Source organism: Nicotiana tomentosiformis, chromosome 2 (assembly GCF_000390325.3).
Source record: "Nicotiana tomentosiformis chromosome 2, ASM39032v3, whole genome shotgun sequence".
In the NCBI taxonomy this organism is placed as follows: Eukaryota; Viridiplantae; Streptophyta; class Magnoliopsida; order Solanales; family Solanaceae; genus Nicotiana; species Nicotiana tomentosiformis.
The window spans coordinates 97,411,305-97,483,393 of NC_090813.1; the positions used below are offsets into that span (position 1 = coordinate 97,411,305).

At 35.4% G+C, this 72,089-nt stretch overlaps 5 protein-coding genes across 8 annotated transcripts in view; 4 read left to right on the forward strand and 1 right to left on the reverse strand.

The window, feature by feature from the left end:
* The first annotated feature begins 10,967 nt into the window (after positions 1 to 10,967).
* Positions 10,968 to 17,748, forward strand: LOC104109904 (SAGA-associated factor 29 homolog A). Of its 3 annotated transcripts, none has more exons than XM_009619288.4 (9): positions 10,970 to 11,353; positions 13,422 to 13,515; positions 13,775 to 13,851; positions 14,685 to 14,794; positions 14,924 to 15,009; positions 15,344 to 15,397; positions 16,827 to 16,977; positions 17,117 to 17,130; positions 17,383 to 17,748. In XM_009619288.4, the coding sequence occupies exons 1-9, from the start codon at positions 11,236 to 11,238 to the stop codon at positions 17,483 to 17,485; spliced, it is 807 nt and encodes a 268-aa protein (XP_009617583.1). In that variant the 5' UTR covers positions 10,970 to 11,235; the 3' UTR covers positions 17,486 to 17,748. The 3 variants fall into 3 exon arrangements, with proteins under 3 accessions (XP_070051973.1, XP_009617583.1, XP_009617584.1); XM_009619289.4 differs by having other exon boundaries at positions 14,688 to 14,794; XM_070195872.1 differs by lacking the exon at positions 17,117 to 17,130 and having other exon boundaries at positions 10,968 to 11,353; positions 16,827 to 16,995; positions 17,387 to 17,748.
* Positions 17,749 to 18,001: 253 nt separating this feature from the next.
* On the reverse strand, positions 18,002 to 36,393 carry LOC104109905 (GDSL esterase/lipase At5g14450). Its single transcript, XM_070195871.1, has 5 exons — positions 35,903 to 36,393; positions 19,257 to 19,466; positions 18,992 to 19,164; positions 18,550 to 18,823; positions 18,002 to 18,276 (listed from the first exon to the last, which is right to left on the reverse strand). Exons 1-5 carry the CDS (start codon positions 36,186 to 36,188, stop codon positions 18,020 to 18,022), a joined length of 1,200 nt encoding a protein of 399 aa, XP_070051972.1. The 5' UTR covers positions 36,189 to 36,393; the 3' UTR covers positions 18,002 to 18,019.
* A 9,940-nt stretch (positions 36,394 to 46,333) lies between these two features.
* LOC104095147 (uncharacterized) lies at positions 46,334 to 49,303 on the forward strand. Its single transcript, XM_009601198.4, has 5 exons — positions 46,334 to 46,691; positions 47,643 to 47,740; positions 47,851 to 48,171; positions 48,795 to 48,843; positions 49,053 to 49,303. Exons 1-5 carry the CDS (start codon positions 46,423 to 46,425, stop codon positions 49,129 to 49,131), a joined length of 816 nt encoding a protein of 271 aa, XP_009599493.1. The 5' UTR covers positions 46,334 to 46,422; the 3' UTR covers positions 49,132 to 49,303.
* Positions 49,304 to 61,537: 12,234 nt separating this feature from the next.
* Positions 61,538 to 64,890, forward strand: LOC138905292 (uncharacterized). The gene is made up of 6 exons (XM_070193801.1): positions 61,538 to 61,658; positions 62,502 to 62,575; positions 62,666 to 62,836; positions 63,242 to 63,507; positions 63,748 to 63,895; positions 64,843 to 64,890. Exons 1-6 carry the CDS (start codon positions 61,538 to 61,540, stop codon positions 64,888 to 64,890), a joined length of 828 nt encoding a protein of 275 aa, XP_070049902.1.
* Positions 64,891 to 68,783: 3,893 nt separating this feature from the next.
* LOC104095145 (E3 ubiquitin-protein ligase RGLG2) overlaps positions 68,784 to 72,089 on the forward strand; it is a 5,529-nt gene continuing 2,223 nt past the window's right edge. Inside the window, exons 1-4 of one of the 2 annotated variants that reach the window (XM_009601197.4) lie at positions 68,784 to 68,923; positions 69,453 to 69,783; positions 71,885 to 71,969; positions 72,072 to 72,089. The exon at positions 72,072 to 72,089 is cut by the window's right edge and continues 123 nt beyond it. In XM_009601197.4, the coding sequence (XP_009599492.1) occupies positions 69,493 to 69,783; positions 71,885 to 71,969; positions 72,072 to 72,089 (394 nt within the window). In that variant the 5' untranslated portion in view covers positions 68,784 to 68,923; positions 69,453 to 69,492. Of the gene's footprint in view, positions 68,924 to 69,180; positions 69,784 to 71,884; positions 71,970 to 72,071 lie in introns of those variants that run through there. The other variant, XM_070195873.1, reaches the window with a different exon arrangement.

Consider the following 72,089-nt stretch of genomic DNA (forward strand, 5'->3'; position numbering starts at 1 on the left):
TTGGCATCAGCATCTAGTACCTTGTGTAATCCTTGTTGGATGAGCAGATCTCTCATCCTTCTTTGCCATGTTGAGAAACCGCTATCTCCGTTAAATTTTACTACCTCATACTTTACTCCGGACATTTTTATTTTTCACTGAGTATAGTACTACCGACAGTGAATAGTATTTCTGTGAACGAGCAGAACATGTACTCTGATACCAGTTGTTGGGAATAAACTCCCTACAAAAATAATATTCACAGTAATAGAAGCGGAATAATCACGTAGCATCGAGATACGGTAATTAACAAGAAAAAGAGTGACAACGACACCAAGATTTTTACGTGGAAAACCCTTTGAATAAGGAAAAAAATCACGGCCCCGAGACGAGCAATTGATATCACTATAGCAAGAAATTTTACACTTTGTAGGTCCGAGTAAAATACTCCAAAGACCACTACAACACTCAAAAGAAATAACCCTCTTTTGATATTCTCACCTCACTACAATATCGCTCATTCTCTATTTTTCTCATAGACTATTTTCTTATATATTGTCTGTGAAACCTCACTCTTTCTTTCTCTCTTTGTTGGTATGTGGAAATGAGAGTTGAAGCTCTGCTTTTATAGCCGAAGTCTCACTCTCGAAAGCCTACTATATTTGACAATTTGCACACACTTTTCCTTCTTTTTCTCCAATGTTGACAATTCAACAAAATTGGCTACCAAACCAAAGAAAATTAACAAAGTTGGCTACAAACCAAAAAAAATTTCGTTAGGCAATGGAACCCATCACCTTTTGCGTTCATTTTCTTCAAGGTTTGCCAAAGAAAGTGGCGCTTGGAACTGAAGTTCCAGCAACTGACTTGTTACAAACTCTATGGCACCAAAGATGTCTTTGTATAAGTAAGAGCCACTGAAACATAGAAAAATCTTGGAGGAGGCAAACAATCATATCAGAAACAGTCCCAAATTATCCCGTTAAATTTTTATTGTCAGTTGTCCACACAATTCAACATCCCCATCGAAGATATCACCCATAAAACAAACATCTCCATTGACGATATCACAAAAGGCTCCAAGTTAGTTATTACCGAAGAAAATTAACTATATACCAATCATATCAGCTATAATTCTCACCCTTTTATCTTCCTTTATGACATATAATATGACAGTATACTGCCACATGCAGGTTAACTTATAAAGAACATGTTTATAAAACTTAACAAGGAATTGAATAAATGGATAAAGGCGAGTACCCCAAAACAAATACTAATCAAATCTTTATGAATAGAGAAGGATCGTCGTATATTCAACTATATTGAAGAAAAAACATATAAGAATCCGTTATAAACCTATACACAAATTGACATGTGTAGGAGAATGATGAGAAAAACACAGTAAGGTAATTTTTAACACTCTAGTAAAGACTTCCATTAAAACGCATCAAAAGAATATGCAAGCAAAAGTTAGATGAAAGAGAGAGATGGTGTGTGTCCCCAATTACAAAAGCTAGTCTACTGCTAAGAAGAAAACACACTCCAAATATGCAACTAGCTAGTCTACTAAGAAGTGCATTAATCATACGTAAGCAAATACAAGAACATGATCTAGTGTCACCAAGTATCGTCAAAGACGAAAAACTCTAAAAAGCGTTCCATGTGTATCGGGACTTTAAGCGCAAAAAGCAATTTAAGTATGAGTTTTAGTTATAAAAAAAAAAGGCGGAATGAAGGAAAATATATATATACATATATATGTAATTTAAGGAAAAAAATAACAAATTCATTCATAATGTTTTCCTTAATAACTAATATACTTATATGCCAATTACCTTGCATACACTAAAGCGCAGCTTAAGTGAGGGGAAGCACCCTCCGTGAGCTTTTCTGAGCTTAAGGGCTTGAGCGCGCCTTAAATGGGCCTTTGACAACACTGGTGATTCACTACTGGAGAGATCAAACTTTCTGTGTAAGCTAATCCATCCATCAGCAAAAAGATATCTTCATTACTGTCATCACCAACTAAAGGCCATACTAGATTGATTATTCCATATGGTCCTTTGGATATCCTAAATACGGTTCCTTCTTTGCAGCTGAGTAGTACTTCACCATCTGCAAACATATATATCGGAAAGATTGGTATGATTGAAGGAACCTTGGTATCTCCAATACAAAATAATTTAGTCCAGGATTCTTCAACACCATACTCTTTCATTACCCACAAATTAAAAGATGTAGCCTCGTCGCGATTATAAACACAATGTATACTAAGCATTCCTCCCAACTCTGTTACACCTTGGTCGGACATGCCAAACCTCGAGACCATTTCCTTTGGTATCGGTAGGGGTGACAAACGGGCGGGTCGGATCGGATATAGGACGGGTCGAAAACGGATAATGAAAAAATGGATAAATTATCCGATCCGACTCATATTTGATACGGATAAAAAACGGATTAACCGGCGGATAATATAGTACCATATTATCCATGACTTCATGAATATGATCACTTTTGGAAGAAATACTAGTCTCTCAAACTTGAGGACCCTCCAATTTAAGACTTTACAAATGTAAAAGTTAAACTCATTAGGTATCCATTAGTTATCCATTTTCTAAATGGATAATATGGTTCTTATCCATATTTGACCCGTTTTTAAATAGTTCATTATCCAACCCATTTTTTAGTGAACTAGTTTTAGGATACGCGCATTGCGCGTGTACCCTATCTCAACGAATACAAAATTTTAGAAAATTACATAAATATTATATTAAAATTTGTATTTGAGTTATAAAATAAAAATTAACAAAATATTGAAGGAAACTCTCAAGACCAAAATACAATTGTTCTATTTCTATGATCAATAAGAAATATCATATCAATTATTTCAACATATTAGAAAATACTAAATTATTATTGCAAAAGGTATTATTTAACTGGTACATTTTGATTAATCTACTAATTCTTCATTTTGGAGTGAGTTTTCTTTCGTTGTCCAAGCACATAACTATGCATCCAATATTTTCTTTTATGGAAGTAAGAGTCTAAGATTGTAATAGATTAATTACCGTTTATGAATTCTAGAAGGACCATGTTAATCTATGAGCCAAAAATATGGAGGTTATGTTAAAAAAATCCTCTAAACTTTGCACGAAATCAGTTACACCCCTAAATAAATTGCAGTCTTAAGTACCCCCGAAGTCAGCTATTTGATTGTTGTTACTCCTGGACGTTAACGTGGTAAAGAGCGTAGATGCATACACTCTCCTTTAGGCGCGTGAAAGTGAAAAAAAGTAAAAAATTAACTTTGATAAGATGTAATATTTTTCAATCATTAATATAATTCTTTATTTATTACAATATAATTATGTATTTTTCTTGCTTCATGTTAATATACAAACGTATACTTTATCCAATTTTGTATTTTTAATTTCTTCTTTAGATATAATGTCAATTTGATCCAATTGTATATTTTATCTTTTCGGATCAAATTTATAAAAATATTAGCTAGATAAAAATAGTTTTAGCTAAAATAATAGTGTACCAATTGTGTATTATTTGTTATTTTTTAGATGAAAATAACTATCTATTTTAATTATGTATTTTTATTTTGGGGTCAAATTAATAAAAAATTTGGCTAGAACTTTATTATTTTCTTGCTTAATTTAAAAGGTACAGCCAACATAGGAGTTGTAATTATTTTCATAAATCCACAATATTTTTGAAATGCTACCTACTATGTTGTTTAAGTAATTAAAATAACTATTATAGTATATATTTTTTATATTTCTTTGACAAGCCTACACGTTTTGTTTCCCATTCAAAAAACATTTCTCAAAACTTGGATAACGACTTCTAAAGTCACCTAATTACTATTGTTTTAGAAGATATAAAAAAATTCAACTAATAATTCTTTTTAAAAAAAATAATTTAAATAAGGAAAGAATCTTATATATAATTTCTACTAAGTATTAGGAGTTTTTACCTAATTTAAATAAGGAAAAATTTCATAGTCAAACTTTAAATTAATGTGAAAAGTCCAAATATTAGGAAAATAGTTAATGACTATTTTATTCAATGTGAATTCTATGTTAAAAGGGTAAAAAAATCGAACGACATCGCTTAGTGCCTTCGTGCTTTTGATATAATATATATAAATAATATGAATGATTAATTATTTTATTTTAACCATTTTGTCACTCCATAGATATCGGTAATTCTGCGTACACCTCTTTTGAAATATCAAAAGATTTCACCAGCACCAACAAATACATATTCTCAGCCACCAAAGTCCACGTTCCATAAGAACCAATCCAATGAAATGCTCCGTGTACAATGCCAAACAGTGCATACCATCAGAGAAGGAACAACAGCTAGATTCAAGTTCTCTCCGATAACCACTTTTTAGTGCGAGAATTTTATTGGGTGCTTCATCATCTCCCAAGGGAATCTTTAAAACCTTATAGTCATCAGTAGTTGAGTCATATCCCAATCCTTATACATATTATCTTGAATAAAGTTCTCCTATGGAAGTACGATTGACTCTCTTGTCGACGGATTCCATAGCCACAATGTATAATCCTTAGGGTAATGAATCCCAAGTAAAACCAACCCATCACAACTAGATTGGATATCGTAAAACCCAAACATACACGGTGATATCTTTAAATCCTTAACGATACGATGCCGCAACAAAGAAGAACAGTAAAAGAAATATTTACCATCCTTTTTGCAGCTTTGTTGAATAAGCATTTTCTGGAATTTTTTTGTAGTTCTTGGCATGATTGAGATGCTTCTTCTTCAAGCAAGGTTCAGTGACTAGTGTCTTCCAATTTTTAGAAACACACTTGAATCGAATAAGTCTAATAAGAGACTTGACCGATAGCCTGCTGAGGATATCCGTAATTAATTCCTCTTGGATGTAAGTTCCCATTGCTTACGAACAAAAACAGCGACTGATTTGGGTTAGACCAACGAGCTGTTCCAAATAAAGAAATTCCAGCCAGGGTTTATGATCTAAAACCCCAAATACTAATACATACATATATATATACATACATATATATATGTGTGTTATAAAATAAAAGCAATTTAGTAAAACATGAACAAGACATGTTGTTATGAAATAAAAACAATTTAGTAAAACATGAACAAGAAATGGAGATAGAGAGAAGGAAGAGATTTTCTTCTTCAATTGTGCATATTTTCCTATTTATTACAAGGTCTTTATATAGGTATGAAAAGTGAAGAAAAATCTGTCATTAAGCATATAAATATGTCATTAAGCATTTGAGAAGATCATGGAGTAAGAGTAGACATCCACCATAATTTGATTTTTCTTATAACACTCCCCCTTGGATGTCCATTGATAATGTGCCTCGTTAAAATCTTATTAGGAAAAAACCCTATGGGAAAATAATCCTAGCGAAGGAAAAAGAGTACACATGTTTAGAAATACGCCTTTTGTTTGCCTCGTTAAAAACCTTGCAAGGAAAACCCAGTGGGACAAAACTTTGTAAGGAAAAAAGAGTACAACGCATATTAACTCCCCCTCATGAGAGCATCAATTCACATCCTTGAGTCTTCACATCCCAATCTTGTACACTAGTTTCTTGAAGGTTGACGTCGGTAGAGATTTGGTGAACAAATCAGCCATATTATCACTTGAACGGATCTGTTGTACATTGATATCACCATTCTTTTGAAAATCATGTGTGAAAAATAACTTTGGTGAAATGTGTTTTGTCCTATCCCCTTTTATGAATCCTCCCTTCAATTGGGCTATGCATGCTGCATTGTCTGCATTGGGTAGTTTGTCACACTTCAAATCACATTTGTTTCGAATAAGGTGTATTATAGACCCCAACCATACACATTCTCGACTTGCTTCATGAATAGCAATTATCTCAGCATGATTAGATGAAGTAGCCACGATTGATTGCTTAGTCGATCGCCAAGATATGGCAGTGCTTCCATATATAAACACATAGTCTGTTTGAGATCGAGCCTTGTGTAGGTCAGATAAATACCCAGCATCGGCATAACCAACAAGATCGGGACTGCAATCATTGCCATAAAATAATCCCATATCGGTAGTCCCTTTTAGATACCTCAATATGTGTTTGATGCCATTCCAATGTCTCCTTATAGGAGCAGAGCTATATCTTGTTAAGACATTAACTGAAAAAGTTATGTTAGACATTGTAATATTAGAAAGATACATTAGTGCACCAATTGCACTAAGATATGGTACTTCGGAACCAAGAAGCTCTTCATTATTTTCATGAGGTCGGAATGGATCTTTATTTATATCGAGTGATCTCACAACCATCGGGGTACTCAATGGATGTGCTTTATCTTTATAGAATTGCTTTAAAATCTTTTTAGTGTATGCTGATTGATGGACAAAAATTTCATCTTTCATATACTTAATTTGTAGACAAGGACAAAACTTTGTCTTTCCAAGATCTTTCATTTCAAATTCCTTATTTAAATAGTCTACTGCTTTAGGAAGTTCCCTAGGAGTTCCAATGATATTTAAATCATCAACATACACGATAATTATAACAAATTTAGATCTAGATCTTTTTATAAAGACACAAGGACAAATTAAATCATTATTGTACCCTTCTTTCAACAGGTACTCACTCGAGCAATTATACCACATGTGCCCTGATTGTTTCAATCCGTATAAGGATTTTTGAAGCTTTATTTAATAATTTTTTTTTTGAAAACCTTATTATGCTTCAGAACAATTTAAATCCTTCAATGATTTCCACTATACGCATATTACATTTTTCTTGTATTGCCAGATTAAAACCTGAAATGGCGATATCCACCACAGGAGAACATGTCTCTATATAATCAATGCCAGGATATTTACAAATCTTCTTGTGACACAAGTCGTCTTTATGTCTATCGGACCTCCTTTTTTTCGCACAAAAATACATTTATACCTCCACTTGCTTTATACTTTCAGGTGTTAGGATTATCCGTCCAACTTCATATTCTTCAGGTGAAATCAATTTTCATTGCGTATTTTTCATTTGGCCAATCATTTATCTGTCCAAATTTTATGACAGATTTGAGCTCAAGATCCTCGTTAATATTAATAATATTGAGCGCTACATTATATTAACAATATCGTCGACGATCATTTTATATCGGTTCTACTATTACCCAATAAAAACATAACTTATTGAGATCTCTTTATCTTATTATTTTCAGGTACCTGAGCCTCTCCCATGAGATCTTATGAAGTGTTATGTCGTGGTGCTCTTCTAGAGCACTTGCCTCCTTATTATGACCATCTTGAACATTTGCTTCTATCCTTCTTCAAGGAGTTTTATCTTTGGAACCGATTAGTCTATTATGCTTCATGCATACCATAGACTCTATTCATTATGAACTTTATTTTATTTGAAACATTAGCAGATGAATATGACATTTAACTTTGGGTCAGCAAATACGCCTAACAATATTTTGCAAATAAATTATCACTTGAACTTCAAGTTCACATTTTCTCGTACGAGGATCTAGATGTACTCATAATATTTCATTATATGCATTACTTTTTCAGCTGCCTATTTTCTCCCCCTATTGTTGGGATCACCAACACAAATCCCTAGTCTTATTTGGGGATCCATCTTTGTGCATTGTGGTGGAACAATTAAATCATATAGCACATTCATATTTCTAGATAAAAATTATTTGGTTCCTGACTCTGAACCGATTGTGATAGGGAGAACTTATCATAATTTGGCTAGATGCGTACAAGTGTTGTTGTATATTAAATAATATATCACATACCAAATTTTATTTTGGCAATTTTGTTCTCATAACCAATGGTTTAGATATAATTGGAGACATACAATTTCTGCTAAAACAACTTGGATTTAAACCAGTATTATCAAGATAAATCATCATAATTTATATTCTGAAACTGTGCTCTAATAATTTGAGCAATCAATCTTGCAAAAGCCAAACTGCAAGTTGATAACAAATGCACATGTGACCATAGAATAAATACATTTATTAAAATTATATAATAGTAAACGGTCCACATGGAAGGCGACTGACTGGGCCCATATATTTATCACCTTTATTCGTTCCATAAATTAAGGGATTCAATCCCAACCTTAACTGGTATATCATGAGAATAAGCAGCAGAAGAGAATTCTTGAAGAATCTTATATTTCTTCAATATATGCCAATATAATTCTCAATTATTTTTTCGCATCATAATTGAACCGAGATGGTCAACCGGTCATGCCAACTAATATTTATTTCAGTAAACCTCTAGTTTATTTGTGGCTTGTGATTGCACCATCATGCTTATACTTGTGTAGTACAAATAAAAGAAAAGTTAGGTAACCTTTCATATTTACCAGGTATGATTATAGTAATATAAAGATATTCAATCTTCTTTTCATTTATAGTCTCAATATGCCAACCACTTTGGCTAATATATTTGTAAATCAAAATGTTTCTTTTGAGACTTACTACAATATTAATGTCATGAACAATTTCATTCATCCGGATAGTAACAAATTAGTTCTTTCAGAGCTCTTAACTGCTTTTGTAATACAAGATCTTTTGTCACACCATCCATATAATGAATGTCTCCTTCACAAAGAAAATCATATCATAATAATTGTCATGTTCAAAATCATCATAAGCAAAATAATTTCTTGCTTTAATTTTGCTTTAAATAACTTTTATAAGGCTTGACAAAATATTTTTGGCGTATCACATGTATGCGACTAATGATATATTCATTATATCATGTAACTACACAGTAATATTCATTATCTTTCTTTGTCTCAAACCTCCCCTAGAGGTGAGTTGTAGTATTTATCCAACCATGCACAAGTACATTATTAAGCATAATCTTTATCACATATATATTTTCACATTCACTTTCAGGAATGAGTATGCATTCTCAATATTTATCACAAGTCACATTCTCTTCGAAGAATGGAGTATAATCATACAATGTGCTTTATTTTTTTATTTTTCTCATACCAATTTGATGGTAAACATTGTCTTGTTCTCCTTTTTTATAATTACCATAGTGATAACTATTATTATTTTTGCCTTTCGCATGCCCACATTTATTGGTCAATCACTTGTCTTTATTTAGACTTATCATGCACTGCTATCACATTCACTTCAAGAATGGAGCAAATCAAGTGGGACAAGTTTCATGCTTTTTCATGAAAAATATATTATTTTTCTTTAGTTATTATTATTATTATCAATATGGTGCATCAGAACTCAAACCCAATGCCTTACCCATATAAAGGCATGCTAGGCCATAATGCGTTGGAACTTGAATCCAACGTCTTTTCATCAATATAGTGCGTTGTGACTTGAACCCATCGTCTTACCCTCAATCTTTGGCATAATAGGCCAAAATTCACTAGGACTCGTACTCGAGCCTTTAAAATATTATTACTTCATAATTATAGACATAAGTAAATTAACTTTCAAGAAGACATATATAACTATTTCAATCTTGAAACAGTTCCTATGCAACAAAAATGCTAGTTATGTTTTTTAAATGATACAATCACTTTTACATTTTAATAAATTAATTAGGAAAAAGGTGCAGATAACATATAACCACTTATATTTCAAAGACTATTAGAACTTCACCAAAAAAATTCAATACGGAGGAATGAGCCTTATGTTTCCAGCAAAAATATTTAAGGCTTAATGCATAACCGTGACTATTATAAATTATAACTATAATGAGTTTATATTGATTGTATATTCGAATGCCAAATTTGCAAGATACTGTAAAATCGCCTACATATTTGATAATTTTGCTTTCAATGAAATACATCATGTGATGGTAAAAATATTATTACTAAATTACCTTAATAATTATCTATCATAGTATGTAAACGGTCAGAACATATATATACGTTGGAATATTATCTTTGTCCAAATAAAGACATACCTTTCTAGTTCTTTATTTCACCGGATACAATTGAAAAAAATATTTTAACTAAACACTGTACATAAAGTTAATGCAAAGATATGAAAGTATGAATGAGTTTAGATGGATGTAAAACTTATTTTTGTATTATCATCCAAGACATTTTTCATTGTACTTGATCTCATTGTCTGCTTATAATTTACATAGTCTTAACGTAGAAGATCATGAAATGAAATGAGCAATTCGTGTTGATAACGTGTTATAAAATAAAAGCAATTTAGTAAAATATGAACAAGACTTGTTGTTATGAAATAAAAGCAATTTAGTAAAACATGAACAAGAAATGGAGATAGAGAGAAGGAAGAGATTTTCTTCTTCAATTGTGTGAATTTTCCTATCTATTACAAGGCCTTTATATATGCATAAAAAGTGAAGAAAAATATGTCATTGAATATGTTATTAAGCATTTGAGAAGATCGTGGAGGAAGAGTAGACATCTACCATAATTTGATTTTATATATATATATATATATATATATATATATATCTTTAGTCTCTTTGTTATTGCATTATATCAGTTTAGTCCCAGTGATCTTTGGATGAGCACATTTAACCTTCATTTTAAGAAATATGTGTAATTTCAGTCCATTTATTGACAAAACATCTAACAAAACAATGCACCACAGTTAAATTGCAGAAGGAGAAAATCTGTGTTTGGCTAAATCACTTGGCAAGTGTTTTAGTCAGTAATGGAATTAATTAATATTTTTAAAAATTAGTTTTATGTGCCTTAGTAAGGTGACTCGAGAAATTGGTTAAACTCTTATTTTGTTAGTAAAATTAATGTTATATGAGTAATATATTAAATATTACGCATATAAACTTAGTAGTCTCGTCATCATCTTTTTGATCGTCACCGTTAATTCCGTGGATACTAGATATACTTTTACGTTAATAATGTAAGCTAAAACTAGTGTACACTTATTATAGAAATTAAATACTCGCATTATATTATATCTTGAGATAATTATCCGTTGTCATTGTAACTAAACGACCCCTAAGTATTGGTAAGAGCAGGAATATTCAGACAAAAGAGAAAATATCAGAGGGGCAAACAGGACTTTTCCCAACGGAAGTACCAGTGGCAATTCTCAGGCGAAGTTAATCTCCAATTAGTACTCCGTGCGTCTTCTCCGACAACCTAAGACGATGATAATTTAGCTGGAGCTCTGATCGTCTTCTTCTGGTTTCGGTACCGAAGCTTCCAGAAGCTTCTGGAACTATCGCGATCTCCTCGGAAAACAAATAAGTAGATGTCGTCACCGGACATAGCCGAAATGTTGGACAAATCAAAGGAACTCGATCGTTTAAGGAAAGAACAAGAGGAAGTACTCCTTGAAATCAATAAGATGCACAAGAAGCTTCAATCCAGTTAGTATTTCAACTTTTCCTCATTTAAATTATTACTGTATGGAGAAAGTGAAAAGCTTTACCATAATTCTTTTATTATAATTCGTATTTGAGTTAAAGTTCTATGCAATGTTTGTGTAAAAAACAAGTATTTAGGCAATCAGGTCACTTACAAGGTAATTATAGGTTAATTCTATGAGAAACGGTAATTAATAACTTGGTAAAAATGGTAACTAACCTATGATGTAAAAGAAATCTTTACACTGTACTGCAGATAACTCAAATGCTTTGTATTTACTCCCCTTTGTGAAGAAAGTAAGAACATTAAGTGATAATTTGATGTGTATTGGTCTTATATCCGACAGTGTTTATGGAATGGCTAGTAGTGGGTCCACCTGCCCTTCAAAGTTTGTTCATCAAAACTGATACAGTAACCATCACATAAGCTGAAGAGTTGTAAGACAAGTAGTTTTTGATACTGAAGTAGTAAAATTAGGGTCTGGCTGTTCAGGATATTGCTGACATAAGTTTGTGATAAGTAATAATACTGAAGCTTTTAGCGTTATAGAATGATCAAGCATTGTGATGCAAAGTACAGGGAGTACTAGAATAAGTAAAAGTTAGTCACAAAATTTCCAGTTACAGTTCTATGAAAAATGGAGTGGCTCGTCAGAAGCATGAGAATAAAATAAAGAAACTGCTAGAGAGTATAAATGAATAGGCCCTCGGAAGACCTATGTATAAAGGTTCCACAATTGTTCAGCATAGATGTAACAAAATATTTTCCATGAGCCGTGACCTCCTCCTCTGAAGAATTTGTAGTACTAAATTTCATTGCGTTGACAATCATAGCCAACTAATCCATTGGAAAACTAGATGTTATTTTAGCTAGTTAAATAATCTTTTTAACCAAAATTAAGGTTGACAACCTAAGACTGAAAGGTTCTAGGTTTTATTTTTTTTTGGGGGGGGGGGGGGGGGGGTTATCCAACTAATTATTGACAAACCTAAGACTCAATCTTGCATCTTATCTTTGATAAGTTAGCCATCATTTTCCTCCCTGTATTCCAACTTGAAAAAGTCAATGCAACTACCAATATAAACTACCTTGAGGCTTGAGGTTCGTGGAGGCTTGCAACTGCTTTTATAGCTCTTTGATCATCTAAGTTTCCATGTATTACTTCTTTTCTTGCATCAATCTTAATCTCCCTTTTGAAAGCAATAAAGTGGATATTTTCTTTTTGATTGTTAAAAAATCATAAAGTGGATATTCTTTGCCAATTGTACTACAACCAGAGAATTTATCTGGTTCAGTATTTGTTATACAATAATTTGTCCTATTTTCTTTTGAAAAGTGGTAAAGTGATTGTCTCATCTGAGACAGCTTTTCTTTATTAGCTCATTCATGTGTGTTTTAGATTTCTTATCTGAATCTAGAAGCATTAAACACAAACTTATCAGCTTAATCAGCCACTATTTTACCATTTCTGTGCTTATTGATTCACCAAATACCAGATACTTGTAAATTAATTGTTCTGCCCTCAGGACAGTAAATAGGCCTAACAACTTGATCACATCGGTACTAACTAAATTTGCTTTATGACTGTTTCTATAAGTTACTTGCGTTGAGCTTTCTTTTCCATTATGATCTTTGATTCTAGCTAAAAGAAAGCAACTTCTGTTTTAAGGTTTCGGACTGCTTGGATGACTTTGCAATGTACTCTTCCCTTTGGCTTATCTTGCGTTGTCCGATAGAACAAATTGATGATGTAACTTAAAATTTTTGTATTATCGTTTCTCAGTTTATCGATGTCTTGTTATCTATTATTCACTCAATGTTGGGAATACAATTGATTATAATGCTTTCTCTATGGCTGAATCCAAATTGACGATATAAAAAGAATATCATGTCCAACAAAGAAGTGAAAAATGCTAATAAATTTGAGTTCATGTGATTTCCGCAAAGAAAACATGAACTTTTACTGGAGAAGATCATTGACCTCTTGAGATAGAAACTTGCATGTGACATATATCTACCAAGACCTATGCTGTAACTTACCATTTGGGTACTTTCCCATTCCTTGTGCAGCTCCAGAAGCGGTTGAGAAACCAGGTGACAATTCACTGTCAAAACTTAAGATGTTATACACTCAAGCCAAAGAGCTCTCCGAGAGTGAGATGAGGTATTTATGTTTGCACCGTCTCTTCACCTGGGAGGGTGGTTGAAATCTGTGTGGTGACTTTTGACTCACAGCTTTCTATGCTGTCCAAATGGAGCTGCCTTATTTGTTATTTCTGAGGAACTCTTTGTTTGACACCTTGACTTGGAATATATACAACACTTTGTTTGTTCTTACATGTTATGTTTCATTCTGATACTTTATGTTTTCATTCTCAAACTTGAAATTCATTGCTTTCTCCTTACTGGCCTTTCGAGTGCAGTATATCCAACCAGTTGTTAGGCCAGCTGGATGCGATAATCCCCGCTGGAGGTGCTGGGCAACAGAGAAGAAGGATAGGTGTGTGTACTATGATTGATAGAACATAGCAATCATTGAATCTCTAGCGTTACGCTCTTTAAAGTTAAGACCTGGCTTACAACATCTTCAATTTTTGGATGTTGATTGTTCTTGTGGGACACACACAATACCTCACCAAAGTTCTCTTTGAAGTATTTTTATTTGTGCCTGTCTCTTCTAAAGAACTTGAATGGCAATTATAGCTTGAACTTGAGGTCCACGATAAATCAATCTTTAGAAGGACAATAGTGGCAGAATACTTTGGGATATTGAAGAAAATACGAGATTGTTCATAAATTAAGAGTCAAGATTTATTTATTTTTTCCTTATCAACAAAATAAAATAAAATCTTGACTGCTAATTAGATGACAGTGTTTTTTTGTCTTGTGGTATTACTAATTTGTTTAGGATTTAGATTCGGGTATTCCGCAGAAGTACAAGGTAGCATAACATCCAGTGACGTTTCTGGAAAACTTAATGGTTCCAAAATTCTCTAACTTCCCATATCTGCCTATATTAAATTGATCAATTGGTAAAAATATGAGATGTACCAAAAGGAGTGTAAAGCGAGACAAATATCAACTTGGTGGATAGCGACACCGTTGACAAAATAATAACCACACCCCCACATATAATGCTTTAGCTGTAGCCTTTATGCAAAGGAATACTTTAAAGCAAGTTATTATTGAGCCTAATGAATCAAACATCTATTTTATGAATTTAAAAAATATGTTCTTGTTTAAATCTAAATTAATAGACTCAACTCTATTTCTGGTCATCAACTTCAGTTGTTTTCACCTTGATTAATGCATTTGGATCTACATGGATGACAGAAGGCAACGAGCAGAAAAAGAAGAGGATGAAAGGTGACTCTGACATTCCCAGGCTCTCTCCTTCAATGCGAAATCAGCAGGAGTTCTTTGCTAGCCTGAAGGGTGAACAAGTATGGATTTATTTTCATGGAAGTGAATAAGTTCTTTCGATATTTTATAATATCATTCAAGCACCTTTAGTATGTGAATGAGCTTTACTTTTGTGGTGGCAATAACATAGTTAAACCTTTTACCACTAGGTGGCTGCTAGGGTCGCGCAAGAGGATGGTGAAAAGGATGAGTGGGTCATTGTTAAAGTTACTCATTATGACAAAGAAACAAAAGAGTAAGTTTTGCGATAAAGCTTCATAGTGAATGGTTAATCTAGAGGACTGGATTTTAATGGGTTAGAGGGAGCATACTTTTAATTATTTAATTATGTGTTCACCATGCTCCCTCACGTGTGCGGCCTGATTTTTTATTTAATGGGTCAAGTACGTGAATATTCTTTTTTGACTATGGATGGCGGTGAGATTCTAACCCCAGACGTCTACCTGCTATTTACATCTCATCTAAAGGCTTAAATTGTTAGAGAGAGCACATTTTTATTTACTTAATTATGTCTTCAACATGATCGTTTACATCTATAATTTGTGTTAACCTTGTATCTCTCCGTGCAGATTTGAAGTTCTAGATGAGGAGCCAGGTGAGGATGAGGAAGGTGGTGCCCAGAGGTAGCCTTACTATTGATCTTTGAACATTTGTTGATAGTTTTTGCCCATTTTCATTTGCTTGTGTGCTTCCTTTTGATTGTTTATGCATATCTTGGTTGTAAGTCCCTACTAGTTTGCTCATTGTTCCCTCAACCGTCAATATCCATGGATGCAAGCCTGAAACGTGTCTCTCAAATTGGCACTTGGAGTTTAGGGTCTATGATACCTGATATTATTCTCTAAACATAATATTGTCTGAATATGACCATGTGTGGTTTAGGACTAGGACCAAAAAGGTGTTGCAGGATGACTACTTATCAAATTGATGCAGGGAGACCTCTATGAAAGTTTATCTTGGTAGTTTGTGGAGCATTTAGCAGCCAATAATTGGGGAAGGGTGTGTGGGTGGGTGTGGGTGTATGTGTGTGTGTCTGAGTGAGTGAGTGTGTGTGCATGGGATATATATATATATGAAGTGACTTATCAGGTACTTCCTAGGATCTAAGTGACAACTCCAACTTTATGTTATAGATGGAACTTCTCAAATTTACATAATGTAAGGCATTATCCCGTTACCTGATCTCAACTTCACAAAGACTCACTTTATTTATTAGATTTCCTACTTATATCCAGCTCTGGAATGATTAAATCTATTCCCTCCTTGATCGTTGTAGAGAGCATTGCATTCATGCGATGCTCAAGTGTCAAAACCCCCCTTTTTATCCATTGGATTATTGAATGCTTTCTATACTAAGAATGCACAAGAAGCACAGAGACTGGGGAATAGTAGGTAGAAGAATGAGGGAGATTAAGAGATTTTCTGACTCCTTCTGGGACCTCGATACAAATCAGTTTTAGTTGCCCACGAGACTAACAAATCACATTCATCAATTGGAGGAAAGAGGAAACTACAAAAGGAACAAAAAGGTATATTTTGTCCCATGGTGTGCCCTCACACAGAAAAAACTTACCTCACTTTTTGAGCTGCCAACTTTGAAGGAACAGCTCATTGAGGAATTTTAGTCACTTATATTTTCCCTCTTCTAGTACGTTGATGGATGATAGGGATCAATGAGATTTTGTCCTTTTCTGCTATTTGTTGGTGATTAGTTGTTGCCTGGTACACACTAGTAAGTAAGTCCATAAGTTACTCCTAGCTGTCCGGCAAGTTGCTGAAACTGCTTCCTAAGAATCTGTCCACAACACCTTCATGTAGGTATTTGTGATTAAGATTCTGCGACATCTCATATAGTCTAGACCTAATATTGCTACCGAAGAATTTGATGACTGATAACTATTACAGCATAACTGTGGCTTTTCACTCTTTGTACTTTGAAAGGCTGCTATTCAGCTAGTTATTTGATATCTAAGTGGCTTACAGCTTTTGCTTACTAAATGATTATTCGCCTTCTTACCGGAATTACTGGTTCTATTCTTTTGCCAATTACAGAAAGTACAAGCTACCCTGGTCACATATTATACCTTTTCCCAAGATGAGTGATCTTGCAACCACTCAAGAATTCCCTCCTGGAAAACAAGTTTTGGCAGTTTACCCAGGAACCACAGCTCTGTACAAAGCCACAGTAGTCCAGGCTCGCAAGGTACCACTATTTAGTTTTCTTTTGTCATAATTTATCAGGATTTTCTTTATTGAGCTATTCAGAATATCATTACTCAGGAATTGATTGGTTTTTTACTTACATTTGCATGTGATGGTCCCAATGCTATATCAATTTCCAGAGGAAGACCGACGAGTAAGTGATGTTCTTACCTGGCTTCTTAGAAATTAGTGATGAACTTAAGATTCTTTAGTACTCAATAATTGAGCAATGACTCCTGATTAAACAGAAAGTGGAATCAATTATCCCAATCTGTTTTGCAGTCATCGAGCTCAATATTTCTTTTTTCTTCTTTCTTGAAATTGACTGTTGCATTACCAAAAAAAATTGACCAATGAATCATGATCCTGTTTCATTGGCTTAATGTATTATGTTTCCCTTTTGCAGTTACACATTGGAGTTTGATGATGATGAGGAAGATGGGTCTCTACCTCAACGCTTGGTGCCCTTTAACCAGGTTGTTGCTCTTCCAGATGGTCATCGCCAGTGAAATATAGTTATTTATGACTCTTTAACACGTCCAGAGTTGCTAGATTTGGACCATCTGCTGTATGTATCTAGTCTTATAAGGGTGAGCTTTGGACCTATTCGCTTTTAGTTCGGGGCATTGCTACTTATCCAAAAAAAAACTTTTATCTTTGTCGTACAATGTATTTATCCAAAAAAATTGTTGTACGATTGTCTAGTATTGTAGTGTTCTTGCTGTACAGTAGTTGGACATGAAAGTAAAATCCTAGTATTTTGAGCTGTAAATTTGTACTCTGTTTATTAAGGTCCCTAAGCTTATCTGGAATGACTCTAAGGAGGAATGTCTGTCCCTTGTTACCCAATTCCTACAAGGGAGCTTGTCATCGGCTTTATATTAGAAACTTGATAGTTTCTTCTTCTGAATGATGGGAAAAATAAAGGAAAAAAACTTGTTCTTTTCCTTTTTAAACTGAAAAGAACAAGTGATTTCACTTGATAGAAGTTAAACATAGATATAAAAACCACTAATTAAGATGCAGATTATAATACAACAGTCCTAATAATGAAGACGTTTATGACAAGCATGGGTAATGGGAATGGGAGGATCAGAGAAACTGCTGTTTAGTATCTGATTTGCAGTCCATTGATTAGCAGCTTGAGAGTAATGTACTCCATCCCAGCTTATGTAAATTGAAGGGTTGACACAAGCCCCTCCAAACACTTCTGCACCTCTCACTATTGCTTTCTGTCCACACCATACATGCGTGTTCCCTTCATGCAATCCACAGCATATTTTTTGGGGTTCCATGAAACCTGTTCAAAATTTTAATGCCTAAAGTCCTTGATCAAAAGATAAAGAAATGAATTGGGAATGTAATATGTACTAATGGCACCCAATTCCCAAGGGTGTCAGCCGAGTTGTCAGATTACGGTTCAAATCCCAACATGGACAAAAAGATGCTAGCTGATTTCTTCCCACCTGCCTAAGTCTTGGTAGACAGAGTTATCTGGTACCAGTGCTGACGAGAAATGGCAAGTACTTAGTGGAATAGTCTCGTTAAAAAATATATACGCTCTAAAATATACCTTGGCTGTTGGCATTGCTGATCAATTCATACTTGGCAGCATAGACATCTACATATGTTATAGCAGCATGCCCAAGCTCTGCCCTCAGTGTTCTTATCCTGGCTTTCAGCTGTCTATTGAACTCTAAGGCCATCTTATTCTGGCTCTTTAAGCATCCATAGTTATCAAGAACACCTGGTTTTGGATTTCTGAGGTATAATGTGGCTGTTGGCAAGCAACCAATTGGACCTGTGTTATGTATCCAAAATGCCCTCGCCCCTTGTTGATATAGACGCTGTTATAAATAATGAAACAAAGATAGCATTTTTCTTCATAATTAGTGCCTACATCACTACCTATGTTAAAAGAATTTAAGGTAAATAATTTTTACACTAACAATGTGGTTTTACATGATTAGTGTATAGAAGTTAAACTCAGGTTAAAATTGATAAAGTGCATATACCGTAACTGCTGCAGAGAACTGGTTTATTATGTCTGGTATGGCTGCCCGAAGTTGTATATTACTCATCTGGCGGAAACCAACAGCTAGGTCAGTTTGGCCTATGTCAAGTGTGTAGAGAGACTTTGAAAATTCGCGAGGACGAGGGAGTTTGTTCTTCTCTGACAAGTCTATCGCTGAGACATAGTTATAGTTGTATCAAATTAGCTTAAATGATGCAACTTGCTAGTAACAGGTCAGTGATTGAGTTGCATTAGTTTCCTTTTACCTTGTCTATAGAGCTCTTCAGTTCTGGCCTTGAAATGATGGAACTGCATAATTTGAACGTCCAGTGAAAAGGGGCTAATACCACTTTGGAATATAGTCTGGTTTTGCCTACGAATGGTGGATCCTCCTGTTGCAAAATTGGCTCCGTGCCTGAAATTCGAGCCAATGGAATCTAGATAGGCACTCAAGTAGGGTAGTCTCAGGTGCTCAGCTGCATAAAGAAACGTCCATAATCAATTAACTGCCCTGATTTTGTAAGTTTCAATATGAGTAATGATATTAATCGAGAAATCATTCAAATAGAGATTCTTTGCTCAAAGATATTTGTGTTACTCAAGTCGACATTTCTTGTTCCCACTTTGTCACCCACTTCTCGTCACTACTAAAAATTCGCTAAAATCCGACCAAATATTTCCGATCAACGTTGGTCGATCAAAAAAAGCGACCAAAACCGTCAACTTCGACGGAAACTGGAATTTTTTTTTAATATTTTTTTAAAACTAAATACCGACCAACGTTGGTCGGTAAATCGGTCAAAGAATTGACCCAGCTGGTCAGACAAGAAAATTTGGATTACCGACCAACGTTGGCCGATAATCTGGACCCAATTTTTAAAATTTTAATAATTATTTTATTATTTAAAATATTTTATAATATTTAAGAATTTATATTTAAAATTACCGACCAACGTTGGTCGGTTAATGCAGGGAAAGCATTTACCGACCAATTTTGGTCGATAATTATTATTTTCTACAAAATAACCGACCAAAGTTGGTCGGTTATTACGTCAACATTGGTCAAACTTTTGAATATATATATATATATATATATATATATATTGTGTGTGTGTGTGTGTCAAAAATGTTTAGTATTAATTCTTCTATTTTTCATTCATTCATCACTAATAATGCATGACATAGATTAATCGATATATATAGGTATAGCCGTATATATATAAGAACACGAAGCGCTAGGACCACAAGGTCGGGTTCTTTTAGGGATAGACTTGGGAAGATACTAATTAGTATATATACTTTATCATCAAATATATCTATTTGTAAATTGATTCATCGACTTATAACTTACTTAGATGTATCGATGAATATTAATCGATGATTCATCAAAACGTCTCGACCTATATATCGATTAATCTATGTCATACATTATTAATGATGAACGAATGAAAAAAGAAGTTATTAGCATCAATTACAATATAGTGTATGTGTGTGTGTGAGAGAGAAATTACTCACATACTTAATTATAACTTAGAAAATTTACTTAGATAGATGCTATTATAATTTATTAAAAGTAAATAGTTAATATAATTATTTATAAAGATTATGCTTATAGTTTATAATTATTTATAATAATTATATCATTAAATAAAATAAATTTTTATAGTTTATAATATTTTTTTTATATTTTATAATATTTTAAGAAAAAAATAAAAAAAAGAATTTAATTTTTTAAAAAAAAACCGACCAAAGTTGGTCGGTTTTTGATCAAACGGTCAACACTTAATGTACCGACCAAAATTACCGACCAACTTTGGTCGGTAATTCTGAAATCAGAATTGAAAAATGAGGGAACCCCCATTTCTCTCTTATCTTCCCCTCTCCTTCTCTATTTCCCTCACTCAATACCTTCCCCTCTCCTTCTCTATTTTCCTCACATAAATTTTATTCCCCACCCCGCGTCGCCACCGCCCAGCCCCCGCCGTCGCCGCTGCCACTGCCACTGTCGCCCCTCTCCTTCTCCATCTCCTAAAAATTCTAGGTTTGAATTACAATCCATTTATTTATTATTTCTAGGTTTTGTTAATTAGTTATGAATTAGTTTCAATTGATTAGTGTTTCAATTATTTAAACATTGCATTTTATTGAGGATTAGGGTTTAGGTCTTGTTTTAATTAGTTTTGTTAATTAGTTTTATTAACTAATTAGTATTGTTAATTAGTCAATTAGTTATAAATTAGTTTTAATTGATGAGTGTTTCAATTTTGAGTTTGTATTGTCTTGAATAGTTTAATTAGAATTGCATTATTAACTTTGTATTGTCTTGAATAGTTTAGTTAGAATCTAGGGTTTACGATTTGTTCTTGTGAATCGAACTTTTAGGGTATGGGTTGAATTTCTTTAGTTTAGTTAGTTTATGTTTAAACTCGTAGGATATGAATTGAAATTTTAATTTTTAGGATTTGTTCTTGTGAATTGAACTTTTAGGATATGAATTGAACTTTTAAGATATGAATTGGACTTTTTGGATATAAATTGAACTTTTAGGATATAAATTGGTGTAGTTAGAAAAAAATAATTATCTTGAATTAACTAAAAAAATATAATTAATTTATAATTGTAGAATAAATTAATTTATTCTTGTTTTATTTGTATAGATGGAACATCGTACTTGGATGTACAATAGGAATTATCTTAATCGGCGGGGATTGCGGGAGGATTTTGTAGAAGGGATTGATGACTTTATTAGACATGCAATGTCACTTCCACCATACCAAAGTGAATGAGTAATTAGGTGTCCTTGTGTCAGGTGCGATTGTATGAAGTTAAAAAACCCGGAGGAAGTTAAGCTTCATCTTTATAGGAAGGGGTTTATAGAGAATTACTTTGTGTGGACTAATCATGGAGAGATCGATGGTAGCCGTGAGATATTTCATAACATGGTTGTTGGTGAAAGTAGTAGGTCGGTGGAGAATACAAATCTTGATTCTAGAATTCAGGATATGGTTACAGATGCTTTTGGGATGCACTTCGGGGGTGAGCCCCATGAAAATGTTGAACAAACTCCTAATGATGACGCAAAACGTTTTATGAACAGTTAGAGGAAGCTAGTCGTCCACTACGTGAAGGAAGTCTGCACTCTGAGCTGTCTGTTGCAATTAGACTACTAAGTATCAAATCTGATTGGATTATTTCTCAAGCAGCCATAGACTCTTTTATTGACCTTATGAGTGAACTAGTTGACCCTAATATCAACTTACCTGGTGATTTATATAAGGCAAATAGATTGGTTTCTTAGTTAGGACTTTCGTCAATGAGAATTGATTGTTGTGAAAATGGTTGCATGTTATATTATAAAGATGATGCAATTTTAGACAATTGTAAATTTTGCGAAAAGCCTCGTTTCAAGAGTCTTTCCAGCGTGAATATGGTTGATGTCAAGGCGATGCATTATTTACCTCTTATACCTAGGTTAAAGAGGTTATATGCGTCGATGAGTTCTGCTCCTCATATGAGATGGCACTTTGAAAATAGAAGACCACCTGGTGTTATGTGTCATCCTTCAGATGGAGAAGCTTGGAAGCACTTTGATAGGACATATCTAGATTTTGCTAGTGAACCAAGGAACATTTGGTTAGGTCTGTGTGCGGATGGCTTCACGCCATTTTCTATATCTGCGACACCATATTCATGTTGGCCTGTCTTTCTTACACCTTATAATCTACCACCTAAGTTGTGTATAACTAGTCCATATATATTATTAAATTGTATTATCCCCGGTCCATGTAATAGAAAAAGTTTGATTGATGTACATTTGCAACCTTTGATTGATGAGCTAAAACAATTGTGGTATGATAGTGTTGAAACGTATGATATATCAACCAAGCAGAATTTCAATTTGCGTGCTAATTTAATATGGACTATTAACGATTTTCTAGCGTATGGAATGTTGTCTGGGTGGATAACTGCTGGGAAACTAGCTTGTCTTTACTGCATGGAAAATAGTAAAACGTTCACTTTGAAACATGGCCGAAAGCAATCATGGTTTGATTGTCACCGTCAATTCTTACATGATGATCATGATTTTAGAAGGATGAAAAATGCATTCAAAAAGAATAAAGGGGAATATGATTCTCCACCTCCGATACTTACTAGTGAGGAAATTTGGGAGAGGGTCCAGAACTTCAGTAAAGTTACTGAGGCTCCACCTTATAGATTCCCCGGATATGGTGTTAATCATAATTGGACGAAACAGAGTATATTTTGGGAGTTGCCTTATTGGAAGGATAATCTTCTCCGACACAACCTTGATGTCATGCATATTGAGAAGAATTATTTTGACAATTTGTTCAACACAGTGATGGATGTTAAAGGTAAGACAAAAGATAACCCGAAGGCTAGAATGGACTTACAAGAATATTGCAGGCGGCCTGAATTATACTTGCAGACAACAAACAATGGTAAGGTGTTCAAGCCCAAAGCAAGTTACACATTCACTTTGGAGGAAAGACGACAAATTTGTGATTGGGTTACGAAATTGAAGATGCATGAGGGTAATGCGTTGAATCTTGGGAAAAAAGTAGATATGGAGATAGGGAAGTTGAGCCATTTGAAAAGTCATGACTGCCATGTTTTCATGGACACCTTAGTGCCTATTGCATTTTGTGGTTTGCCTGAAAGAATCTGAAAACCCATCACAAAGATTAGTTTATTTCTCAAAGACTTGTGTTCTACCACATTAAGGGAATAAAACCTACTTCGGATGGATCAGAACATTCGTGTAATTTCTAGTAAGATGGAAAAAATATTCCCATGTGATTTCTTTGATGTGATGGAACACCTTCCAATACACCTTGTACACGAGGCACGACTTGGAGGGCATGTTCAATGCAGATGGATGTATCCCTTTGATAGGTAATATTATAAGTTTGATGTAATATTATATTTTATTTGAATGTTCTTGGCTAACATGACATTATATAGGACAATTGGCAAATGCAAACAATTTGTTAAGCAGAGGAATAGGATTGAAGGATTTATATGCGAAGCCTATCTTGCAAAGGAAACTGTATATTTTTGTTCTTATTATTTTGAGAGTAACGTGCCATGTTCTAGGAATAGGCCCAATAGGCACACGGTCGAATGTGTGAATGATCCATTATATTCACCAATGTCTATATTCAATCAACCAGGCCGATGTTCTAAGGATGTTAGAAAGAGAAGTTTGAGTGATATGGAGTACAAGTCAGCTACACATCATGTATTGCTAAATTGTCCCGAAGTTGTACCATTTCTCAAGTAAGTATTGATTTATTAGTTATCAAAATGTAAAATTTACTATGACTACATATTAATGCAACTACTAAAAATATTTGATGTGTCACAGTTACTTCGTGGGTCAATTTGGCCATGATGCTGTATATACGAGATTTGATACGTGGTTCAAACAGTTTGTAAGTGTGCGTAGTGAATGTATAAAAATTGATTCATATGTTGTGCTAACTTGTGAATTTGTTTAACACTATGTAGGTAAATAATCCAAATAATGGTGTAAATCAATTTTTGAAAGATATATCTTGGGGACGTGGGCTTCAAGTCACAACAATGTCTAAGTACGTAGTGAATGGTTATAAGTTTCATACAGAGGATTGCTCTAAAAATAAAAATAGCAACAACATCGAGATGTGGGTTCAAGGTGGTGATGGCAACCAAGTTGGAGATATTGATTATTATGGTGTGGTCAAAGAAATATTACAACTAGAATATACAAATTGGCCATATAAGAAATTGATACTCTTTAGATGCAAGTGGTTTGACCCAAATCCAACAAGAGGTACAAGAGTACACCACCAATACAATATAATTGAGGTTAATCATATGAGGGAGTATGATCGCTATGATCCTTTCATAATTGCACATAACGTTAGGCAAGTATATTATGCTCCTTATCCATTGCGGAAGAATAAGTCTGATTGGTGGGTTGTAATAAAAACTAAGCATGTAGGCAGGGTGGAAGTCGAGAATGTGTTAGATGTTGCATATCAAAAAGATATCTCCAATGTTCACCAAATAGTGGACGATCAGTTAGAAAATGATTTGGAACATCCTGAACGCATATTGGAAGAAGTTGATATAAATGAAGTAATAATTATAGAAAATGAGGATGAAGAATCAACTGATGAAGCTCAAACAAGTGAGGACGAAGAATTCTCGGACGAGGAACAATACGTCGATGAGGATTAAAAAGTTGGTTTTTAAAAGCATTCTCGTTTTATAGCTAGTTTCTTATATGTTTCAATCTAAATGTGTATTATATTATGCAGATGGCAAGTAAGGGTCAAGGTAAAAATGACCCTACTAGTTCTCGGGGTCGAGAAAAAGGTAGGAAGGGAAAGAGGAGGGTAGATAATAATAGTCCCTCTTGTCCACCCTTTCCAGAGATGCCTATGTCTTATCCTCCACCACACGGCTATACTGAGCTGCCACAACATCACGATCCGTACACCTTCATTCAGACACTAGGTCTTCCATCATAGGGCATAGGACTATACGTCCGACATACAGTCCAGCTGCCTCACATCCATCTGCATCGCATCTATCTACATCACATCCACATAGATCACATCCCTACATATCACAACCACATGGATCGCATCCATCCATGTCACAGCCACTCGGGTCACAACCACTCGGGTCACAACCATCAGTATCACATCCACTTGGGTCGCATCCATCTATGTCGCAGTCACAGGGATCGCAACCATCTTCATCATCGACTCCATCTATTGCAGGCCTTCGCCTGCGAGGCAGTAGCTCTGACCCGCTTACACCGTCTTCACATGCCTATGATACACATACTTCGGATGGTGATGACGAGGTAGTGCATTATGATCGATATGGCAGGATCATCATAGTCCCTGAGGGTGATGGGTAAGTGTTATTCATTATTTTTGCGTCTATTGATTTGTAACATTTTTACTAAGATATTAATGTGTTTTTATTGTTAAATTACAGGTTCAGGCCGGGTAATAAGACTACGAAGATAATCACCAATGCCATCAGAAAGCTTTATGATGGCCCTTATGCGACTTGGACTGATTGCCCATTCTCATTGAAGGAGCAAATTTTCAATCAATTTAAGGTATAAATGTTCTTTTAAACAGTTTAATAATTTATATTTATGATGTTTCCATCTAATATTTAACTTTTGAAATACATAGTAAGTGTGTATGGGAAGACCGCTATAGCGCGAAAGTGGCTACAAATTTTCATCATAAAGCTCGCAAGAGATTGGCGGATGCTTTCTCGGATGCTAGAAAAAAGAACAAGAGGCCTGGCTGGTTACTTGAGAATTTATGGAATGATTTTCAAAGGCAATGGCTTACCGCAGAGTTCTTAGAGAGGAGCGAAAAAGGAAATAAAGCTCGCACATCCGAGAAGGGAGGCTCCTTACACACTAGAGGTGCGATCAGCCTAGGGACAATAAAAAGAAGATTGGTACGTAATTGCTTAAATTATTTTACTTTTATAAGTATATCTATTTTGTTTATTAAATAAATTAATTTGTTTTCAGGAAAAGAAGTATGGGCGTCCAATGAGTCATGATGAGCTATTCAAGGAGATGCATATTGTGAAGAAGAAGAAAGAGGGGGATCAAGATAGGTGGGTCGAGGACCGGGCCTCGACTGCATATGTAAGCTTTTAATTTTCTTTAAGTATTATAATTTACTTTTATAAAATTTTTGAAATACTGATTTAATTTAAAATAATATAGGGTCGCTACCAAAGTAACGTGGAGGAATTCATCCGTAGTCATCCAGCTTGTGAATCGGGTGAGCCAACCCAACATTCGGACGAGGATGCTGAAAGAATATGGTTGGAGTCTGTTGGCGGTCTAAAATGGAGGAAGGTATACGGGCTTTCTACTAAAAACTTCCATCGCTATAAGTGTGGAATGAGAGGAATAGGGACTTCCTCGCAAGGCGAACAACTTAATAGGGAGAGCCTCTCCGCTATACGAGAGACAGTGACAAAGCTCACATCCGATCTAGAAGCGGCCAAGGAAAGAAAAAGGCTTAGAGATGCTTAATTCCTTGGCATGAAAACTCAGATCAGAACTCTTCTATCTAGTGGAGCTTTTCCGCTGCCCCGATCTCATGAGTCATCTCCAGAGGGTCGACCTCCACGTGATCGTTCCTCCCGTCCTCCCTGTGATTGTTCTTCCCGTCCTCCACAAGACCATTCTCTATACCGTCTTGTAAATGAAAGTTCATCAGACGGTGATGATGATGTTGTAGAAAATACCCCTTGACTTTTATATACTTTGAACTAGACAAATAGAACCAGTTTTGAACTAGTTGTAATTAGTTTTAACTTGGTTTTGGATTTTTATGTTCAATTGAACTTTAATTTGTTAGTTTAAAAGTATTTATTGAATGTTTTGGTTGTTGTTGTGTTGTTGTTGTTATTATTAGGTGTATTGGTATGCTGGCCGGTGGTGTAGCTGCCAAAACATGCATTTTATGCCAAAATTAAATCTAGAAAAACCGACCAAAGTTGGTCGGTTTTTAATGAAAAAAAAAATTATTCCAAAAATACCGACCAAAGTTGGTCGGTTAATGAACATTGAATTCCCAGAATTCAACATTACCGACCAACTTTGGTCGGTATTTTGCCTGCAATGTTGAGGTTACCGACCATAGTTAGTCGGTAATGTTTAATTTTAATTATTTTAAAAAAAAATATTTTCAATTTGGTCGGTTTTTTTTAAAATTTTAATAATTAATAAAAAAATATAATTTAGTTAAACCGACCAACTTTGGTCGGAAAAATTAACGACCAAAGTTGGTCAGTAAGTACTTAAACTTGTCAGATGGTCGGTAAGCTATTCCGACCATCAAAACACCGTCCACACCCTAATGGTCACTTTTTGGTCGGTAATTGGCCATAACCGACCAACTTTGGTCCATTTTTTTGGTCGGTCTTTAGCGAATTTCTAGTAGTGCGTGTTGAGACTTCTCTAAAGTTGCATGCTCCCTTACTGATGTATCTTACATCCCACAGTTTCTACATACATACTTAGGTCGTTCATCTCCGACGCAAGAGCGTTCGATCAATGAGCTATTATGCACTCTTTCATAGGTAGCTTCCTCGCAAATTTCCTAGTTGTCTCTGCATCCCTACTTCCCTTATCACTGAGCAGTCGTTTAGGAATTTGAGCTATTGATCCAAGGTATTTCCCTCTTGACGATGAAGCTTATCCCCTAATCTTGGGGCCGGTTATTTAAATTTTCTGTATCTGTATTGCGTCTTTTAAAGAACATCATAGGCTTTCCAAATTCCTAGCACCTTCTAACTGCCTAGCTAGTAGAATATATAGCATTTTTTGTCATTACATCAAAGAGCGTCACTAGCAACTTAGGGACAAAGCCAGCCCTTCGGCTACGGGTTAGCCCTAACCAAATAGATCTGGTCCAAACCTTATATTTGTCTTAAGAAATTCATTGAATACACACAAATTATTAAGTTAGAACATAGTAACTTAAAAGAACTAGAATCCTTAACCCATAAGCTTCAAATCCTGACTACGCCTCTGTAGCAGCTAGTAGGGGTTATTTTGTTGCGGAAGTCGAATATATAGAGAGTGATTAGATCACAACTACTATATCTAAAGGTAGCTAATAAATAGTAAATGAGACAACAATAAAAAGAACACCAGAAATTAATGAGGTTCGGCAAAATTTGATTTTTGCCTAGTCCTCGGACACAATCAACTCAAACTTTATTTCATTACAAAAATACAAGTGAAATACTACAAGAGAGAAAGAAGATTCAAATGTCTTAGGAGATAAGAAGGCAAGTGAGAGATGTTTACAAATGAACAAAACCCTTGCTATTTATAGAAGGAAAATGGCCTTAATAACATCATGCATGACATCATATTAAGTGTGATCATGCAATGCAAATGCATTAAAAATGCATCTACCAATTTCTTCCAAAAAAGAGGCTTCAAATGTTCACACTAGTTCACATTAATCTTGTCAAATTCAACAAATCTTCACCTTGGCAAGATTCGACTTCTCCTACTGATAAATTTTGACTTTGTCTTCAACTTCAATCTTCAAAGTTCAACAATGTTGATCAAGTTCAAACAATGTTGAAACTTGATCGTAGTCACTACTTTTGTTAGCATATCGGCAGGGTTGTTTGTAGTCCTAATTTTCTGCACCATGACTCCACCTTCTTCTATAATATCTCATACAAAGTGATATCGAACATCAATGTGCTTCGTCCTTGCATGATAAACTTGGTTCTTTGCTAATTGTATAACACTCTGACTATTACAAAATAGTGTGATGCTTTCTTGACCAATACCAAGCTCTCTAAGAATCCCTTGAAGCCAAATTGCCTCCTTTACAGCCTCCGTAATTGCCATGTACTCTGCCTCAGTAGTAGACAAAGAAACTGTTGACTGCAAAGTAGACTTCCAACTAACGGGTGCATTTGCAAAAGTGAAAACATAACTAGTAGTTGATCTACGCTTGTCCAAATCACCTACATAATTCGAGTCACAATATCTAACCAGATACTGACTATCTTCCTACTCAAAAATTAATCCAACATCTACAGTATTATGAATATACCGTAGAATCCACTTCACAGCTTGCCAATGCTCCTTTCCTGGATCATGCATATACCTGCTTATAACTGTGATAGCATGTGAAATATCAAGTCTTGTGCAAACCATTGCATACATCAAGCTACCAACGGTATTCGCATATGGCACTCTTGACATATACTCTCGTTCAACTTCATTCTTCGGCGACATAGCAACACTAAGCTTAAAGTGAGGAGCAAGAGGAGTGATAACCGACTTCCTGTTCTCATTCATGCCAAATCGATCTATTACTCTCTTCAAGTATTCTTTCTAAGATAGATAGAGTTTCTTTAAATGTCTATTTCTTTTTATCTCCATGCCAAGAATTTTCTTCGCATCACCCAAATCCTTCATCTCAAACTCCTTTCTTAGTTGAATCTTCAACTTCTCAATTTTCTCTTGACTTTTGGAAGCTATCAACATATCATCAATGTATAGGAGAAGATATATGAAGGATCCGTCTTCAAGCTTGCGCAAATACACACAATGATCGTATTTGCTTCTTCTGTACTTCTGCCGCAACATAAACTTGTCAAATCGTTTGTACCATTGTCTAGAAGATTGTTTCAATCCATACAACGATTTTTCAAGTTTGCACACTATGTTTTCCTTTTCAACAACTTTGAATCCTTCTGGCTGAGTCATATAGATTTCCCCTTCCAAGTCTCCATGTAAAAATGCAGTTTTTACATCTCACTGAACTAGTTCCAAATTCAACTGTGCTACCAAAGCCAACAAAACTCTAATGGAGGAGTGTTTCACTACTGGAGAAAATACCTCATTGTAATCAATTCCCTCCTTTTTAGCGTACCCTTTGGCCACCAATCTTGCTTTGTAGCAAATATCTTCTTGGTTAGGAAATCCTTATTTCTTTGCAAATACCCATTTGCACCCAATTGCTTTCTTGCCCTTCAGGAGATTGGCCAATTTTCATGTGCAATTCTGATGAAGGAACTGTATTTCTTCATTCATGGCAATCCTCCACTTATATTCTTCTGAACTTTGGACTGCATCTTTATAAGTGGTAGGAACACCATTAGCTACAATTGAGGATGCACAAGCCACCGACTCTATGAGACGAACATGTTTCTTTATTGTTCTTTTTGGCTTGCTGGTTGCTATTGATTCAAGTTGTTGTTGGGGTTCCTGAGTTGGAATCTCCCCTTCCACTGACTCTTCTTCCAGGGGAGAATCTTCTATCGTTTCCTCGTTTTCTTCCTGTGTTGGAAAAATTAATTTTACCTCAAACTCCACCTGCTTTGAAGCACCATCAGTTTGTTTGACATCTTCAACTGTCACCTTATCTGTTATGACAGATTTATTAAAGGTAACATCTCTGCTGAATATAATTTTTCTTGTCTCTGGACACCATAATCGGTATCCTTTGACTCCAGAAGTAATTCCCATAAATATAGCTTTCTTTGCCCTCGGATCCAATTTTGACTCTTTCACATGATAGAATGCAATTGAGCTAAACACATGCAAAAAATTATAATCTTCAGCAGGTTTTCCATACCATTTTTCAAATGGTGTCTTGCCTCCAATAGCGGCAGATGGTAGACGATTAATGAGGTGGCATGCATATGTTATTGCCTCAGCCCAAAATTCTTTGCCCAAGCCAGCATTGGACAACATACACCGAACTTCTCCAGCAAAGTTCGGTTCATGCGTTCTGCCACTCCATTATGTTGTGGTGTATTTCTGACGGTGAAATGTCTCAAAATGCCATCATCTTCACAAATCTTATTGTAAAGATTATTTTTGTATTCTCTATCGTTATCTGTGCGACGACACTTTATCTTTCTGCCTGTTTGAGTCTCTATCATCTCCTTCTATTTGAGAAAATTTCTAGCACCTCATCTTTGGTTTTCATAGTATACACCCACACTCTCTGGGAAAAGTCATCAATAAAGGTTACAAAATAGTGTTTCCCACCTAATGAAGGTGTTTTGGATGCACCCCAAATATCAGAGTGAACATAATCCAAAATACCTTTAGTATTATGGATTGTTGTTCCAAATTTAACCCTTGTCTATTTCCCCTTGACACAATGCTCATAAAAATTCAAATTGCAAGTCTTTGCTCCTTTTAATAATCCTTGATCTGATAAAATCTTCAAGGATTTTCCTCCAGCATGTCTCAAGCGTATGTGCCATAGCTTATTTGCTTCTACCTCCTTGTCATCACTGGATGTCACTGTTGCTGTCCCAATAACTGTACTACCGTGATAGTGGTACATGTTATTATTTCGCTGAATTCCCTTCACTACCACTAGTGCACCAGAGCGTATTCTCATTATCCCATTTTCTGCAACGACTTTGAGCCCCTTTGACTCTAGAGCTCCTACAAAAATGAGATTTTTCTTCAATTCTGGTACGTATCGAACATTTGTTAATGTTCTGATCAATCCATCATGGTTCCTTAATCGGATTGAACCAATACCATATGTGGTAAGAGGATTGTTATTCGCGGTGTGAATAACTCCACATTCCCCTTCTTGAAAATCAATGAACGAGTCCCTGTTGGGACACATATGATAGCTACAAGCTGAATCCATCAGCCATATGTCAGATGGTTTGAACGGCTCAGTTGTAACTAGTGAGAAATCAGAGTCGTCACAATCAGCGACATTTGAATCCATGACAGCCTTCCCATTGTTAGGTTTGGCCTTGTTTTTCAACTTTGGACAGTCTTTCTTCCAGTGCCCTTTTTCTTGGCAAACGGCGCATTCATCTTTGATAGGTCTGGATCTTGACTTGGATCTTCTTTTCTTCGTTCTCATATGATTTTGAGAACGACCTCTCACAACCAGTGCTTCTCCTTCTCCACTCTTTTGCTTTTCTCTTTTTCTTTATTCATAGCTGTATAAGGCAAAACAAACTTCTTTGAGAGATACATCATCATTCCCATGAAGTAGAGTTGTTTCGAGGTGCTCGTACTCATCGGGAAGTGAACTTAAAAATATTAAGGCCATATCTCCATCACTAAAGGCCATGTCCATATTCTACAAATTTGTCGCCAACTTATTAAAGCTGGTGATGTGATCATTCATTGTAGTACCAGGAACATATGTGAAGCGCAACAGTCTTTTTTTCATGTAAAGTTTATTTTGACTGTTTTTCTTCAAGAATTTATCCTCCAATGCATTCCACAATTTACTTGCAGAAGTTTCTTTTGTGTATGGATACTTCTGTTCTCTTGCGAGGTAAGATCGAATGATACCACAAGCAACGCGGTTGATAATCTTCCTTTTATGCCCCAATCTCGGGGAGCGCGACCGGCGCTCAACCGAGTGAACCCGGTCGAGCACGCCTATTAAACCTTTCCTACCCGACTCATTCATAATCCAAAAAGGGATCGCATCACCATTTTAAAACAGGGTAGAGATCAGTTATATAACTATATAAATGTTGCTAGTTCATTTTTCCTTATATACATTATGCCATAGTTGAGTTCCAAAAATACAACTCGACCCAACATACATACATGACCCATATAAACGTCTACGGAGCCTCTAAGAGTACAAAAGAGCAATATGACAATGTCGGCAACAAGACCCCGGCTATACCTCAAAATATAAAAACTTATACAAAAGAAGGACTACATGACCCCTGGGAGAAATGGGGCTCACCAAGACTGTTGTGAGGAGAGAAAGAGAGCACCACTATCTGCGATCGACACTATCTGCGATGGAACCACCTACATCCATTCAAATATGTAGCGCCCCCGGCAAAAGGGACGTTAGTACTGTCGAATAGTACTAGTATGTAAGGCAAACACCAATCTTAGTAGAATGAACAGTGAAACAAAGAGAAGGCAATCATAATAATCAATAAGTACTTCATAGAAATACAAAGAAACACCAAGTAAGGATCACATAGTTTCCAATTCAATCTTTCCATCTTTTTAGATTAATAATCTTTAGTGCCCAAGCCACAACTCACAATGCCACCGTGTTTTTACACGGAGCCCGGTCTCGGCCCGACCGGCTAAGCCATCTCAAGTGAGACATATCCATATCCACAATGTAAATCAATAATTCCAACACAATTGCCACCATGTGTACAGCATGGCGTCCGATCTAGGCCCGATCGGCTAAGCCATCTCACTTGAGACATAACCTCTTTCAATTGTTCACTCAATTCACATTTCTTTCCCATCTTTCGTTACATGGCACAAACAACCTCATTTATTAATTAGTTCTTGGCACTTGGAAACATTTTACAATTCAAGTCTTTCCCTTTTTATTCGTCCAAATAACATCATCATTCATGTCGATAAGTACCATCACATAAGGCATTTCACACATGAGGGAAGGAGCTTGGAAAAAAACATAACTACGTTCTCAAATAGCATGATGACATGGTAACCATCTAAAACAATTAGGTAACATGAATCTTTCAATCAAACACACTAAGGCAAACAATTCTAGTATGATCAAGTTGGAACTTATACCAATTATTCGGACACCAGGAGTTCGATTTTAAGAAGATAAGAGTTAGCCATACATACCTCAATTGCGCTTCTTTAGACTCTACAATTATCCGGAACCCTTAGCAACCTCAATATATTTTTGCAATATACAAATTGAACCCAAAATTAGGAAAACGTTCATGGTTCTAGTTCACTTTTTATTTTTCTCACACTCTTTATCACATGCATGCAAGATAAACAACCCTCACACCTATGGACCATCTTATTAATACCCCATTATAGCTATGTTTGAAATTAAGAGCTGGGGTGATGAAGTCTTACCTTTTTGGATGAAGAATTTGGTGCTCTACTTGAATATTTTCAAGCTTTGAGTGATGGTTAAAAATTAATTGATGGGAATTAGGCCCTCCCTCTAGAACCCTCTATCTCTCACACTAGAAATATCATAAATGAGCTTCAAAATAGACTAAATGGGTGTTTTAACGGAATGGAGGTCGGGTTTTAAATTAAGAAAAATTATGCCCCGACACAGGTCTGCGGTCACATATGAGACCGCATAATGGTTATGCGGTCCACAAAGTGACCGCAGAAATGGCCCTCAGGGGCCTAAACTTTCGGCTCAGGTATGCTACCAGTATGCGGTCTGCATACTTGTTCTGCAGTCGCATAATGCACCGCAGAACTCCCTCCGCAGAAACCCAAGAGGAATTATGCGACCGATATTCGGTCCACATATTGATTATGCGGTCGCATAATCGACCACAAAACTGACCTCAAGTTGGCCAAACTTACTGTTTCACTTTGCGGCCATTATGCGGTCCGTAGGGTGATCATGCGGCCGCATAATGGGCCGCAAAAATGCGTTCTTCTGCGAAATATTTTTCTCTCAGTCCGTAGGGTACTGGTTAATCCAAGTTACTATAGAAGAATTTCTACTATAGTAACGCATGAATCTATCTTGGCACCACGAAACACCGAGTTTTTGATTAAAATTTTTACGGGTCCTTACACTTCCAATCTGCTTCTCCGATATTGTTTGGTTTATTTTCTTCTATGGCAATATCTAGCCCTTGTTAAAAAAGGACATCAAGAACCTCATCTTGCCACATTCCGAAATGTCCTGACCCGTCAAAAATTTCAACTGCAAATTTCGCATTTGACATAATTCTTTTCATAAGTGAAGATGCCAACGACGTATTAGTGATACCCGATGTGGACTCTTCATTTTTATTATCTCCCATTTTGCTATAGATACTATTTATTTGCTGACAGTACAGAACACTAAAGTAATTCTTTTCTGATGTGGAAGTTCAGACTATGTTGCAACCACAGAGCATACTAAGATAGAACCTTGGCTCTGATACCAATTGTTGCGGAAGCCGAATACATATAGAGTGATTAGATCACAACTACTATATCTAAAAGTAGCTAATAAATAGTAAATGAGACAATAATAAAAAGAACACAAGAAATTAACGAGGTTCGGCAAAATTTGATTTTTGCCTAGTTCTCGGACACAATCAATTCAAACTTTATTTCACTCCAAAAATATAAATGAAATACTACAAGAGAGAAAGAAGATTCAAATGACTTAGGAGATAAGAAGGCAAGTGAGAGATGTTTATAAATGAATAAAACCCTTGTTATTTATAGAAGGAATATGACCTTAATAATGTCATGCATGACATCATATTAAGTGTGATCATGCAATGTAAATGCATGAAAAATGCATCTACCAATTTCTTTCAAAAAAGAGGCTTCAAATGTTCACACTAGTTCACATGAGGGGGTTTATTTTACATACTAAAAGAAGTCGATTACCAATAAAGTCAATGAGAAGACGGCCATCTGAAAGCCTTCCAGCAGGTCTGTGGAAGAAGCTCTCACCATAAGGTGCTTGTATTGCTTGAAATGCTGCTGAGATACCGCCGGTGTCCGAATTCGAGTCCCCGAAATCGTATATTGCCGGAAAATTACATGGTGGCAAATTAGAACTACTGATATTCTTATCAGAGTCAGTTGCTACGCTCTTCAAAGGAGCAAGCACTAGTGAAAAAATGACTCCAATTAACATTACTCTTGCACATTCCATTTCCCTCCTGCTCATTAATTCCAACTGAAGAAAAAAGAAACAGAATGGACAGTACTGAATGTTTGTACAAGGCAGAAACAACTGAAAATGTTCATGCAAATCATGTACTCTGTGGTTTAAATTTTTGAAGCATTTGAGGGGAATGAAAAAGTAAGCAGTAGCATTATTCTCGTTACTTCTGCTTTGTTCTTTTCTGTTGTAGCTTTTGCTCTAAATCAGTTATTGAATATTCTGGCTGTCGTCTTCTTAAGATTCTAGTAAATTTTAGTAACAGATATAAACTAGAAAGCCGTAATGAAATACTTTTCGAACTATATGTCAAGACAACCATTACTTTTCATATTACTCTTAAATTAGTAGAACGATTTGCAAGTAATTTGTGAGAAGAAACGGAAATGCAACAGGAATGTTACTTGCAAAGCTTTACAATAAAGCTAATGTAAGAAACTAGTACTACTAAAAGAATTGAGTTTCATCCGATAACATTAATAATTACTCCCTTTTCATTTTATATGATTGTATTTGATTGAGCATGAAATTTGAGAATTAAAGAAAATGAGACTTCTTACACACAAGTTCTCTCTATAGTACTACATAACATACCAAATGTATCATTACTCATTAGAACTTATGATCTTAATTATCTATAATCTATAATCATATCTCATCATCGTACTATATTATAAGTGGGAAAACCTAGAGTGAAAGTTAAAAGACCAAAATAACATATTTTTACCCTTCAATCTAAAATATTCTTTTTACTATTGTTGTACATATGTGTAAATTTACATATTCGATTATAAGTTATAATTAATAAGACAAAACTCTCTAAATATATATATATGAAGAATGAATCAGTCAAAAGGAAATAAACTCAAGCATACTGGAGTTGCACGCTTCAGCTTCTAACAGTAGTTGTAGACTTGAATTTAGTAGAATAGTTCCCATGGGAGTTGAAGTGTTTCTAATAAAACATGTATATTTTGCTTGTAACGGTCTAACGGATGTGAAGAAAACCAGTAGACATTTGGAATATTTGCATGACTCTTAGACTTACTTTTTGGCTCATCTAATGTTTTAGTCCAAATACGTCTCTAAATAGTAAATACAATTTATCCAATTAAATTTAGCTTATTTTAATTTAAGAGGCCACAAACACTGTGATAAAGAAGTAACATTAATCCCTTTATTCTTTTATCTTTGAACGTACTTTTAAAAGCTCAAAGGTCACTAAGTAACAACAGAACTCTTTAAATAGAAACTCAAAAGCATGTATTTGTCTTAAGAAAAATTATGTGAATGAAGCTTTTAGCATTCTTTGACAATTTTGCAAATGTCCGCGACCATTACCGCTTAAGAAGGTTGATTCCACTGTTGTCTTTTAAGGGTTAGAAACTTTGTATGGTTATTCTCGGCTTTATATTTATCACATCCAAATTTTTCTCTTCCGTGGTAGCAACAGTCCAAAGGCGAAGGATTCCTATTAATTTTACTTATTCATCTACCAATTTACTTTATTCATAGATTGTATATACATCATGTCTTTATGATCATTCTTTGTTTTCTTTCTTCTTAAGATGTACTATTAATTTATTTTCTATATCGTGTATGGAGAAGTTTGAACTCTTTATTATTGTCAAATGTCTTTTACATATATATATATATATATATATATATATATATATATATATATATATATATATATATATATATGTCACTTTATGATTTGGACACCCAATCTCATTCTCGATTAGAGGCTCCATTAATGAACTCCAGAAGCTTCGCATGAGCAGAGAGAGAAAGGGACTTGAATCTCAAAATATGAGAGAATGAAATGTTGTGTATCTTATATCCCAAAGGGATTGTATATATATATACGTGGAACAAACTTTAACTACTTTGACAGCTAAGCTACAACTATGCTACTGTTAACTAATTAACTAATTGATTAACAAACTAAACTAGTTAAACTACTCGAAAGTATACAAAGAATGAAATTAAATACAGTGTTGTCCAGTGTCATCTCAATACCCCCCTCAAGTTGGAGGTGGAGTCTTCACACCCAACTTGTTCAATATTATAAAGTGCTTGACACCAGTGAGAGCTTTAGTGAGGACATCTACTAACTGAGCACCAGTATCAACATGATGGAGAGAAATCAACTTCTCTTGGAGCTTATCTCGCACAAAGTGGCAATCGACCTCAATATGCTTGGTTCGTTCATGGAAAATAGGATTACGAGCTATGTGTAAGGCAAATTAACTGTCACAAAACACTGAGACTGGTTTAGGATAAGGAATAGTGAGCTCCTCAAATAGTCTGGACAACCAAGTTAGCTCTCCAACTACCTTTCTCAAGGAACTATACTCTGCTTCGGCTGAGGATAAAGACATTGTTTCCTGTTTTTTGGATTTCCAACAGATTAGACTATTGCCTAGCAGGACTATGTATCCAGTGACTGACCTCCTAGAGTCTGGACAAGCAGCCGAGTCTGAATCACAATAACCCTTCAGGCTACAATCAGAGTCATTAGATAAAAAAATTCTCAGAGTTGGATCATTCTTCAGATACCTAAGCAAGTGGAAAGTTGCTTTCAAATGTGGCTCCCTAAGGTCTTGCATGAACTGGCTAAGATGATGTACACTGAAAGCTATGTCTAGTCTAGTATTGGTGAGAAAATTTAATTTTCCCACCAATTTCCTATAGTAGGTAGGATCTGGCAATGCTGCTCCTTCTTTGGCTCTCAACTTTTTATTTGGATCAAGGGGAGTGGAGAGGCTGCTGTAAGAAAGACAATCATATTCTTTGAGTAAGTCTAGTACAAACTTCCTTTGAGATATTATCACACTATCACCTGTGTAAAGAACCTCCAAACCAAGAAAGTAATGCAGCTTTCCCAGGACTCTTATCTTAAATTGATCATGTAAGAAACATTTGAGTTGAGTAATTTCTGAAAGATTTGTTCCAGTGATGATAACATCATCTACATATACAGCTATATAAATGGTAGAATGCTCTGTTTTCTTGTAAAAGAGTGAGTAGTCATTGAGAGAGTATACATAGCCATTTGAACAAAGAGCCTTAGTCAACTTAGAGTACCACTGTCTGCTTACTTGTTTGAGGCCATATAAGAATTTGTTCAACTTGCACACTAAACCTGGAGAGTTGATCTCTAATCCTGGTGGCATTTGAATATATACTTCCTCATGCAGATCTCCATGAAGGAATGCATTGTTCACATCCAACTGAAAAATGTGGCATTGCTTCTTAACTGTAGTAGCTATAAGTGCTCTCACTGTTGTCATTTTCACCACAGGACTGAAGGTTTCTGTGTAGTCTATGCGAAGATGCTGAGTATACCCTTTTACTACTAGCCTAGCTTTGAACCTCTCTACTATTCCATCATCTTTATGTTTGATCTTGTATACCCACATGCAGTCAATGGCCTGCTTCCCACTTGGCAGGGGAACTAAATCCCAGGTATGGTTTGCATGTAGGGCTTCAAACTCATGTGTCATTGCTGCTTGCCAAGCAAGATTAAGGACAACTTCCTCATATGAAGATGGTTCAAAATCATTGCAGACATTCATTACAAACAACTGACTATCATGGATTAAAGAATCAGTAGAAATATGACTATATAAGGGGAACAAAGCATTAAGGGGTGTGAAAGTGGCTGATGGATCAGTGGGTAGAGAAGTAGATGCTAGTTTCAAATGAGGTATGGAATAGACATAGTCCTGCATATGAGCAGGTAATTTGTGTTCTCTGCCAGACCTTCTAGGCTCTAAGACAGGGAAATTATTTTGTGGAATGGGATCAAATAGATTTTGTGGAAGGATCTCATGAGAATAAGGGCATGGCTCTGGAAAAGAAGATGTATAGTGATCAGGTGAAGAATGATCATGTGCTACTCCAGGGTTATCTGGACTTGGTAAATTACCTACTATGGGATGAGATGTAACAGTGTGTAAATCAGAGATAAAAGGTGGTAGAGTTGAGGGAAAAGAACCTGCAACATGTGACACAACAAAGGGAAATACATTCTCATGGAAGATTACATCTCTGGATATGTGAATCTTTTTGGTTTGCAAGTTTAGCATCTTGTACCCCTTTCAAAGGGATACCCAACAAAGACATGGGGCACAGTTCTGGGATCAAATTTGTCCCTATGTATTCTTGGTATAGTGGGGAAATACAGACACCCAAAACTTTTCAAATGGGAATAGTTTGGTTTCTTTTTGTATAGGAGTTCAAAATGGTATTTGTTCTTGAGGTATGTGGTAGGTAGTCTGTTAATGAGGTAAGTAGTTGTTAAGATGCATCCACCCCAATATCTTACAGGTAACTTTGATTGAAATAAAAGTGCCCTGGCTGTCTCAAGAAGGTACCTATATTTTCTCTTAACCATACCATTTTGTTGTGGTGTGTGTGGATAAGTTCTCTGGTGAACAATGCCTTGGGTCTGAAAGAAAGAATTTGCTTCTGTACTGGAGAATTCCAAAACATTATCTAACCTTATTGACTTAATGGTCAGGTGAAATTGGATTTTAACAAAGGAAATGAAGGCTTTAAGAATCTGCAGGGCATTGGTTTTACTAGACAAAAGGTGAGTCCATATTGACCTGTTATGATCATCTACCATAGTTAAGAAGTACTTGTAATTATCATGTGTGGGGACATGATAGAGTCCTCACACATCAACATGCAAAAGGTCAAAAATTTATTTGGTGCTGTTGGCTTTGTGAGGAAAAGGTAGTTTAGTCTGACTGGCCATGGGGCATATAGAACATAGAAAAGGTTGTCTAGCAGAAAAAGTAGCAGGGATAGTGGTAATGCTTCTCATTTTGGTAAATGGAACATGGCCTAAACTATTGTGCCACAAAACATTGACATCACTCTTATGAGACAAAAAGGAATCACAGTTAGGTGTTTTATTACAGATGGAATAATTTACACTTGAAAAGGAATGACTTTGTGAAGTACTGTGATCACAGACACTAGATGAAGATTTTTGCAAGTTATGTACATCACAAGCATGACTTGAGGCATGAAACAAAGATGAAATAGATGTAGAAACAGTACTAGCACTCTTCAAACAGAGGGAGCACAAGAGATATAACTCATCCCTGATCTTACCAATCTCCAGAGGCCTCTTCATTGACGGGGCCTGCAGTAGACAACAAGTATCAGTAAAGGCTATCAAGGATTTAAGTTGTGCAGTTAAAGAAGAAGATATAAAGATGAGATTAAATTTGAAAGAAGGAACAAACATGACTTTGTGTAGAGTAATCTGGGGAGCAAGGTACACACTACCAATCTCTGTTACTTTGACTTTATAGCCTTTTGGGAGAGTGACTAACAAGGGATATGGTAAGATCCTAATATCAACTAATGAAGTCTTATAAAAAGTCATATGATTTGAAGCTCTTAAATCTAAAATCCATATATCAGTCCAAGTTCTGAAACATCTACAAGATAATTTGCCAAAAATCAATAGAGGGTGTGCAAGTTATCATACCTGCAAAATTCATAGCTCCTGCAGCAAGGTTTACTGATCCAGCTCCATAGTTTGTATTTTGTGAACTCTCTCCTCCACTGCTGGTATTAAAATGCTGAAGAATACTGAGTAACTGACCATATTGTTCCTTGGATAGATTTAGGTTCTGACTTTTATCTTTGGGTCCAAACTCCTCAGTTTTGGCAGCATCTCATTAGGCAAATTGGAGTGTGCATTGGCCACAACTCTTTTGTTCTTATTGTACTTGAGGTTTTGATTGTTGCTTGAAGTCTGAGGGTAACCATGAAGCTTGAAACACTTGTCCTTAATGTGTCCCGGGCGTTTACAGTAGTCACAAAAACGCCTTGACCTATTGGTATTTGGAAAATTGGCATTGGGAGTGTAATTGGTTCTGAAATTGTTGTTCTTGAAATTGTTGGCATTTCCTGAGGCATTGGTAGAAGGGAAATAGACTCTTCAACCATCTGATTTGGAGATCTCATTTCTCGTTGCTTTTCATCCTGGATGAGTAAGGAAAAAACTTGTGCCATCGAAGGAAGAGGATTCATCATGAGAATGCTACCTCTCACTGCTGTGTAAACCTCATTAAGTCCCATGAGGAACCGAATTAATCTCATATCCTGCTCAGCCTTGTGCATAATTTCCTTAGCACCACAGGTATACTGGCAGCTGCACTGTGTTTTTGCACTCAGAGTACTCAATTCTTCCCAGAGTTTCTTCAATTGAGTGTAGTAAGCAATGATGTCTAGAACTTCCTGAGACAGGTCATTGATTTCCTTTTGAATTTGATACAATCTCGCACCATTAGTTTGCTCATATCGATCTTCCAATTTTTTTCATAATTCAACAGTATCACTGGCATATTCCATACTATCTGTTATCTCCTTTGAGAGTGAATTCAAAATCTACGAGGTCACCATATCATCACACCATTCTCATTGCCGAAATTTGGGAGATTGAGGATCAAGACGTTTACATTCTTCGCTAATAAAACCAGTTTTATTTTTAACAGAAAGACCACGCAAAACTGCACGTCTCCAAGACCTATATCCAATTCCACTAAAGGTCACACTAGCTAGCATAGCTCCAGGATTGTCTGACGGGTGTAAGTAGAGAGGATCGATGGGATCCAACACATAATTGACAACAATTTCGACAGTTGTGGCAACATCAGTTGCATCGATTTGATCGATAACAACCATATTGAAACTCGAAGAGATACATAATAAAAATAAGAGTAGAATTTAGGAAAATAAAATTGAAGATGAGATAAAGCTCACACAGTACAGATCGATCGAGAATTAGGGTAGTTCGAAGAACACTGCTCAGATTATTTGAGCTAGGAGATGTTAGGAACGATCGAATCGGAAGTTCCTCGGCTCTGATACCATGTCAATTTATGGATTTGGACACCCAATCTCATTCTCAATTAGAGGCTCCATTAATAAACTCCAGAAGTTTCGCATGAGGAGAGAGAGAGAAAGGGACTTGAATCTCAAAATATGAGAGAATTAAATGTCGTATATCTTATATCCCAGAGGGATTGTATATATACGCGTGGAACAAACTTCAACTACTTTGACAACTAAGCTACAACTATGCTATTGTTAACTAATTAACTAATTGATTAACAAACTAAACTAGTTAAACTATTCGAAAGTATACAAAGAATAAAACTAAATACAATGTTATCCAGTGTTGTCTATATATATATATAAAAAAAAGTTATTTTCATATGAGCATCTCACCCTTAATGGTTTTATTGTCTCATCTCTGTTTTCTGTGGTGAATGTATCGGAAAGAATAATGTGTTGTTGAAAGTAGGACAAACTATTTCGAGAGTAAAGCGGAATTATAAGGTTTTGTTTGGTGAGTTTGGATGAGAGGAGAATATATATGCTGTGAAGACGGACCGCAATTTTTCAGAAGAAGTTATAACAGGTGAGAGAGAAGGAAGTTTTTGTTACTTTATAAGAAAGTGCACAATGTTGATTGTTGAGTTAGCACTTCAATTTTTAGTTTATCACTTTTTATCTGACTTTTATTTTTGGTTCCGTGTCATTTGTCAAGCATTGTGAATTTGGCAAATTTTCCTTCATCCCTCTTTTAATTTGCTCTACTTGAGTGCTTTTATCTTATCTGAACTGCTTATATATTTGAGTTTAATTATTGCTTTTGATTTTTTCACTTCAAATTTTTTGATCCTTCAGGTTTAGTATGATTTATACCATCTGCATTATATGGGATACACGTACAACGCATGTGTCTAGAAACTAATATATTAAAAACAAGAAGCCATTAACTTAAAAGTTAAATTACAAAATTATTCTTTTAGTTAATACCCTATTTAATTTATAAAAAAGAAAACCTAAAACAAATCTTCAGGGAGCCATGCATCTTTGGCGAAGAGTCGCAATGTTTTGTTTCCTTCTCTACAAAGAAATATAAATTTTCGAATGGGTACTTTTTCTTCTATGTTAATGCTTTTGAGTGCGCCGTAACTGTTCAACCAATTTATTTTTTCCGGTATCTATCTCTGGTGAAATCGATATGTAAGTTCACTTCTATTTACATAGCGAAAAATATATGTTTAAACTTTTCATGCTGCTCTTTGCCTTTGTTTCTCAACTAAGGTTCTGAGATGGGTTTACAATTTGTAATTGGATCGAATTTTTTTCTGATTAGAGTTAATCAAGTTTGAAGTTTTTCGGACTAAGTTTTTATGTTTCTATGTTGTTTTTGTTTTCTGCATCAAAATAGTCATGGACAAGGCATACAAATGCTTTCAGTTATGTTCGTGCTTTCTAATTTTTGCTATAGCTTTAACTGGCCGAGGAATACAAAGAAAAGAAAACCAGTATTGGGTCTCAATATTCGTTCTATTTTAACAAATTTTGATAATGTACAATGTATGTTTTTATTATCTGTTGATAAGTCATTGGGACCGTTTTCTCGTGGTTATATCATATTCCTCAAATTATCAATTTTACTAACAGTTTATTCACCCAAGAACCCATGGCACCTGTGTTGTCGTTTTCTACTTTAACTTCTTGTAATGATTTTTCAAGTCAAAAGTAACAAATATCTTCTAACCTTAGGAATTCAATGCAAGAACATTAAAACTAACACGAACATCAATACATATATTAAACAAATTAATCACGAGTTCAAGTTCCATATTTTTATTACAGAAGATCACGTCAGGGGATTTTAAAACAAAGTGATTGGTTTGAGGCGTGAACTTGCATTTCCTCAAGGTAAATATTAACTCTAGAATACAATAAAATATAAGTCTTTCTCTTATATATATATATATATATATATATATATATATATATATATATATATATATATATATATATATATATATATATATATATATATAGTTAAAGAGGGAATAGAAAGGAGAACTCCACTTTTTGCCGGGGAGGAATCATTTTTGTAGTAAAAAAAGCTTATGCACCTAGCATACATACGACGATCTTCATGCGTGAATAGCCGGGAGGAAAGAAAGGGCGGTAGATGATAATGAGAAAGGGCGCTTTTCTCTTGACTTTCCTTTGCCAAATAAATCCCACGTATGAAGCTCTCGGATTACGTACGAATCAATTAAACAAGCCAAACCAAAGGCTTTTTTCAAAAGCATCAGTAGCGAAACAACCCATAGGCTTACTTCGAAGTAGGAGCTTGAACTCAAGTATTAGAATGAGTCTTATTAGGTTTTCACTGGTGGAAGACTCCCCCAACCTCGTGAGTGATAAGGCTAATGTGAAAGAAAGTACCATGATAAGGAGGATATCAAGCATTACGTTTTTATTAAAAAATAAGAAACCGAATAATTTTAAATAGTACAAGGATATATGAACCTTAATTTTATTTTATCTTATCTAATTAATTAATTTCTATTAACTAGATTAAAAAAATAACTCATTATTCAATTCAAAATTATCATATTTACCGATAAGACTTTAAACTCTAACACTTATCGATGTATAATATTATAGGTCTATATGATGAACTTGGAGATATTGTGAATGACATGTATATTAAAATAGAAAAAAGCAAGGCTTGAATATTTCAGAAAGAAGCAATGAACTTTGAGAAAATAATTATTTCGAAGGAGCAATTGATATTGTTATGACTGAAAAATATGGAAAAAATAAGTTGATCAAAGAATACTGTTTTCGACATGGTCTATTAGAGAAATCAAACCTCAAGAAGGAGATATACTAAAACTTAATCGATACTGAAGGTTAGAAGAACGGAGAAAGAGTTTATCGACCAAGATGCCATTTGACTTTATTCATGAAAGATTTTAAGTTTACTTATATATTAAAAACAATTCGAAAAATAATTGATGTAGTTTATGTATTACATGGCATACGCGAACACACGTGTAGAGAAACTAGTTTGGATAAAAGTTTAAGGGTAAAATTAAAAAGTTTTGAACTTAAATATGACACGTCGTTCCTTCGCTATAATTAAATGGAGCAAAAGGCTTATCTAAAAAATATTAAAACTTTTATTGCCAAAAGAAAAGAAGAAATTGTTGTCTCCTTGTGCTTTTATGCAAAACAAAAATTAAGAAATAAAATTTGGAAAATAAAAGGGACTTGTTTCCTTATTTTGTTTTCTAGCTGGGGTCAAAAAAGAATTTATGCATTGTTAAACTGAGCTCCCACTTCCTCTGCTTTGCCCTAACCTGAACTCAACTCAGCTTGTTACGCAATGAGGAAAAAAGCAAGCGGAGGAGAAGGAGAAAGAGGAGAAGAAGGCGATAACTCCAGTGGGAAAGAAGGTTTCAATTTGTTGGGGAAGCCGAGATTCAAAAAGTTAGAGAATGGTCGCTACAAATGCGTGGAAACAGGCCACGAGCTGCCGGCGCACGCCAGGGAATCTTATGCTCAAAGCAAGCACTGCCGATTGGGTCTAATCGATGCTGCTCTTTCTAAAAATAAACCTCCTCTCAACATGTTCGACCAAGACCCTTTCAATCGGTAAATTGAAACTGTTTCCTCTTTCCTTAATTATTCTTTTACTAGGGTTTTATAATAGAAAGCGGTAAAATGATTTTTTTTTTAAGTAATGGGGATTATATCTGCTGAATTTGGCGTACGACACACTGGTAATGGTTGAACCTTCATTAGGAATTTATAAAACTAGTGAAGCTCTATAGGAAGGAGGAGTAGATTAGTAGTTTGAAAAAATGAATTAATTGGAGCTTTCAAGCTGTAGCATTTTAATGAAATCTTGTACTCTCAAGCGAGTGAGAAGGGTTTATAAATATTAAGGAACCTTGCCTAAAAAATCCACAAAGAGTTACCCGGTATCTATTGCTGTTGGGAGGTAGCATGTATCCATGAAATTAGTCAAGGTGAGTGCAAGTTGGCCCGTACACCACAATTCTCATAGTAGGTATATACAAGTTGGTTCCCTATTCCTGTTAACATAACGGAATATTGTATATTGAATATTGAAAATGCATTATAATGCGTATATACAGCTTAACACCTTAGTATGACGTGTGAAAACCATGACTCTAGTTCAAATTTCAGTGAAGGCAAAAAAAATATTAGGTGATTTCTTCTTATCTCCCTAAGCCTTGGTGTGCAGAGTTATCCGATGCATGTGCTGGTGGGAGGTGGTGGAAGAGTTGAGGGGCGCACAAGCTAGCCTGGATACTACCGTAAAAAAAAAGAACTTAGTATTATGTGATAATTTGAATTGTGAAAGGTTGTAGCAATCTGTTGGAATACTTTGGCTCCTTATAAAAATAAAAATAAAAACTTTGGATATACCACATAGAAATTAGTCGTTTGTTGCATGCTAGGACCAAAATCTGTTGAAAATTATGGAGGAAAAAATATATATATGTGTGTGTGTGCACTTTCCTATTGGGTTTCTGCTAGTTTTCATCCGTTCTGTAATTTAATGTTCAATTCTTGCAGGTCAAAATTGATATGTAAATTAACAGGAGACACAGTTAATAAGTCTGAGGAACACGTATGGAAGCATATGAGTGGGAAACGGTTCCTCAAAATGTTAGGTTTGTAATGAGCCTCCAGTGACTTGTTTATAGGAAGGTCTGTGTATGTATATGATGTTCTTGGGCTTTCTATTGAGTATCGCTAATGATACATGCACTAATTTTAACAGAGAAAAAGGAAACTGAAAATGAAATTGAAAATGGAGGGCTAGAAAAGCAAGCAGAAAAGCAAGGAGAAGATGAAGCAGCTAAGAAGACAGATAGCAAAGCTAGTCATCGGGACAAGAAGAAAAACAAAAAGAAAGAAACAGAAGATGCTAGCAAGATTATATCAGAAATAAGGGATTCTTCTGGAAAGAACAGTGACTCGGAAGAAGACGCTGAATTTTGGATGCCTCCAGCTGGTGAACGTTGGGACTATGATGATGGAGGTGATCGATGGGGATCTGGTTCAGAATCAGGACCAGAAGATGATGATGCTAATGTGGAAGGTATGTATTCTAAATTTCTAATTAATTCTGATAAAGGAATAAGGTTGAAATCGCCAAAAGCCCACATATAATTCTGTAAGCAGATATGTAAATACCTACACACTGCATACAAATTTGGCGACGGTGAGGCAAAGGGCTAACATTGCTCTTGCACAATCTTGAATGTGCTATTTTCTCTTCTTTATTTGAGCAAAATTATATTCTATACATACTGCTTGTGGCTAGTGAATTGCAGCTCATGCTCCAATATGATAGACTTAAATTTGATTGGGCTCAACATTATATGTTTTTACCTTCTTACGGAGATGTTCGTCGAATATTTTCCATCCCACATGAGAAAATAGCTATTCGGTCGTAGTTATTCTGTTTTTTCCTTCTCATAAATATTATTCATGAATAAATTATTCTGTTTTCTTTTCTAAAGCCAATTGTTGTACAACAAAATATTTTAGACCATACTACATATGGTATAAAGCTCTGCGGATCAATAAGCATATACTGTGGTATTGAGGTTTAGCTTAACAGCTTAAGTCGGCTTGGGTGTTTTTAGTTTTTCTGTACTAGTCTATTGAATTTGTATTTGATGAATGCATGAAAGATCTTACTACATTTTCTGTCAGCAGATGGAGGAATTGAAGAGGATAACCATGATGCTGGAGAGCTTTCTAAGCGGTATGGTTATTTTGTCGAACTTTTCATGCCTCCTGCTACACATTTTAAATTCACAACCATTCCCTTCCCCTCTATTTTTGCACCCTTCCTCTCTTGGGCTGGCATGTCGGAGGGAGTTAGAATCCTGAATGATGACTATAGTTGTTTCTTTTTGTTTTGATAAGCATTTAAATTTAACATGTGAACATCAACTTTTTGTTTCCTGGCAGGGCAAAACGCATGTCCCTTGAGATCGGACCCAGTAGCTTTGCCTCAAGGAAGAAGAAGAAGAAGACCAGTGCTACATGAATGATATTTGTCCTCCGAAAAAGCAATACAAATTTTGTTTATTTGCTAGGGTGTAGTTGCAACACCGCTTGCAAACTTGCTTGCTTCATTTTTGCATCTTTATTTTGCTCATTGCATGTTATTGAAGGAAAACATTTCTGCTATTAGTGTAAGTTATTGCTGTCTTTTTATATTTACAGCTCGTCGTGGGTTGGATCCCACCTGACCATATGAGCTCTGCTATATACTTTGCCAGCACAATGTTAATTTCCATGTCAAAGGCCCGTAGCTTAGAAGTTTCAGGTCTTAAACACCATGACAAATGCCAGAGCAAGCTTTCAGTGGATCCGGGTATTCTGTTTCTTTCAATTTTCAAATGGGATTAGGGTCAAAAGACTCAGCTGAATAATTATATATTTTGTTGCATCTCTTAACTGAATAAGTGAAGATTGAGAGCAGAAAAAAGAAAGAAAAGTTAATGGCTATCTCAAAGGGGCAACTTGGTGTTTGTACAAGTACTGTTTGAATAGAGATAAGTCACTTGGAAATGAGGGAGGTGTTTCGATCAGTTAGTCAATATATATCTGTTCCTTGTTATTAGAGTTCATCTCATTTTAACATTCAAGAATTTGAGCACTTATATTTCCTTAATATACTTTCTACTTCTTTGCTGCATAGCTATGGAGTAGGAAAGTAGTTCCTCTGAGCTATTTCAGACGCTTTTACTCCTTCGCTGAGCAGCATAGAAACAGTTTCAGTGCAGAATCCCATGAAAGACCGATCATTAATAATACGAGGGTCAGTGGAGAACGCAATTCTAATTTACTGGTAGAACTCTTTCACCATTTGATTCTTTTTTTTTTCTTTTTTTCTTTTTGCACTTTCTCAGAAGGATCACATTATTACTAACATGTGAACAAAAAGGTGAGAGGCATATTTTTTTTTACTTTGAGATATTATCCAATTGAGAGAGCGGCAAGAACATGGAAACTCACGAAACACCACTATCTTTCCATGATTATTACTTTTCTTTCGGAAAAAAAGGTTTTAAAAAAAAAAACTAAGGTAATATATTACATATCTGGTGTATGTCTAAGTGTGCAATGATCTTGCACTTTTTTACATGAACTTTGACTAATATTTTAAAATGCATTTTCTTCATACTGACACAAGAAGAATTATAATTTTTTGTTTTTTCTTTTGCATAGTTTTTGAGTACTCAAATTTTAATTTTAAAGTATTAAGTTGATCTAATCCAATTTAGTTAAAAAGATTAGTCAAATTGTTGCTTGGACTTTCCTCCAATAAGAAGTTTAATTTTTGTTGTAACACCGGTGGCATAAGATCCTTCTCTTCTTGTCTAACTCAAGCCAGATAGCAGCAATCACTTGAAATAGTCATATGCGGAACACATGTAAGTCCAGATTGAAAGATAAGGGAGGCAAGTCAAAAGTTGTCGGCCTTGGCATTAAAGCACTATCTATGCATGTATTTTCAGCCCAGACTGACTCATAAAAAGAGAAACATGATAACTGAAAAGGACTGAAGGAGTAATTGTATAAGTACTCCCTTTGTTCCAGTTTATGTGAACCTATTTCTTTTTTGGTTCGTTCCAAAAAGAATGACCCATTTCTAAATTTGGTAACAATTTAGCTTAAATTTATAATTCTACCCTTAATGAGAAGCTTTTATAATCACACAAATACTCTAGGTCCCTTCCATAAGTCTTCATTTTTTCTTAAACTCTGTGCTCAGTCAAACATGTTCACATAAATTAGAACTGAAGGAGGGAGTACAATTTTTGGATCATGCTAAAACCGTAATATTATTGTCTCCAAAAAGAAGAGGAAGATGGAACTTTTATTTGTAAAAGACAAAGAAACTATTCACAAGACATTTTAGAGATAGTTTTTTATCATGTGCGTTCTCTTATTCATTGAATGAAGACGTTTTTTCAGCTTATGAAGAAAGGACATGAGACACGACAATCATGATCCACTGTTTAATTTCTCAAATTCATCTCTTTCACACATCTTTTGCTATAAAAAAACACAAGAGTACAATCAAGCATCCTTTTTTTCATTCTAAATTCGCCTGTTTTCAATTTTTTTCTTCGGAAAAATAGTATTTGGGATTTGTAATGAGATTTCGTGGAAATAAATAAGAAAGGAAAAGCAAAGTCCGTTAGAATAAGAAGCCAAGGAGAGGCTATAATACAACTAACATATTTGGTGTAATCTCACAAGTGCGATCTGAGGAGGATAGCAGGTACAGAGACCTTGCCCCTACCTTGTGAAAGTAGAAAGGTTATTTCCGATAGTTTATAGGCTCAAGAAAGCATAATCACAACATTTTACAAAGAGAAATAATGTAGTAAAGAAGTCATGAAAAAGAACAATAACAAGAACAAGATAATAAAAAAATTAAAGAAAAAGAAACATCATATAATATAAAAATTTAAGAATAAGAAAATACAAAAAATAATTATTAGTATTGCCGGTAAGAAGAGCCTATACCTACTTGGAAAAAAGAGCCTATGCAATTTCTCTTATAGTGCTTGCTATCCAATTCCGTGATAATTGATAATGATGGAATCTTAAAAAAGGTAATGACCACCAAACTTCAATCATTTTCCACTCAAAAAAAAAATAGACCCAACAAAAGAAACTTCCATGTGCCTACCTAATGTCACAAAAGCTACTTTTACATTTGTTAATTAGAGAAAGTTTAGTTCCTTTCTGATAAATCCTTTTCTCTTAGCTCCAATTTTTCAAACAGATTCGTAATTTTATTCACTAGTTTTAAACCCCACAACTCATTCGATAAAATGCTGCACAGAATCTAGTTTCGACTGCCCAGGTATCTCAGTTTTGGACTTTTGGCTATTCAATTACTTTGCATTGTGATGATAATGAAATGTGAAACCCGTTGCCTAACAAGGTTGGGTTTTGACTCAGAATTTTCTGTTTTTTACTTGCATACAAAGTTATTGGTCGATTGACGTTTCTCTCATTTTATTGAATTTGTTATTATTATAGAGTTACGTATCTTCTCTTAAACTGCATTTTGCACTTTCTGTGAAAGATCACAATATTAGCAATTTAGCATCATGTGCACGGCAAGGTAATATGCGCCTTTTCTTTCTTTTTGACTTTGCTTTGTAACCTATAGACTTAGCAAATCAACACGGAAACTTAAAAAACACAATTTTCTTCCTCCCATAATTTCTTATTCTTTTTTTTAAGTAACAATATTAACAAATCATGATAAAAGGAAAAATCTTTTGAAATATTTGAAGTTGTTATTAATATGAGTACTATTATATATTTTCTTAGAAAGTCATGCTAAAACCCATGATATTATCCCGGAAAGGTGGAAAAGGATATGAATAGGTAGAAAGACGATTCATAAAACTTATTAGGAGAGATGCTTTTAATTAGAGGCGTATTTGAGATTTAAATTTGATTGAGTTCATGTTTCAAAGTCATTAGTATCGAACTCATTATATTTTAATAATTATGAGTTCATATATAATATTAGTTGAAACTTTAATGCATTTTCATACGCACATGCACGTGTATATATCAGGTCGAAAATACGAATTTAGATGAGCCAAAACTACCTTATCCATGAGCCAAAAACCGAAGAGACGACCATTTATGGATAAGGCGAAATGACTTGTTAGAGTATCACGTCACATAGGAGGAGTTAGGACCATATGAGGACATAATTCAAATACTTTCACATTTAAGATAAATTATACATTTTAACCATTTACTTCTTAAATGCAAAATTATTTGATCAGTTTGACCAATTAGTTTCTTCAAATATTTTTTTTATTTCTCGAACTTTCTGCTCCTTTCACACATTTTTTAGATCGAAAAGTCAAATATAAAAGTATAATTACGCATCCTTCTTTGATTTGACTTGCAAATAAAACAATATGGAACGACAATGAAAGGGATAGGGATAGGGATAGGAAAAATAAGGTTACTAGAAACTTAGAAAAAGGGACCATTTCCAATCACTACTAGAAAATTGTCAAAACCGATACATCGTATGCCGATCGAAATCGGCCGGAAAATAAATCGACCGATTGCTATCAGAAACGAGGTAAATTGATCGTAAAAGTCAACGAAAATATTTCTTACAAAGATACCGACCACCATCGGTCGGAAATAGTGGTCCCACAACATAAAAACAAAAATTTTGTTCGACATATACTGACCGAAATCAATCGGAAAGTTGAAATTATTTTTTCCCGCCCAAGTGCAATTGGTTTTTTAATATAACAAAAATTATATGTATATAATTTACCGACCGATTTCGGTCGGTATTATTGTTAGATTATTTGGTATTTACAATATCTACATATATTTAACAATACACACACTCATATATATATATATATATATATATATATATATATATATATACACATACATAATCTTGAATATTTTATTTTCGATCACCTTATTAGTACTTTGCTCGGATTCTTCATCAGTGGATCAATTGAAAATTCAATTATATTCGATTAAAACTTACTATAACACATTTAAAAACGAAGTGTATAGTTCTATAAGATGTAGTGCTATATTAATACTTAAGTTTTAGCAACAACATATGTATACTTATATTAATATTGCATATGTTAATATATCATTAATATGTATACATATGTTGTTGTTGCTACAACTTAAGTATTATATATATATATATATATATATATATATATATATTAATGCTATATTAACATATGCAATATTAATATAAGTATATATATGTTGTTGTTGCTAAAACTTAAGTATTAATATAGCACTATATCTTATAGAACTATACACTTTTTTTTTAAATGTGTTATAGTAAGTTTTAATCGAATATAATTGTATTTCCAATTGATCCATTGATGAAGTATACGAGCAAAGTACTAATAAGGTGATCGAGAATAAAACATTCAAAACTATGTCGATTGTACACATCTTGGAGCATCTAGTCACTCATTATACCGGAGCATGTAGTCATTTAAACTTCAAGATTTGTTTTCTTATTTATTCACCTATCAAGCATTCGAGCGATATAATGAACAGTTGAGAATAAATCACCAGCCCTTGTCATATATATGTAAGTGTAAATAATCATATGTGAAATAAAATCATACACTCTATTATAATCTACTACACGTATACGGATATGAAGTGTAATTTATACGAAAGCACAGAGATGATAAATATTATAAATATAATTGATCGATTTTAATTTAAATAGTCGTTATATCCAATATGCTATGATACAATTAGTGTCGTAGTAAATAGATAATAAAGAAGGCTCGAGCATATGAGAAGGGTGGCTCCTTGCACTGTGTGGGTGTGTGTATATGTGTGTGTATGAATATATACATACATAATTAATTATATATTATATAGTACCTATAATAAATGTTGGAGCGATCGAGTCTAAGTATCGACTATAACACATTTAAAAACAAAAATGTATAGTATTATAAGATGTAGTGTTATATTAAACTTAAGTTGTAGCAACAACAACATATATTCGGTCAAATCCCATGATTGATTGATATATATATATATATATATATATATATATATATATATATGTGTGTGTGTGTGTGTGTGTGTGTGTATGAATATATACATGCATAATTAATTATATATTATATAGTATCTATAATTAAATAATTTCTTTTTTAAATATAAAATTAAATTATTGACCGACTTCGGTCGGTATTTAAATTAAATATTTTTTTAATTTAACATTAAATTACCGACCGACTTCGGTCGGAATGGTCGTGGTCAAACGGGTCAAAGGTCACTTAAACTTACCGACCGAAATTTTCGACCGATTTCGGTCGGAAAATTTTAAATTAGGTTAGCATCAGACGGTTTTCCCCAATTTTTCTCTTTTCTCTATCTCTCTTCCATCTCTCTTCTTCTCCTCTCCACTGTCGCGATTCCCCCAAACCCCAACCCAAAATCAACTCTTATCTCCCTCCTCACCCAGAAATAAAGCACTTTGAAGTCTCCCTCCCCTCCCCCGCCACTGCGTCCTCCGCCACCACTGCCTCCTCCGCCACCCACAATCAAACCCCATTTCCTAACATTTCAAGGTTAGTTATCTATATTTTTTAATTTAAGTAATTTTAATTATTTTAATTATATAAATTAGGGTTTAGTTAATGTTTAATTAAATTTAGTTGTATAATTGTGAGTTGCCTTGTCATTGAACCTTTGAAATATTTCATGTGTTATCATTTATAATTTAGTATTGTTCATATTAGAAGAGTTCATATTTGTACTCAAGCCCCTCTTTGTGAATTGATATTTTGTGTAACTTTGGATTTCTACATTTTAGAAGACCTAGATGCTTATTTTAGGTGCTAATAGTATTTCAAGGTTAGTTGTCTATATTTTTGAATTTAAGTAATTTTAATTATTTTAATTATTTAATTAGGGTTTAGTTAATATTTAATTAAATTTAGTTGTATAATTGTGAGTTGATGATTAAAACTTAAAATAAATTATAAGGATAAATCAATCTTATTATATGGACTTTTAAATAAATTATATCATACTTAAAATAAATTACAAGGATATATTAAGCTAGTTCTCAGTCTAATACTAAGTGTAACGATACAATCTAAGCTAATTGAATTCATTTAGGGATATATATGGACTTTTAAATTACTTTTTTTAATTGAATTTTAAAAGAACTTATTTAGGGATATATGTGAACTTTCAAATTACTTCTTATAATTGAATTTTAAAAGAACTTATTTTGGGATATATGTGAACTTTCAAATTAATATAACATGCAATTTATTTGTTCTCTGTGTAGATGGAATATCGTAGTTGGATGTATAATAGGAATTATCCTAGTCGTGGATTTTATAGGGAAAAATTTATAGAAGGGGTTAATGAATTTATTAGGAATGCAATGTCACTTGAACCATTTCAAATCGGAGGGATGATTAGGTGTCCTTGTGTGAAGTGCAAGTGTTTGCATTTTTTGGATCGGAGGATGTTAAGACTCATCTTTATTAAAAAAAAAAGGGTTTATGAATAATTATTTTATGTGGACTAGTCATGGAGAGGTTGATGGTAGTGATGGTGTATTTCATAACATAGTTATTGGTGAAAGTAGTATGTCGGTGGGGAATAACGTTCAACATCCTAGATACCATGGAATGGTTGCGGATGCTTTTGGGATGGGTCGAGGACCGGGCGGAGACTACATATGTAAGTTTCATAACTACTATAACTTGAAATTAATGTTTATAATATTATATAGTTAATAATTTTCTATCTTCTAAATAAATGGTCGCTACAAGATTAATGTGGAGGAGTACACTCAAAGCTTGCCACCGAATGAGCAAGGCGAGCGACCACCCATTTCAGACGAAGAAGTGCAGAAGATATGGTTGGATGTTATCGGGGTACTAAAAATGGGATAGCATACGGCCTTCCAGATTGATCATTTCGGCGCTACACGGCTGGATTGCAAGGTATAGGGACTTCCGCCCAAGGCGAGGCAATTGATAGCTCGATTATTTAGTCTATGGAGAAGAAGATCGCGAAGGTGACAACAGAGCTTGAAGAGACAAAGGCTAGAGAACAAAAGAGAGATAGACAATTTGATACCCTTCAAGTTCAGCTAGAAAAGAGGGACCAACAATTTAATCTCCTTCAAGGTCAGCTAGCCAATATTCTTGCTAGTGGTGCTTTCCTCATTCCCCGATCTTGTGAGCCTTCCCCAGATGCTCATCCTTCTCGTCATGATCCTTCGAACCATGCCGACGATAAAACTTCTAGTAGTGAAGATGGAGGTGATGCAATACAAAACACTCATTGAATGGTGTGTATTGCTAAACAAAGTATTGAACTTGTGAATATTTAGTTGGAATAATTTTGAATGATGATTGTATTGTTGATATTATTTTGTTATTGAACCTTTGAATTATTGTTGTTGTGGCCGGCGTTGTTGTTGTACTTGTTATTAGCATTGTTGTTGTGGTTGTTGTTATTAGCGTTGTTGTTGCGGTTGTTGTTTTGTTGTTGTTATTAGCGTTGTTGTTGTGGTTGTTGTTGGTTAATTTTTGGTTAATTATGCTTGAATAGTAGTAATGTAATACTACCATTATAGGTGTTACATCCCGTATTTTCGGTCTATGGCTTGAGTCGCTCGGCATATGTAAATATACCCGAGCCGTGAAAGAATTTTGGTCATATCTAAGTATGCAAAAAAAGAGCACGGTGTATAAAAAGATGAAGTCTCGAAATGATATACGACTTATAAGTGTGACGATGATGGTTAGGAACAATAGTTGGTGTTTGCAAAATAGACTACGGACTAGTATTGATTACCTTGATAATGAGTTTAATAAATGTGTTAAACAACTTAGTATATATCAAATTTAGGTCAAAGAGTTTATGACGTGCATTAGTTAAATTTTGGAATGTAGTGAAAGAAAGAACAATAATGCAATTAGCTAAATATGAAAATGGACCCTACCATAATTGAGGATAGACACCTTTTTACGTGGATGCATAATATGAAATGAGGAAATGACTCATTCACATTACATAGGTGATCTGGTGGTTGTATATAGGGGGTGGACAATTCATATTTTTTTTTATATAGGAGAAGTGGACCCCACGGTCCAAGAGGTTATGAATTATCTTAATATACTACTTGAATTAAATTAGTTTCTTAGTGAGAATAAAGGCACCAATAAGAGTTAGTTCTTTCTTACGGTATGAAGAGTTCTTTAATTTGAATTGAGGCAGCAAATTTATTAACCATATCACATTATTCAATTCATATAAACCCCATCTCAATCAGTTAGAAGCCCTTTACAATTGCACCTTACGGACAACTATCTCTAAGAAAATTGTATTGCAATTTTCTTCTTGGTTTGGAAGATTTGTGTGTAAAGGTGTTGGGAAGGCTCATATCCAGTTCATCTTATCCCTTTTCTTCAAATAATTAAAGTAAGAATTCAATAATCCTTCTAGATAAGTTTATCTTCAACTTAGAGAAATCCACTTTAATTTCTTATTGATTGAGAAATAAAGGTTCTTTTAGTGTATTTGAGGAGCATTTGGTTGTGTTGAAGGGCTGAAAATATAGTTATAAATATGTATATGTGTTGTTATCCTTGCTGTTCAAGGTAATATCATACCTTTCTCCATGTATTTGAGGCCATTTGGATCATAGTTTGGTTATTAATGAAGTGTTGTAGTTATTGAATAGTTTTTAGTGATTTCTTAAGGTATCCTATGGCTGAAAATTGTGAAGTATAGTTGTTTGTGACGGTGGTTGTGTTGTGAGTAGAGGAGAAGAGCTAGTAGTGTTGAATTGCCATTGTAGGATGAGATGAAGCTTATGCACCCTAAGTGATCGATAAAATGTCGTAGTGAATCCAATTCTTGGTTTATTGATTCGATTATGATCCAAATAATTTATGCAATGTAGATTATCATTCGTAGAGTGTACGGGAACTCGTGAGCTATCCCTAGCCAAGCAATAAAGGTATGTTAAGGCTATCCCTTCTTTCTTTTTGGTATGATCCATACGATACAAACGAAACATGCAAACGCACAACTTTCATAAATGCATCGATTCATAGAAGCACTAGGGGTACCTATGTTGTTGATTCCCCATGTGTTTTATTATTATATCTTCTGTTCATGGGTCTCAGAAAAATATGTAGTTGATAAAGTTTTTCCGAAGGTATTTTGATCTTATGACATTCTGAGAGATCTTATTGACTTACTTCATTATGCATTGCATTCATTTATACATGTACATTGACCCATGACTAGATGATATTATATACGTGTATATTATATCTAAATGGGATATGGGAAAAGGTAATGGCGTTATATACGTTGATGATTTCGCCCACTGAGGACGAGATGATATGATGGGATGCCCTCAGAGGCTTGATGATGTTATGTACGCATATACCTATGCATGATATGAGAATTATATGCATATGCATGACATTATAAAAGTTTCTTGATTCACAAAGCTATTCAGACTCACGGGTTGAGTCCTTTACTCCATGTTTCTTTTATGTCTTTTACATACTACTTTCTATGCCTTACATATTCGGTACATTATTCGTACTGATGCCCCTATTGCTTGGGGCCTGCGTTTCATTCCTGAAAGTGCAGGTAGATAGGTTGACGGTCCCCCTTCTTAGGATCATTGCTCAGCGAGAATTGGTGTGCTTCATTTGATCCGGAGCTTCTATTGGGTTTTGGTACGATACTTTTGTATACATATATGGGTATGACGGGGCCCAGTCTTGTCCTTTATACATTTTTACACTCTATTAGAGGTCTGTACACAATCATGTGTAGTTGGATAGTATGTGACCTTGCCGGCTCGCCCTACCGCATTTCATATATATATATATATATATATATATATATATATATATGTACATATATATTTTGGGCATATTTTCTCGCGTATGTTATTCACATGATTCAGTAGTTTATTGCCAGATGTTATGCATGACCTACACTTATTCCATATTTTATCTTAGACCTATGCTTAGGGGCGTTCGACATGTAGACTCGGGCACTCGTCATGGACCATCGGTTGGGTCTTGACAAAAGTGGCATCAGAGCAGTTTTGTCCTAGGGTTGTCTACAGACCATGTCTAGTAGAGTCTTTTTTATGAGTGTGTTGTGCACCACATTTATAAACATGATGCTACAAGACATATAGGATGTTACCCTCCTTTCTTATCTTAGATCGTGCGATATAAGGATTCATTTTTCTAATGATATGTTATGTTTTCATCGATGCCCAAGAAGGCTACAACCGCCCAGAAGGGCAAATCCATGGATGATGAGATTATAAGTCGAGCGCCACTTGTTACTAGGGCTCGTGGAGAGTCATATAGTGAGACTCCATCTTAGAATTAACATAGGCTCCGGCTCCAGCGCCCGCCCCAGTACCCCCAGTTCCTCAGCCAGATGCCCCGAGTCAGGAGATGAGAGATGTTATTCAGCTATGGACTCGATTAGTGGCTACACAGGCTCGGCGCCAGGAGGCAGGTATTGGTTATGCAGATAGGGTCATCAGTGCGAGAGTTCGCGATTTCATTAATTTGGACCCTCCCGTATTTACTGGAGCAGATCCAAACGAGGACCCTCAGGTATTTATCGATAGGATGCAGAGAACTTTGAGGGTAATGAAGGCCACTACAACTGAGTCAGTTGAGCTAGCTTCCTATAGACTTCGGGATGTTGCAGTTAATTGGTACGAGTCTTGGGAGTTGTCCAGAGGTGAGGTTGCCCTTCCAGCAGTATGGAAGGAGTTTACATAGGCTTTTCTTCGTCATTATTTGCCACCAAAGCTTAGACGAGCTAGAGTTGATAGATTCTTGACCCGTCGGCATAGTAATATGAGTGTTTAGGAGTACAACCTTCAGTTTGATTCTTTGTCTAGGTATGCTCCCACTATTGTAGCGAAGATGGAGGATCGGGTTCACCGGTTCATGATGGGATTGGAGAAGTACTTGCTTAATGATTGTATGTCGATCTCACTTCAGCCAGGCATTGATATTTCTCGTATTCAGGAATAAGCTCAGGGTGTAGATGAGCGTAAGCAGAGGGTCGATCGTGAGCATGATAGGGGCCAGAGTAAGAGAAAGAGATATCCAGGCCCTTCTGGTGAGTTCCGAGATGGTCAGAGACAGCAGTACCCGAGGTATCCAGCCCAGCCATCGGCTAGTGCACCCCCTAAGTTTTTCGGTAGGAGATTTGATCGTTACACATATTCAGGGCCTAGTCAGAATTCTAGGTCCTCTAGTTCTTAGTATAGGGGTGAGTCGAGTCAGATGAGGCCGCCCTTGCCACGATGTGCTTAGTGTGGTAAGCAGCATGTTGGGCGGTACCTTGTAGGGTTAGGTGTTTGTTATACTTGTGGTTACCAGGCCACATAATGAGAGATTGTCCGACGAGAAGTGATGTAGGTATAGTTCAGCCAGCGAGATCTGTAGCTAGTTCATCATCATCGGTACGCCCCCCCTAAGCAAGGTTCACAGGCACTAGCTGATCGTGGTAGAGGTAGAAGTGGAGCATCTAGCTCGAGCGGTCCTCAGAACCGTATTTATGCATTAGCGGGTCGACAAGATCAGGAGTCGTCACTCGATGATGTTACAGATATATTATCAGTCTCTTCATATGATGTATATGCATTGATTGATCTAGGTTCCACCTTATCGTACGTCACTCTGTTGGTTGCTAGTAAGTTTGGGATAGAACCTGAGCTGATTGAACCTTTTGAGGTGTCTACACCTATTGGGTATCCAGTGATAGCTAGACGAGTATATAAAGGCTGTACAGTAGTAGTTCATAGTCATTCTATAGTAGCAGACCTGATTGAGTTAGATATGGTGGAATTTGATGTTATAATGGGTATGGATTGGTTGGATTCTAGTTTTGCTAGCGTTGATTGTAGATCAAAGATGGTTCGGTTCCATTTTCCAGGGAAGCCGGTTCTGGAGTGGAAAGGTAATACTACATCGCCGAGAGGTAGGTTTATTTCCTATATCAAGGCAAGGAAGATGATTAGAAAGGGTTATATTTATCACTTAGTTCGGGTACAAGATGTCAAAGCAGAGTCACCGACCCTTCAGTCTATCCTGGTGGTTAATGAGTTTCCCGATGAGCTTCCAGACCTTCCGCCAGAGCGGGAGATTGAGTTTGCTATTGACATATTACCAGATACTCAGCCGATATCTATCCCTCCTTATAGAATGGCACCTGTAGAGCTGAGAGAGTTGAAAAAATAAGAACAACTGAGGGATTTGCTTGAAAATGGCTTTATCAGACCCAGTACATCATCGTGGGGAGCACCTGTATTATTTGTGAGAAAGAAAGATGGTTCCTTGCGGATGTGTATTGATTATAGGCAGTTGAATAAGGCGACGATCAAGAATAAGTATCCGCTCCCGAGGATTTATGATTTATTTGATCAGTTGCAATGTGCCATGTATTTCTCAAAGATAGACTTGAGGTGTGGGTACCATTAGGTAAGGGTTAAAGAGAAAGATATTCCGAAGACAACATTCAGGACCAGATACGGGCACTTTTAGTTTCGAGTTATGTCGTTCGGGTTGACCAATGCCCCAACAGTATTCATGGACTTGATGAACCGTGTGTTCAAACCCTTTCTAGATCAGTTCGTGATTGAATTTATAGATGATATTTTGGTTTACTCCCATTTAGAGGCTGAGCATGTAGATCATTTACGTATTGTGCTCAGAGTTCTACAAGAAAGGAAGTTGTACGCAAAATTCTCTAAATGTGAATTCTGGTTAAATTCTGTAGCTTTCCTTGGACATATTATTTCAGGTGAGGGTATCCGGGTTGATACACAGAAGATTGAGGCAGTGAAGACTTGGCCTAGACCCACGACACCGATGGAGGTTTGTAGTTTCCTGGGTTTGGCAGGTTATTACAGGATATTTGTAGAGGGTTTTTCTTCTCTTTCAACACCATTGACAAAGTTGACTCAGAAGGCAACTAAGTTTCAGTGGACTGATGCTTGTGAGCGGAGTTTCCAGGCATTGAAGGACAGATTGACTTCAACACCAGTTCTTACACTCCCAGAGGGGACTGATGGTTATGCTATCTATTGTGACACTTCGGGCGTTGGATTGGGTTGTGTACTGATGCAGCATATTAAGGTTGTAGCTTATGCTTCTAGACAACTAAAAAAGCACGAGAAGAATTACCCGACCTATTATTTAGAGTTAGCCGCGGTGATTCATGCACTAAAGACGTGGAGACACTATTTGTATGGCATTCATGTTGATATCTATACGGATCATTAGAGCCTTCAGTGTGTCTTCAAGCAAAAGGAATTGAATTTATGTAAGAGGCGATGGTTTGAGCTACTAAAAGACTATGATGTTGATATTTTATACCATCCAGGGAAGACAAATATAGTAGTCGATGCCCTTAGCCGTAGATCAATGGGTAGCCTATCATATTTATAGCCAGAGAAGAGTGAGATAGCCCGTAAGATTCATCAACTAGCCAACCTGAGAGTTTGATTACTAGATTCAGGTGATACCAGAGTTATTATTCAGGACACAACAACATCCTCTTTAGTAACTGAAGTGAAGGAATGCCAGTATGAGTTTCCTATGCTAGCTCATTACAGGGATACAACTCCTCAAAAGGAGAAGACACCATTCGAGATTACAGGAGATGGAGTCCTCAAATATCGAGGTCGATTATGTGTTCCTAATATGGCAGGGTTGCGCCAACAATTGATGGGAGAAACTCACTATTCTCGTTATTATGTTCATCCAGGAGCGACGAAGATGTATCATGATATCAAAGAGGTATACTGGTAGGACGAAATGAAGAAGGATATATCAGAGTTTGTTGCTCAGTGCCCAAATTGTCAGCAGGTTAAGATTAAGCATCAGAAACCCGGTGGATTATTGTAGGCTATAGAGATTCCGACTTGGAAATGGGAAGTAATTAATATGGATTTCATCATAGGCTTACCTCGTACCCAGCGTAAGTTCGATTCTATATGGGTGATTGTTGATAGACTTACAAAATCAGCCCATTTTCTACCTGTCAGGACTACGTATTCAGTAGAGGATTATGCAAGACTTTACATTAAAGAGACAATACGACTTCATGGTGTCCCTATATCTATTATCTCAGATAGAGGTGCTCAGTTTACAACTAATTTCTGGAGGTCCTTCCAAAAAGGATTGGGGACTCAGGTAAGTCTTAGTACATCATTTCATCCCTAGACAGACGGTCGGGTTGAGCGTACTATTTAGAAACTTGAGTATATGCTACGGGTTTGTATGATGGACTTCAGGGGTGGTTGGTATGATCATCTTCAGCTTATTGAGTTCGCGTATAATAATAGCTATTATTCCAATATTCATATGGCTCCATACGAATCTCTTTGCAGACGGAAGTGTAGGTCACCTATCAGATGGTTCGAGGTTGGGGAAGCCAAGTTAGTAGGACCAGAGTTGGTACAACAGACAGTTAAGAAGATTAAGCTTATAAGGGAAAGGCTATTAGCAGCTCAGAGTCGTCAGAAGTCCTATGCAGATAATCGGCGACGAGACTTGGAGTTTCAGGTAGACGACTGGTATTCCTAAAGGTATCACCCATGAAAGGCGTTATGAGATTCGTTAAGAAAGTCAAGCTTAGCCCTCGGTACATTGGACCTTATAAGATTATACGCAAAGTAGGCCAAGTAGCATATAAGTTAGACTTACCTTCCAACTTGGAGTCTGTACATCCAGTCTTTCATGTGTCTATGCTCCGTAAGTATATTGGAGATCCTTATAGAGTCATTCCAGTTGACGATGTTCAGGTTGCAGAGCAACTATCATATGAGGAAGCTCCCATTGCTATACTAGATAGACAAGTTCGGAGATTGAGAACTAAGGATGTAGCATCGGTTAAAGTACTTTGGAGAAATAATAATGTGGAGAAGATGACTTGAGAAGCTGAAGAAAACATGAAGACTAGGTATCCTCACTTGTTTCTGCTTCCAGAGGAGGATCGAACTGAGACATCACAACCTTTAGGTACGTATATGATACTAGATTCTTATGTTAGTTACTGTCATTGGTCGTGTGAGGCCATTGGTATTATTGATGATTGTGACCTTATGTGGCTTTGTATTTTTGGGTTTTCTGCATGACAGGTTGGTACTAGTACCGTTATGGAGGAGACTCTGCCAGAATTTCTATAGATCTCTAAGAGTTAACATTCAAGGACGAATGTTTCTAAAGGGGGAAAGGATGTTACATCACGTACTTTCGGTCTATGGCTTGAATCGCTCGGCATATGTAAATAGACACGAGCCATGGAAGAATTTTGGTCATATCTAAGTATGCAAAAAAAGAGCATGGTATATAAAAAGATGATGTCTCGAAATGATGTAGGACTTATAAGTGTGACGGTGATGGTTAGGAACAATAGTTGGTATTTGCAAAATAGGCTACGGACTAGTATTGATTACCTTGATAATAAGTTTAATAAATATGTTAAACAACTTGATATATATTAATTTGAGGTCAAAGAGTTTATGACGTGCATTATTGTAGTGAAAGAAACAATAATAATGGAATTAGCTAAAGATGAAAATGGACCCTACCATAATTGAGGATGAACACCTTTTCACGTTGATGCATAATATGAAATGAGGAAATGACTCATTCACACTACATAGGTGATCTGGTGGTTGTATATAGGGGGTGGATAATTAATATTTTTTTATATAGGGGAAGTGGACCCCCACGATCCAAGGGGTTATGAATTGTCTTAATATACTACTTGAATTAAATTAGTTTCTTAGTAAGATTAAAGGCAGCAATGAAAGTTAGTTCTTTCTTAAGGTATGAAGAGTTCTTTAACTTGAATTGAGGCAGTAAATTTATTAACCATAGCATATTATTCAATTCATATAAACCCCATCTCAATCAACTAGAATCCCTTTACAATTGCACCTTATGGACAACTATCTCTAAGGAAATTGTATTGCAATTTTCTTCTTGGTTTGGAAGATTTGTGTGTAAAGGTATTGGGAAGGCTCATATCCAGTTCATCTTATCCCTTTTCTTCAAATAATTAAAGTAAGAATTCAATAATCCTTCTAGATAAGTTTATCTTCAACTTAGAGAAATCCACTTTAATTTCTTATTGATGGAGAAATAAAGGTTCTTGTAGTGTATTTGAGGAGGATTTGGTTGTGTTGAAGGGATGGAAATATAGTTATAAATATGTATATGTGTTGTTATCCTTGATGTTCAAGGTAATATCATACCCGTCTTCATGTATTTGAGGCCATTTGGATCATAGTTTGGTTATTAATGAAGTGTTGTAGTTATTGAACAGTTTTGAGTGGTTTCTTAAGGTATCCTATGGCTGAAAATTGTGAAGTATAGTTATTTGTGATGGTGATTATATTGTGAGTAGAGGAGAAGAGCTAGTAGTGTTGAATTTCCATTGTAGGATGAGATGAAGCTTATGCACCCTAAGTGATCGATAAAATGTCGTAGTGAATCCAATTCTTGGTTTATTGATTCGATTATGATCCAAATAATTTATGCAATGTAGATTATCATTCGTAGAGCGTACGGGAACTCGTGAGCTATCGCTAGCCAAGCAATAAAGGTATGTTAAGGCTATCCTTTCTTTCCTTTTGGTATGATCCATACGATACAAACGAAACGATACAAACATACAATTTTCATAAATGCCTCTATTCATAGAAGCACTAGGGGTACCTATATTGTTGATTCCCCATGTGTTTTAAGATTATATCTTCTGTTCATGGGTCTCAGAAAAATAATAGTTGATAAAGTTTATCCGAAGGTATAATGATCTTATGACATTCTGAGAGATCTTATTGACTTACTTCATTATGCATTGCATTCATTTATACATGTACATTGACCCATGACCAGATGGCGTTATATACATGTATATTATATGTATATGGAATATGGGGAAATGTTATGGCGTTATATACGCACCTCCACCTGATCAGTTGGTATACGTTGATGATTTCACCTACTGAGGCCGAGATGATATGATGGGATGCCCTCAGAGGCTTGATTATGTTATGTACGCATATACCTATACATGATATGACATTTATACGCGTATGCATGACATTATAAAAGTTTCATGATTCACAAAGCTATTCAGACTCACGAGTTGAGTCCTTTACTCCATGTTTCTTTTATGTCTTTCACATACTACTTTCCATGCCTTACATACTCGGTACATTATTTATACTGATGCCCCTATTGCTTGGGGCCTGCGTTTCATGCCCGCAGGTGTATGTAGACAGGTTGACGGTCCCCCATCTTTGGATCATTGCTCAACGAGAGTTGGTGTGCTCCATTTGATTCGGAGCTGCTATTGGGTTTTGGTATGATACATTTGTATACATATATGGGTATAACGGGGCCCAATCCCGTTTTTTATACAGTTTTACACTCTATTAGAGGTCTGTAGACAATCACGTATAGTTGGATAGTATGTGTCCTTGTCGGCTCGCCCTACCGTATTTTGTATATATATATATATATATATATATATATATATCTTTTGGGCATATTTTCTCGCGTATGTTATTCACATGATTCAGTAGTTTATTGCAACATGTTATGCATGACCTACACTTATTCCATATTTTATCTTAGACCTATGCTTAGGGGTGTTCGATAGGTAGACTCAGGCACTCGTCATGGCCCATCGGTTGGGTCGTGACAATAGGATGGAATAAAACCAATCGATTTCGGTCGGAATTCTCATATTAAAACCTAGAAATTCATAAATTCCGACTAACTTCGGTTGGTAATTTCAATCTGAAATCTGTAGAAATTTAAAAATACCGACCGAGGTCGGTCAGAAATAACTTTTTTTAATTTAATTTTTTATTTATTCCGACCGATTTCGGTCGTTCTGTTAAATTTTACAATGAAATGCAAAATTATTATATATTTGCATTAACGACCGACGTCGGTCGCTATTTATTCTTCGAAAAAATAAATAAAAATTAATTTAAATATTACCGACCGATTTCGGTCGGTATATTTATTCTTCCAATAAAAGTTGTCAGTCAAAGCGATCTACCAAAGGTTAAATTAACCGATCAACTTTGGTCGGAAAATTGCGACCGTCTTCGGTGCCACACCTTAGCGACCACTATGGTTACGACGAATTAAAATCGGTCGGAAATTAGTCGATTTTCCTATATTTCCGATCGGTCAGTTTTCGTGAACAATTTTTGGCAGTTTGCTAGTAGTGAATTATCATGAAAAATACAATGTGAGAATGATTCGCTACCGGAAACCACTTTTGTATTTCTCTGAGTTTTATATATAACTAGTCAACTACCAACAACCACCAAAGGGTTGTGGGATAGATCGATCCTTTAACCCTCTTGAGGTCTTGAATTCGAACATTGAATGTATTTCTTATAAGGAGAGATCTCTTTTATCTTTAGAATTAATCGGAAGTCCCAATACAAATAACAATACTTATACAAATTAATATTATTTTTGATGAATGTAGTTGGACCAATTCGCCGCATATTAAAAAATGGACAGAGGAGGATGAACAACCTTTTGTAGTTGCAACTATACTCGAGGTGCAGAATCCTACTTGAAAAACACTTCCACGTTTTAGATCATTTTGACCAACGTAGTGTCTTCTTCACATATTTTTCACATTTCAGTTCATTTTGACAAACTAATTATTTACTTTCAAATATTTTCTTCCCTTTCTAAATTCCAACTACTACCATATTTTGTTTTTTCACTAGTACTAGTAGTTTGAGATTTGTGACAGGTAAATATTTAACGAGATTGAACAAAGCATGACCAGTAAAATAAGAGGCCCAGAGCCATAGGAGCCTATCTTTTTATCCAGCTGATAATGATGGAATCTTAATAAAAAAAATAAAGTGACCAAACTTTAATCATTTTCCATTAATAAAAGAAATACCCAACTTTTCACCCGTGACCTAACGAGGAAAGTTCCATGTGCCTATCCAAAAGTGCATATATAACTTCCAAAAGTTACTGCACACTATATTTTATTGAGAAAAAAGTATATTTCCTTTCTGATAAAATAAATCTTTTCCTAGTATACTGCAGTTTTTTCAAACAGATTCGATTCGATCCACCATTAAAATCCAATAATCACAAAGTTTTTAAACCCCACGAATCCAAAAATAATATGTTGCACTGACTCTATTTTCCACTGATCAGGTATGTAGTTTGTCCCTCTCAACGTCTCTGCCTGTTCAAGTTTTGCGGTTTCCGATTGAAAAATGTGAAACCCGTTTGCTTAAATAGATTTTAAGTATTTGACTAGTATAATTTTCTAGGTTTGTACTTTCCTACGAAATTATTGGTCTGTATTATTTTAGTGTTACGTGTCTTCTCTCTTGTTTCCTACTGTCATCTGCTGTCGTAATGGCGTATGTAGTTTTGTTAGAAAAGATAATGTAGAAGCCAAAGTCCATATTGAGTCGGTTTTGTATGATTACAAGTCTCAATTTGATAACCAAGTCTTAGCCATCTTTAGCCACCTTCTCTTCTTAACTAGTAATTCTTATTTCTTACACGCGTGAAATTATATTCAAGATTCAGACCCTCATCTACAAACTTTCGTGTTCAGTTTGTACATAAATAATAAAAAAAAACCTTTTCCCCTAGTTTCTGTGATTTTGATAGATAGAAGATAAGAGATCCTTTTGTGTTCTGATTGATTTTAATAAGGACTTTTTGATTGCAGTATTTGAGATTTTTGTTTAGATAGTTGACTTTTTTGATTGATGGGTGGAAAGAGTTCAAGAGAGGATAGTTGGAGGCAAACTTCATCGACTCGATCTTCTTGGAATCAATACAATTATCCTCAAACTCAATCATCTTATCCACAGCAAGATAGTTACAACTACCCACCATCCCATCACCAGCAGGCTGTTCCTTCCTATGCACCTCCACCACCCCAACAGAGTTATCCACCTCCTCCACCCCAACAACAGAATTATCCCTCTCATGTTCCAAAACCGAGACTTGATCGGAGATACTCCAGAATTGCCGACAATTATTCTTCCCTGGATGAGGTATGTATGAATTAGAATTACTTTTACCTTTTGTTACATGTATTTGTCTGCTGCCTACCCTTTGGGCTTTACTAGTATCAACCTTATGGTTTGTGAAATTAGCACTTCAGGAATACTGGGTTTGTTGTTGTTGTTGGCGCCTATATTTTATTTTGCATTCACCTGATGGGTTAATAAGGTGAATTTGACTTTTGGATTAAGAATAACTATTTAGGAGTAGCATTTATTAGATGACTTGAAGGTAACTAGGTACAAGTATATTTGTTAATTTTTTTGATAACCATGGTTTCCGTATAGGTGCTAGGTAACTCTGCCCACCGAGGTTTGGATGTATGAGAAGAAATCACCTAGTGTTTTTGGCTCCGCTGGAATATGAACCTTAGGCCTCATGGCCTCAACCTACTTTATTGACCACCAGGCCATACCCTTGGGTGTATTCACTATTTTAGTACAACTAATTGATGTCGAAACCATTAAATCAAATGAGTTGTGGTAGAATCTGGAACTCAATCCCATAAAGTTCAACTCCGGCGTCACCCTCTGGGTGCATGGAGTCTTTCTTATCCTATTCCTTGTACGTGTATGTTAGTACTTAAACTTTTTAAAAGCGGTTTTGTCGTCTACAACTGAAAAATAAAATGTAAAAGGGTGAAAATGATGGACTAGATAACTGCGGCGGTGGAAAAAGAAGATGCTCCTCGGATAAGATCTCCCTTCACGTTTTGGCGTGAATCTATTGGTGTTTAGTTTTGACTGTAGCGGGTAAGAATCACATCAATTAGGAGTAAGCCTCAGAACTTTTAAAGATTTTCAGTAATGTGCACCGTATTGGTTGCCGTTTGTCAAAAATCACGGGGTAGCAAGACAGAGTATGCCAGTATAACTGGTTTGAAGTTGCTATTCGTTACTGCATCCTCCAGCCTACCACAACTTTGTTGCCTCTTCTCTTAAATCTTGCAAGTATCTAGAATTATGCTTGTTGATTCTTATTTACCCTTTCAGAGATTTGCTTAGATAAGAACTAAAATTCTGTTCGGGCCTATCTGGGGAAGTTGCCTCCTGAAGACTTTTCCCTTATCTAGTTTGGAGCATCGATCTTTAATTCTGCTGCTTTTCTAGATCAACCTGAGGGATCTCAATGTCTCTGGATGTTCCCAAATGAAGATCTGTTGCATGCCAAAGTCCAGAGAGACAGGCATGAAAAAAGAAGTCCAAAAAGATAAGCAGTACTTTCACTAGCCTCAGTCTTTAGAGGAACATGACTTATCCACAGTCTAGAAAGCTGGAAACAATTGACACGTTATGAATGTTGTAGGAAAGTTGGAATGATCAATGAATTTAGTGGAACATGACTTATCCATATTCTAGAAAGTTGGAAAATTGACATGTCATGAATGTTGTAGGGAAATGGGAATGATCAATGAACTAGAATGAACCAAATTTAGAGGATAGTGCCTTTTCGTTTTCGGTAGTGTCAAATTAATCCAAAGGAGATGGATTCAGCTGGTACTATAAGGTTAAGAGAGATATTGGTACATGGTAGTGTGAGGAAAAAACAACCTGAAAGAGATATATACCAGAAATGGTTTTACATCTTTGCTGAATATCAATATTGGATTAAGAGTTGAGAGGTTTCTGTCAGTGTACTCACTCTTTCTCATGTAGAAAGAGATAAAAAAGGTTTTTTCTTCATAAGTTAGGATAACTTTGACTAAATTTATTAGTTGAAAGGTTTCAGTGTCACAAGCTGACAGATGAGCCGTGAGCCTTAGTTGGACTTGCCAATATTTACCAAGTGGGAGAGTTTTATGTATTCATGCCTTCTTTGATGGCACTCGGACAACAATTGGCTGGATATGTCGAATAGTGACAAAAGGCATCAAAACCCCCTCTCCTATGCACTCTTTTAGGTGTAACATAAGGTTTCATTTGGGGGTACAGTACTTTCTCTTTATCTTCCATACTTCCTTTTAAGATGTAATTTTTAGCCTTACTGATGTAAATATTGGATCCTAATTTTAATGACTCCCATTTTAAGTACTTTTGCCTATGCTCTTCACCTCTTACGCATGATAAAAATACGACATTGTTCTGTAATCAGGTGACTGAAGCCCTTGCACGAGAGGGCTTGGAGTCTTCAAATCTGATTGTGGGCATTGATTTCACCAAGAGCAATGAATGGACAGGTTAAGCTCTGACTCTTCCCTCTGCTTCCTCTCTCTGGTTAGCTGTATGTGATATTATATTTTACAATTGAATATACTGAAGGGGCCTTTGCTCTCTTTTAGGTAAGAGGTCTTTTGGTG

What these genes read in the sequence shown, in the direction of transcription:
- LOC104109904 (XM_070195872.1), top strand. Translation starts at nt 11,236, where the DNA reads ATGTCGTCACCGGACATAGCCGAAATGTTGGACAAATCAAAGGAACTC. An exon ending in GCACAAGAAGCTTCAATCCA is followed by an intron (nt 11,354 to 13,421) that starts GTTAGTATTTCA and finishes TTCCTTGTGCAG; the next exon opens with CTCCAGAAGCGGTTGAGAAA. An exon ending in GAGGAAGGTGGTGCCCAGAG is followed by an intron (nt 15,398 to 16,826) that starts GTAGCCTTACTA and finishes TGCCAATTACAG; the next exon opens with AAAGTACAAGCTACCCTGGT.
- LOC104109905 (XM_070195871.1), bottom strand. Translation starts at nt 36,188, where the DNA reads ATGAGCAGGAGGGAAATGGAATGTGCAAGAGTAATGTTAATTGGAGTC. An exon ending in TCTTCTCATTGACTTTATTG is followed by an intron (nt 19,467 to 35,902) that starts GTAATCGACTTC and finishes TTCTTTATGCAG; the next exon opens with CTGAGCACCTGAGACTACCC. An exon ending in AGTTCTCTGCAGCAGTTACG is followed by an intron (nt 18,824 to 18,991) that starts GTATATGCACTT and finishes TATTTATAACAG; the next exon opens with CGTCTATATCAACAAGGGGC.
- LOC104095147 (XM_009601198.4), top strand. Translation starts at nt 46,423, where the DNA reads ATGAGGAAAAAAGCAAGCGGAGGAGAAGGAGAAAGAGGAGAAGAAGGC. An exon ending in GACCAAGACCCTTTCAATCG is followed by an intron (nt 46,692 to 47,642) that starts GTAAATTGAAAC and finishes CAATTCTTGCAG; the next exon opens with GTCAAAATTGATATGTAAAT. An exon ending in TGATGATGCTAATGTGGAAG is followed by an intron (nt 48,172 to 48,794) that starts GTATGTATTCTA and finishes TTCTGTCAGCAG; the next exon opens with ATGGAGGAATTGAAGAGGAT.
- LOC138905292 (XM_070193801.1), top strand. Translation starts at nt 61,538, where the DNA reads ATGGTGGAATTTGATGTTATAATGGGTATGGATTGGTTGGATTCTAGT. An exon ending in GACCCACGACACCGATGGAG is followed by an intron (nt 62,576 to 62,665) that starts GTTTGTAGTTTC and finishes AAGTTGACTCAG; the next exon opens with AAGGCAACTAAGTTTCAGTG. An exon ending in AAAAAGGATTGGGGACTCAG is followed by an intron (nt 63,896 to 64,842) that starts GTAAGTCTTAGT and finishes TCTGCATGACAG; the next exon opens with GTTGGTACTAGTACCGTTAT.